Source organism: Podarcis muralis, chromosome 10, assembly GCF_964188315.1.
Source record: "Podarcis muralis chromosome 10, rPodMur119.hap1.1, whole genome shotgun sequence".
In the NCBI taxonomy this organism is placed as follows: domain Eukaryota; kingdom Metazoa; phylum Chordata; class Lepidosauria; order Squamata; family Lacertidae; genus Podarcis; species Podarcis muralis.
In genome coordinates, this window is record NC_135664.1 from 28828073 (window position 1) to 28900161 (window position 72089).

The following is a 72089-nucleotide window of genomic DNA, read 5'->3' on the forward strand; positions in this document are numbered from 1 at the left end:
GCCTGCAAAGGGTAAACTACCAGCAGAGGGAGCTCCAACAATGGCTATTGACTGGTCTCACCCCTGGGGTTCCCGGGGGTCCTGGCATGGCCCTAGCCCTTCCCTGGGCTTCGGATGAGATCCAGACCCCTGGATTCCTTTAACGGAATACCCTATCAAATGGAGGGGCAGGTGATGGCTGCACCTCCCCTCCCCACATTCCCCTAAACCAGGGGTCAGCAACCTTTTTCAGCAGGGGGCCAGTCCACCGTCCCTCAAACCATGTGGTGGGCCGGACTATATTTTGAAAAAATAATAATGAACCAATTCCTATGCCCCACAAATAACCCAGAGATGCATTTTAAATAAAAGCACACATTCTACTCATGTAAAAACACTAGGCAGGCCCCACAAATAACCCAGAGATGCCTTTTAAATAAAAGGACACATTCTACTCATGTAAAAACACACTGATTCCCGGACCATCTGCGGGCTGGATCGAGAAAGTTATTGGGCCGCATCCAGCTCCCGGGCCTTAGGTTGCCTACCCCTGCCCTAAACCAACGCCTAACCGCCTAACCTTACAACGTTGTGATGATTTCTAAGAGATAGGCAAAAACCAAGTGGCCACTGCCAATCTGCCACATTGGGGAAAATTCCTATCCGGCCCCCGTTCCAAAACAGGCGACCAAAGCAAGGTCAGACACCGATCTAACAACGGGCAGGTGGGCGGGTGTTTGGCAGCGTGAAGCAAGAGACATGCACACGTTGCGCTGCCGTATATATACTTACCTTGCTATCACGTCAGCACCAATGATTGGCCCCTGGCGGGATCGCAGCAGTACCGGCTGGTTGCGGGGCAAAGCCCCACCTCCAGGCCGTTTGGGGGAAGTCCTGGGGCTGCGTGCATCATGGACCCTCAGGTAGGAGGATCCAACTTGCCACACCAACAAAGAAACTAAGAGGTACACTTCATATCTAGTATTTATTGATTATTTACCAAGGAAAGCCCCATTTTAGCTAAACAATGGTCATGTTCAGCTTCTTCTCTTACATGGCATGTTGGTTTCTCAGTACAGAGATAGTTAAAGGGGATTTAACTTTGTTGGCTACTCTAATGTTGACTACACTAATGAGCTGGGAAACACTTCAGCTTTACTGGAGATATCTGAGGCAAAAATGTTTTCTTCAGTATTAAAAATGGACTTCAAATGGGAACAAATTACCAAATAAAATATTCTCTAAAAATCAGGATTTACATTAAGTGTGGATCTACCGTATGTTCCATGAATGGACAGTGAATAATATTACTGCAGCTTGCACTGTAAAAGACATACAAACTGGCTGCAATCCAAATCTGTCTTATGCTGGTCAGCTGGGTTTTGATGGAGCAGAAATGTTCCTTCACTTCTGTCAGCTCAGGCAGTCTTCTGCTGACCACTGATGATGACACAAACATCACTCCACCAGTACAGACTCTCCCATTCTGCCTGCTGAATGTGTGTTTGTGTGGAAGATCCAGTGATGGAATCCCCTACTGGAAAGCACCAAGATGGGGTTTGCTTAGGTTGGGGTAGCGCTGAGCCTGGTGCAGGGATTGTGGCCAATTTTTATTTCCACCCTCTATATCCCACTGCTTTACCACTTGTGTTTTGAGAAGATCTACTGAAATAAATGGGACCTAAATCCTGTTGGTTTCACTGGGTCTGTTCTAAACATGAGTGGATCTGGATCCAATACTTATTGAGTCACTACAGAACTAGGATTCATCGACTGAAATGCTTTGCCTCTCAGCAACAATAACCAGATGGGTGGGTGTGCCATATTTAAACCCTATTTAGGCTAGCCTACCATTAAGGGACGCGGGTGGCACTGTGGGTAAAACCTCAGCGCCTAGGACTTGCCGATCGTCAGGTCGGCGGTTCGAATCCCCGCGGCAGGGTGCGCTCCCGTTGCTCGGTCCCAGCGCCTGCCAACCTAGCAGTTCGAAAGCACGTCAAGTGCAAGTAGATAAATAGGGACCGCTTACCAGCGGGAAGGTAAACGGCGTTCCGTGTGCTGCGCTGGTTCGCCAGATGCAGCTTGTCACGCTGGCCACGTGACCCGGAAGTGTCTTCGGACAGCGCTGGCCCCCGGCCTCTTAAGCGAGATGGGCGCGCAACCCTAGAGTCTGTCAAGACTGGCCCGTACGGGCAGGGGTACTTTTACCTTTACCTACCATTAAGCACCAACAGCAGACAGCATAAATGTGCAAGCCCCAGGAATATTCTTCAACTTTATTTCAAAAATATGCGCTGTGATAATGAGATTGTTAAAGAAATCTCTTTCCCAGATTTCCGGCAGCAAAAGTTTTGAAGACTATTGAGAGAAAATGTGATTTGTTAAGAAATGTGCTGGCAACTCATTTCAGTGATGTGCAAAACTACAGAAGGAATTCCTTTCTGAAATTCATTTCCCTGGCCAAGAGGGGAATAGATCTCCATGGGGAAATCACTTCTAGATTATGGATGGTTATGTTTTGCACAGCCACACCTTCTACACTAGTTATTTTCTGCTAGCATTGCAAGGCCCCAGTTCTTTTAATAGATCCCACCCCCCATGCAGATGTACTTCATCTGCTTCATTGGAATATCAAGACTGTACAACACTTAGATGTTTAGAGAATATTTTCTGGATAAATACACAGTGGTAAGCAATGGAATTGTATTCTATAGCAGTGGGACCCAGGAATGACAGCTCAAAATCTGTTTGATCCAGAAAGTCAGTCTCTCTCTCTCTCTTTCTCTCTCTCTCTCTCTCTCTCTCTCTCTCTCTCTCTCTCACACACACACACACACTCACTCAAAACAACGTAATTAACAGTAAACTAAAATAGTATATTGTCCTGGACCGGTTGGATGCTGAGGAGTGGTGGGAGACACCAGCTAGGGAGCCCCCCCAAGGGAAGAAAGTTCAGAGCCTGGGGATTGGTGGTGGGATGATGATGAATGGTCAGAGGGAGAAGAGAGAGCAGACTGGGAGAATGAGGTGGTGTCAGAAGCAGAAGAAGTAACAGGGTTTAGTGAGCAGGAAGAGGCTGTGGCAGAGAGCAGCCCAGAATCAGAGGCAGAAGAGGAGGCTGATGAAGAGAGGAGTCAAGGGACAGAGATCAGACAGGCTGCTGAAGAAGCCAAAGGGTCTCTGACTCCTGCTGCAGTCAGCTCCCCTTCTCCCTGGTCTCCCAGGACCAGAAGAAGTATGAAGAGGAAGGAGCCAGGTACAGTGATGGAGTCTCAGAGTGCTTGTGAAGGACTGGGGGGAGGAAGAGACTTAGGCAACTGTGGGAAGGCAGGGACTTTCAGTCCTCCCAACTGCCTCATAGGGGCAAGATCTGCTGGGACGAGTTGCTGTGCTCACTAGACCTGGCCTCTTCAGTCAACCTTGCTTCCTTGAAGAAAAAAAAAAAAAGATTTAACTGTACTGACACTGTGTGATTTATTGCTGACCTGCTCCTGGTACCGGCTCCTGACATATCTTAAATATTTCAAAATAAAACGTTACAAAGGAGGTCAACTACAGAATACGAAAACAGTACTAAATGAAGTCAAACAGAAAATGCACATTTAAAACATAGTAGTCATTATTTCCAAACGTGTGTCTACACATTTTAAGTAGCCTGTGTACATTTTAATGAAAACCTGTGTTCTCTTTCACCCTCTGTGTGGTGTGATGCATAGCTGGCCACCCACATGGCAACTGCTAGCTGCTTTTCCACTTTTATTTCCTTGCTGTGATAATTTGCTGCTGCTGTTGTTGTTTTGCTTTATTTTTCTGATCATGCTGGAGATGTTGTTGTTTTTTGCTTTATATGCTGGGGAAGAGGGTGCTGCTGCTGCTGTTGTTTTTGCCTTTTATTTCTGATTCTGCAGGAGAGGATGTTCTGTGTCCCTCTGTTCTGTGTCCCTTCCTGGTGACAAGCAGGGAGCTTGCCTGGAGGGATTTGTGCACACATATGAGCTGGCAGGATTAATCTAGATGACACATTTGCCTTGCAAAAAGGAAAACTCTGTCTGCGGCAGATTGTTGTATATAACGAGAGGGAAACAATGTTTGGTGCCAAAGGGGTAAAGAAACACCAGTGGTCTGAAGTGAATGTAAAATCTACTGGGGATCTTTTTAATCTGCTCATCTTTGGTTCAAGCACGATGCGTCAATTATATGTGTCCTGGTGTTTTTTAAAAAAAGTTTTGAAAGGCATTTTACTTCTATTTTGCATGTGTTAAGAAGCTGAAACAAAATGGGAGAGAAACCTACCGTATTTTTCGCTCTATAAGACGCACCAGACCACAAGACGCACCTAGTTTTTGGAGGAGAAAAACAAGAAGAAAAAAATTCTGAATCTCAGAAGCCAGAACAACAAGAGGGATCACTGCGCAGCGAAAGCAGCGATCCCTCTTGCTGTTCTGGCTTCTGGGATAGCTGCGCAGCCTGCATTCGCTCCATAAGACGCACACACACATTTTCCCTTACTTTTTAGGAGGGAAAAAGTGAGTCTTATAGAGCAAAAAATACGGTAATCCCTTAGGAAGTCCACAAGCATTTAAAGTAGCTCCAGTAATTGGTCAGAAGTCCTATTTTGGCGGGCCTGTTTTGGAAATCGCAGGTCATTTAAATACATGCTCAGTATCATGTAAGTAAACTTTTTGGTTTGTTAAATAAAACATATTGTTGTTTTAATTTATATACTAAGCACAGTCCCAAATGTTAAAAATCCCTAAGAATAAAACAATCCCTGCTGGGAATTTCAGGCCGGCAGAGTGCTGTTGTGGTCATGTCCAGCTTGCAGCCTCCCCACTGGCCAGTCACCACGAGAAGAGGATGCTATACTAGATGGACCAGTGGCCTGGCCCAGCAAAGTAAACCTAAGTTCTTACACTATTTAGGTATCTTTCTGTATCACCCTTTGTGCAACCACACGTTTCTCCCTGTTTGAATTTTACCCACTTGCGTTGGATCCCCTGTGAATATACTGTGGTTGCAAAGAGTTCGGTGGTATCCAATAATTATCTCCTTGATGCCTTGTTTCGGGAGGTTGGGATAAGAGATCAGAGGCAGATGAAGAGCTCTCCAGAGATGGAGGTCCCAGTCCAGGACCTCTGACAGAACATAAGAATGAAACAGTCTGGGAATTGTTGTGCTATGATAGTGCTTAAATGCTTAGTGGTTTCTCTGTGTTTAAGTATGTGCAATTTATTTATTTGTTTCTTTGATTTATATACAGTGGTAACTCGGGTTACATACGCTGCAGGTTACATACGCTTCAGGTTACAGACTCCGCTAACCCAGAAATATTACCTCAGGTTAAGAACTTTGCTTCAGGATGAGAACAGAAATTGCGCAGTGGCGGTGCAGTGGCAGCAGGAGGCCCCATTAGCTAAAGTGGTGCTTCAGGTTAAGAACAGTTTCAGGTTAAGAACAGACCTCCAGAACGAATTAAGTTCTTAACCTGAGGTACCACTGTACTGCTCTTCATCATAAGAGTTCAGGGCAGTTCACAGAATAAAATACAGGATAAAAACAAATAAATAAGGAAAACGAAACAGCCTAACAACAACCCACCCCTTTGCATAGACACATTTAAAAGGCTGTAAAATATTAATCAGCCAAAGGCCTGGTTGAAGAGGAATGTTTTTGCCTGGCACTTACAATATATAGATAATGAAGCCACCAGTCGAACATCCCTGGGGTGAACATCCCACAAATGTGGAGCCACTACAGAGAAGGGCAGTTCATGTGTTGCCACCCTCTGGACCTCATGTGGAGGAGGCACACAAAGAAGGAAGTCAGGTGATGAATGCAGAGTCCGGGATGGTTTATATGGGAGACACAGTCCTTCAGGTATTGTGGTCCTGAGCCATTCAAGGCTTTGTAGGACAAAACCAGTACTTTGAAATGGGGCCAGAAACTAAATGGCAGCCAGTGCAGTTGGGCCGGGATGTCTAACATTTGCTGTGTAGCTTAATAAAAGAACTGCACCCAAAAGTGAAGCTGTCTCCAAATCCAAAAGCTTATTGTCTCCAAATCCAAAAGAATAACTACCTGTGGCAGATTACACCAATCTTCTTTTGCAACTTTATAGATGTGAAATCCACACATTGAGAATTGTTGTTCCTGATTTTAGTGTAGTCCTGCATAATAATGTCTCATCGTAGATTAGCTATGAGGTTTCACCTAATGGAATTTGCTGTGTACCAAATGCAACTAGTGCTGAGGCAATAAAACTGCAAGTTTCAAGTACACAGAGGTGATGCCTAATTTCCATTTTCAGGTATGAACACCACTATACGAGCTTTAATCCTGCTGAAATGAATTTTGCATGAAGATTGCCTCATAACTTCCTAGAAAGTCAAGGGACACTTAGATATTTCTGCAGCGTGATGGCAGGAATTACCAAATAATGCGACCATGTCCATTAGCAGAGATGGCTCCCTAAGATGGGTTTCTAAAAAGGATTTACAGAAAATGGGTCTATCGATATATAAGCTAAGAATAACCTTTTTGTATTTAAAGGCAGTAGACCTGTGTTTACCACATACTGGGGACAAACAATAGGAAATAGTCACAATTTTTATGTATTGCTTTGGAAATGCCACATCTATCAGAGATAAATTGCTCGACAAAATGGACTTTCGGTCTGCTCTAGGATGACAATTCTCGGGTAAGTTTATTGTAACACGGCTGAGTCGATAAACCAACAGAAGGCACCAACATTACACCAGCCAGCGCAGTCCAACAATCTTTTTCTCAGTAGTAGCAAAAAACTTTGCCAAATTTTGCAAATATTCTTGCAAAGTATTCCCACTGGCTGCGTTCTGCAACTACCACTGACAGCTAGAACATGAAAATGCTACCAGCTTGAATAGTGTCTGACAGCAGAGCTGGGAGCAGCACAACTGCTTGAAAACAATTTTGCCTCGATTACTCAGGGTTCAGGTCCTTTCTAAATACCTCTGCGTCATAGTCATGTCCGTTTCCCATACCCTAACAGGACTCCGTTTTTGCAGCATATGCAACTTCTTATCCACCATCCCAACAAGCAATATTAAAATGACAGATGATGGGCTGTACCTTTTCCCTTTTGTGTGTATGGAACGAATATAATGTGCCAGAGTGCATATTTTGTAAATTTGATTCAGGTTCCAGCATGTAGAAATTGAAGGAAGCTGAGTAAGTAGATGGATTAAAACATATATATAGGGACCTTCCACCTGATGATGCCAATTTCTTTCTTTCTTTCTTTCTTTCTTTCTTTCTTTCTTTCTTTCTTTCTTTCTTTCTTTCTTTCTTTCTTTCTTCCTTCCTTCCTTCCTTCCTTCCTTCCTTCCTTCCTTCCTTCCTTCCTTCCTTCCTTCCTTCCTTCTTTTGCTCTGAAATAGGCATGACCAGGACATATTTAGATAGCATAAGTTCAAACTTAATTAGGATTCAATAATTAATCCACTTGAGACCCTATTAGTTATGCATCTAATGAGAGACTGTCAGGTTACATTAGTTTTCACACATGTCCTAGCTAAATTTTGAGATTTGAGATGCAGAACCTAGCATGCAGGGGAGTCTTATATATCTATAATTTCCATTAGGGAATGGACAGATTAACTGATCACAAATTTGGCTTTTACTCTGTGACATATTCATAAAGTTATTCTCCATACTAATTTGTTCACGTTAAGAAATGGAAGAAAATGAAAACAAATAATACACCCATGTGACTTTTGTTTTCTTTTTATGGTTATTATTTTGCATTTTTGCATTTTTTGCATTTTTGATTGATTAGCGTATGTTTTTGAAAATAAAAAATAAACAGGAAAGAAATAAATGGAAGAAAATGGATTGAATGGAGTTTTGCAGCAATGAAATTGGTTTTGCGGCAAAGAAAACTAGGGAAGCTGTAAAACACAGATGCATGCTATAGTACAGTCTTGGCATTTAGTAGAAGTGCAAAGAAGAGAGCTAGGGGTTATTATAGGTGAATGGACAGGCTTTTTATTTTATTTATCATTTGGTTTATAAGTGCCTAAGGAAGAGAGGGAGTTGCCTTATACTTATTCAGCAAATTGATCCATTTATTTCAGTATTATCTAATTAGCAGAACATCTTCAAGGGTTCAGACCTGGAAGTTTCTCTCAGCACTACCCAGAGACACCAAGGATTGAACCTGGGACTTCTTCCATGAAAACCAAGTGCTCTGTGACTGAGCTATGGTCCTTCTGTAAGGCTCTTATAAGACCACAGGCATGTAAGTCTGGCCAAGCAACAGCATGTACAAGAGAACGCATCGCCTGACATGGCAGAACAGATAATAATGGATGCATTATTGTCAGAAACCTGCTTGGGTCTCACTGTTGGCTGATCCATCCACTAAAATCAGAGAGGAAGAAAAAGGCACTTACCAGCTGCTGTGTATTATTGGTGGGTGGTTTTTGCTGATTCTTGACTGTGACTTCTAATTAAGTAAGTTTTCACTCTGAAGGAGCATGTTGTAAATCAAGTAATGAAGCCAAACAGCAACATCCCAAAGCCAACAGGGGAAAAAAACATGATAAAGAATCAATTGATGTCAAACATATTATTAAGCATAATGAACTTCCAGACTACAATCTACAAGTATCTACAAAAGTGTCCACAGTGTTCTATATATACCTACCAAAAGATGTCTTGAATAATTTAGGGGAAGTTCTGCTTTCTTTCCTTATTATTAAACTCTGAGCATGCCATGGACTGTGATCTCTTCATATAATCAAAGTAGAACTTCCTTCTACTGCATATAACATCATTTTTTTATTTTCACTGCTAAGCTGCTAACAGTCGTGACGAAGTTTTCCTAACACGTTTCATGGTATTTACTTTATAGGCTACTGAAAACACCACAGGTAGAACATTGCCTTTCTGTATGCTAAAAATACTACAGGTAGAATCTTCAACAGAAAACTCCCCACCTCAGGAGTAATACCTGCCAAGTGGTTTTATGACCCTTTGCATGGGATAAACCTTCACAGTTGGGGTACTAATCTAACTGTCATTCAAGGTCACACACCCTGTGAGGAATGATGTCTAGAAGGAATACCCTTCAAGGTTTTGTTTGTTTGTTGCTAAGGATGGAAAAACCAGTCTGCTAAGGTAGCGGGGGGGGGGGGGTCAATTGCTTCATATTGTGAGTAAAAACAAAACCTGCATTTCTTTGCTCTGTTTCATAATACCTGGATTTCTCTTTTTAATGGTTTCTTTTAAATATGAAAGTTGCACCCAGCTGTTTTGTCATGGAGCTCAGAACTGCATTTAGTGTCACAACGTTCTTCTGAGTTGTAGACCCACTCGCAGGGACCTGCAACCCCTAGGGACCAAAGGCCTAGACAAAAATTGGCCACGACTTTTATTGATTACAGTTATAGGTAGGCTTTGGCTCAGGCATTGGGTGTATATCCATTCTCAGCCTCCAGGTGGAGCGCTGACACTTAAGCAGAGTTATACCTGGGATTATGGGACCACCTGAAGATGCGGGTCTATCTAGGTGGCCCTCTGAGGTCACTGCTGGAAGCTCTAAAGCCTTTCCGCCCCACACTTGGCTTTGGGACAGAGACTTTCATCAAGACCCCTCTGGGTAAGCCGCCAACCTGTGAACTGAGAGATATTGACTTGCACAAAGTTTCATGAGCTTCATGAATTGCAAGAAGTGTGGAGGTTGAAACATTCCAGTTATCAACCCCCCCCTCAGCTGTTGGGGTTCAGATCCCCATGCAAACCTTTGAGGCTGAAGTATCTGAGCTCCAGTGTGTGAGTGGAGTAATCCAAAATTCCAAGGGGATGTGTGAGTTCCTTGTTGTGCTTCTGCTTTTCTGCACTTCTGTCGTAATGTCTGATGGAGAATTAACCCAGAAGAGATGGGAACGCTGAGCATGCATCTGTAGTACGGGAAAATTAAAATGCGCAAAGCAATTTGTGCAACTGCATGTTAGTATTTCTAGCAAAAATGAAAGCCTTTCCTGGCTACAGATAGATGGCAGCTGCAGTCCCTAAAACCTGGTAAACCATGTGAAACATATGCTTCAAAAATGTAAGCCTCGCTGTTTGTAAACCCTCCAGGACAGGGATGAGGAACAATTTTCCAGTGCTATGGCTGCATTTCCTTCTGGGTGACTTTCTGAGGGCCGCATGCCAATGATGAGCAGGGCCAGATGGTTACCTTTGTACAGCAGACGACAACTGAGCCACAATAAAATTGGGGTTTACATACTTCCCATTTATCTGTCCAGGTGAGCAAGAGGCATTGTTACAGTTCAATGACACATCCCAACTAAGCAAGGGCAGTTAAAGGGCACAGAGCAGGGACAGTGAGGGGGTGTGGCCTGGGGAGAAGGAGGGGCTTGGGCCCAGGCCCTGAAGTTCCCCACCCTGTTCTAGACTCCAACCTCAATTCAGGATGAGCTCAAGAGATTGTACCTCCCTCCCTCAAAGAACAGAACTGCATTATACATTTGAAGCAGATCCATATCACTTTGCACAGTCATGGCTCTCCCCCAAGAATCGTGGAGACTGTAGTTTGTGCTGAGAGTTGTTAGGAGATGTCTATTTCCCTCACAGCTACAATTCCCAGAGTGGTTTAACAGTCAACCCCTCTTCCTGGGGAACTTTGGGAATTGTAGCTCTAAGGGAGGGAATGTGGTCAACAAACTCCAGATCTGAGGATATTGTGGGCGGGGAACCATGACTATTTAAAATGATTTGGTGCTGTTTTAAACGTATTGGAGAGAAGGGGTCTTCATCTCTTCAGTACTTTTGATAATATAAAGGTAAAGGTAAAGGTACCCCTGCCCGTACGGGTCAGTCTTGCCAGACTCTGGGGTTGTGCGCCCATCTCACTCAAGAGGCCGGGGGCCAGCGCTGTCTGGAGACACTTCCGGGTCACGTGGCCAGCGTGACGAAGCTGCTCTGGCGAGCCAGAGCAGCACACGGAAATGCCGTTTACCTTCCCGCTAGAAAGCGGTCCCTATTTATCTACTTGTACCTGGGGGTGCTTTCGAACTGCTAGGTTGGCAGGCGCTGGGACCGAGCAACGGGAGCGCACCCCGCCGCGGGGATTCGAACCGCCGACCTTTCGATCGGCAAGTCCTAGGCGCTGAGGCTTTTACCCACAGCGCCACCCACGTCCCTTTTGATAATATACAAGAACCCAAATATTAGGAAGCAAGGCATCTATTTTCTAAGCGTGTTTTTTAAAAAAAATATCTGAAAGCACCATCACTGTTGCACAACATGGCTTTTATTTTAAGATGTCGGAAAAACCCCATGTGCTTAAGGATATTTAGAGAACACATTTCAAGGTATGAATAACTGGTGGAAAGTTTAGCTTCTGAGATGATGATGTGTGCTGCTTACACTTTTCTCACATAAGAAGATTTAAGCCTCCAACAAAAAGCCTGACAGATTGTTTTGTACTGCGAATACAATATGAATGAGCTAAAATCACAGCAGCCTGAGTACTATGAAGTGCACATCTAACAGGGAATAAATGTTTTAAAAGAGGTGCTATGTTTTCACAGGCAGTAAAAGCGGCACGGCGGAGAATATTTATATCTGCATTTTGCAAGGGGTTGTGTTGGGGATACATCAGTGCAAAAACTTACAGTTTGTTTGACTGATTCTAGGAAAGTCGCAATTGTTAAGTCTGAAGCCACTGGAGAGACCAAGAATTGCTATGGATGTTGCACTCAGTATCCACAGGGAGCATTGGGGAGGGTGTCCTTCTATACCAGTAGCTCACCCCCAGAGCAGGCTCAAGGCATTTTCCTGCCTGAGGTGAGCTGGCAAATGCCACCCCCAGCCCACTCAAGAGACATAGTGTCTATACCTGACCAAGGTATTGTGGCCCCTGAGGCAGAAAAACCTCAAGTGCTTCTCCCTGAGAGGAAAAATAAAATAAAGGAATAATGAAATAACTAAGTAAACATTGACTGCCCTTTCATAATATCCACAAATCAACTGCATGAGGCACCTGTCTCATTCTACCTAATGGTAGGAGCGGCTCTGCTTTGCTGCTCATCCTTCCCCTCACTGCTAAACCCATGTAGTGGTTAAATGAAGGAAAGGTATTTTCCACATACAAATTATAACTGAATCATAAACTGGACAATAAAGGATTCTTACGCAGAATTCGCATCAATGGGAGAGATTATACATTTAGGAGTAAAATGTTAATCTGATATATACCATGATTTCAGAAATCTGACATGTGGGAGGAAACTTGAAATACACTTTAACCCTTCTGCCCCCCCCCCCCTTAAAAACTTTTCTCTCTCTCATGCCACTACTGCCTGTGTCTGTTCCATCATTCAGTTTATTTTTCAGACAATCTGTTGACTTGAATTGTAAGATTCAAAATAAAAAGTTAGCCTGGACATCCTATGGTTAACAAATTGACTGGTTTATGTGATGACAATTAAGCTGTATGAATCAAATTTCCATTACTGCCTACAAATAAATCTATTTATTCCGGGGATGACTGAACCCTGTCACCGTTGTTGGAACAGCAAATCTTTCCATCTTTCCCCCTACAAAGTAAAAGCAAAGACAGCATTAGGGCTTTGCGTACATGTAAGCTCCTCTGTGGATGGCACAAGCTGATCTGCTGTTTTTATCTTTCTTTCTCATTCTGCTGTAGCTGTATATGTTTTCTTTTTAAATCACCATTGCTGAATTAATCATAAAACTAGCATTGTAGGTCTTGTGTACTCTACAGCTGTTGGCTTTATCACCTTTTGAAAGATAAGCGGTCTAAACCATCTGTTCCTCACCTACCATTTACCTGTAACATGGAAGAACATCCTGTTCACTTCCCAGGAACTATTACCGTATTTTTCCGTCTATAAGATGCCCCCATGTATAAGATGACCCCTATCAAGAAATTAATATTTTAAACCTCAAACAGTGAGACAAGCTGTGTAATGCTCCTCTCAGTCTGCCCTGGGTGCCATCACTGAGCTCCTTGCAGCAGAGGGGCGGGGCACACCCCAGGGCCCCCAGAGTCTGCCTGCCCCCTCCAACTCAACACAGTTATACCTGCTGTGTTGTCCTACCAGAGGTCTGTACTGAAAGAGGAATCTGAAGATATCTTCTAAGCAAGCACCCTAACAAACCTAGTTATCATTCCCAAAAATATGACTATGACTAAGTTAAAAACACAGATGGGACAAATGTGTCTCTCAGTAAAGGCAGGACTCATCTACTTCCCACAGAATCATATCACACATTGCTGTCGAAGGGTACTGAGAAAGAATGAATATTTGCTTTCCTAAAACTGGATTTCAGAATGCATTGAAACACCTGGGTTGGGGGTGCCAATGGGAATAAATATTGGGGGGGGGGATGTAAGCCCCACTCTACAGAATTGCTCACAAGACATGGCACACACACACCATTTGAATGGTAATGCCCATCAACTTTGGGGGCCCTAGCCCCCTCAAATATTTTAGAGGTGGCTGAAGGGGCTTCAGACCCTAGGAGTTGGCTCCTATGGCTGGGGTATAGGACAAAGCCACACATAAATGCTGACAGCATTAATGAAGAGCCAGCTAAGTTGAGGCACATTTAAGCACCACTGATTTCAACTAGTGATTGTGGTTCTCTTGTTTGAAGTGCAGTTTGACTTTACTGAGGCACTCTAATGACTCCTGTGCAAGCAATCATGAGAGGGGAGTTTGGGGGACACTGCCAAGCCTCCTCCTCTCCAGTGGGATCCCTTCATCCCATTTACAGCCCTCCAGGAGTTTGAGGGTAGAAGGCCTCTTCTTGTGGAGGCCATTTGTGAAAATTAGAACCTTGGTTGTGCAGGGTTCTAAATTACGCAGAGAGGCTCTGTGAATAGAGAATGTTCCCTGATTCAGACTCTTGCCTTCAAACTTGTGGAAGACTATAAATAGGATCAAGGTGATATGATGGAGGGGCTCAGGGGCTGCACACCCACTCCCTGTCACGTGACTGCTTATACGCATTATCTGAACACCCAAATAAAGCTGGAGTGCTCCAACACAGTTGGAAAGAATCAAGCATTGTTGCCCTTAGAAGTCCTTCTGCAGCCCCAAATTATGAGTTAATTTTAGAACTCTTTAAAATATGATTACGTTGTTTGCTTTCCAACACTGCTTGCCATTGTTGATTCAGTTCTGCAGATAAAGTAATTTTATAAACTCAAAATATCATCCAGGATCAGCACTAAGCATTACAATTAATTCCTTTTAATTTCAGTGGGATTTGAATAACCTCACTGCATGCAGGATAGCAGTCTCTGAGAGTACCCTGAAGAACAGGAGGTAGTAGATGGGAAGGAACAGATCTGTACAAGCTTTGTGAATTATTATTTTTTTAAATCTCCCTGCAACAACTCCACTGAGTTTGTTGAGAATAGTTGCCCGTAATCCAATACCAGATGAATATCCAAATGAACAGTATTCAATGTTCTACAATAATTCAGTTATCAGCAGTGAAGGAGAGGAACATCCAAAACAAAACATATCTGTTACACAGCTGGAATTTCTACATCATGCAGTGGAGGGGAAAATGATACAATTTATCTGAAAACCTATGCACCACTGAAATTTATTTACAACCAGAATTTGACCAAGTATCTATGTTTGTTCTTCTGGATTTGGGAAATGACAGGATGAAAGATGGGGGTGTTCTGAAAACATGCTTGCTCAAGCTGATGCTGAAGATGCTTGTTATTTTCATGACTGATTTGAAATAGGTCAGAGCAAAAGGCCTCTCTGGAATTGTAATTAAGTTGGTGAACAGAGAGAGAGAGAGAGACAGGCAGAGGCTAAAAGTCTTCCAATAGTGGCAGTTTCTTACTAAACAGATCATTTTCTTAGACCAGGAGGAAAACTGTATTTGAAAAAGCAGTTTAAAAAAGAATAACGTGAAACACTCCACAAATGAAGGTGGCTTATCTTTGCTGAGCATATGGGTGGTAGATAGGATTCACCAAATTCTGCATACTGAATTTTAAATAAGAACAGTACGGTACATGAAACATTATTTTGTACCCAAACTATCCTATTATGCCAGAAAATAAACAGAAGACATCAGCATATGCTAGTCATAGCTGGATCAAATATCCCCCTTCTTTGTAGGAAAGAAAGAAAATATTTGATTACAAAAGATGCGCATGATATTAAGCCTATCTAAATCTCACTGATTTCAATGGGAGAGGTACAATAAGCACAATTTGAAAACAGAAAAGCTTTTTAAGCAAGTCTGGTTAAAGTGATAGCCAAAAAGGTTCAGGACAAGGGTCATGGTGGTGGTGAAAGGTATTGAAAAACTTTGGTTCAATTAGGTGTTTTTTTTTTAATGTACTAATATTGCTATAAAAATTTATTACCAAAGACAGTTTGTCTTGCGGAAGAGAATACCAGTGTCTCTGTTTATATATTTACATTCCAAGTACTCTGCGGTTCCAGGAGAACAAATAATGCGCTTTGGGATGTCATGAAAGAATCCATGTGTGGTGAGAAACAAACAGAACCTACAACAAAACATTGCAGCTGGCCAGCCATGCTTGTTTTCATTCCACCTCCCCATCCCCAGTATCAGAGAGTGCAGTAGGGCTGTGCTGCTGACCTGACCTCCTTCCAGCTGAGACATTGCTGCATACTGGGACAGAGGGAGGGAGACAAGGTCAGTGTGGTGCAAATCAAATGCATTGGGAGACCCAAACTGGTACTCCAGCAGGCACATTAGCACCACATCAGTGTGGATAAAAATCAATGTTTAAAAAAAAATAAAATTGGCTTTTTTGATTTAAATTGGCTTTTTTTATTTAAATTGGATTTATTTATTATTATTTTTTAAAAAATGCTTTCGGAGGAAAAATCTTTCTAAACGTAGTTTTCTATTTAAGTTACATTATTCTATTATAGTCCAAATGCTATTCATCAGGAAATTAGGATTTGTTTTAAGTTTTTCATGTGTGCTAAAACTCAGTCTAAGGTTTTGTTTTTTAATTGTTTAACCACATCAGTTAACAAAAATGGATACATATGCTATAATGTTGTTGTTTTAGTTAAATAGTTTTGATATAACTGTAAAAACTACTCTGAAGATTTATTATTCCAAAAATGAAACCTTCATCTGGTTGTAAATATTTAGATGATACCAGCAAGAATGAGTCTTTCTGTAAAAAAAAAGATTTAAATCAAGTCTTACTGACTAGTGATTTAAATCATGATTTAATTTGATTCGATTTTAATCAAATCCACCCTGCACCTTACTGCTGCCTTCCCTTCCCTTCCCCATCCCAGTATGTGGTAGTGACTCATCAGGGAAGTGGCACAGACCTTCTGAATTATTTGCTACTGTCCTCCTGTTTTCTGCTCATTGATATGACTTTAGTTCCTTGCAGCTACTTGTGTGTGTTCTCCCAGGGAGTTAATACAGTTTCAGGGGGTAGTGAGGGTACCGTATTTAGATCAGGGGAATAGAGTGGAGAGAAGGGTTCATTCCTCTTCTCCCAGAACCCCCGATTTTCAAACCCTAAAACATCAGGACAACCCCTATCTTGCATCCAGTTGGGACCAAAGTAATGGGATACCAATAGCCATAACTTTGACATGACTTGACTTAACATGCTGTAATCTGAATGCGTCAACAAAATAAATAAACTGTCAGGTTATGAAGCAAGAGATATCATGGGATGAAGCAGACATAAATCTCCAAAGATGTCCTTGCTGTAGCCAGTGAGAAAACACCCACAACACAAAGGAGAAATAAATTCTCCCCTCATCCGTCAAGGCTTAGCAACTAGAAGGTTCTGGAAACAGTATTATATCTCATGCTTTCAGCCTGACGGTGTTATGCTGGAGCAGGATGTTGGGTTTTGAGGTATTCTGGTCTTGCTAACACTGATGGATCGAGAAACAGTAAAGGCCCACAGAAGAAGACTTCTAGTTATGAGTGCAAAGAACAAACTGCAGTCAGTCAGGGAACTCCAGGGAACTGTGGAGTTTATCAAGACATTGATGATTACATATATATTCATCCCAAGCAAAGGTGAGGCAAAATGCTTTAATTTTGTGCAAACTACTGGAAAGCATCACTGTGAAAAGCTATTCCAGCAGTGGAACTGCAATGTAGTACACATTCATTAAAATGGAGAGCACAGACCTGTGTGTCCATTCTGTTGAATGTGGGTAGGCTCCTCACAGCGCTGTTAGGATTGGGCTTGGATTGGCAGGCTCTGAGATAAGAAGTGGAGAAGGAGGAAGAAATGGGGATGAGGGCTGAATGATGGGGACCTGGTTTCAAGGCCGGGGGAATCGCTCCTTTCTGACCTGACTTCAGCTGCTTCAGAAGTGAGAGAAGTCTGCTCTCTTCCATGATGTTCCTGCAGAGAGCCTCTGTGGAGATTGGAGAGCCAGAACAGGAGGCGGCAGTGACTGAAAACAGGAGCTTGAGGGTGCATCTAGTTGTCAAGAAGCAGGCGCTGCCTTTGTAGATAGAAGCAGATTCACCCACCCTAATGGGAGCACATTTGCAACCTTGACATTCCCACAAAACAAGCAAGTTCCGATAGTGAGCATGCCACTCCAATTCTTTAAGAGCATGGTGGGGAGGGCATCGAGACTCATCACTCCCAAATGATGACTGCTGAGCCTCTGCTGCTGAGTCTGTGCCATCACCTGTCTGAAGAAAGATCTTCCTTACTTACAAGTGTCTCTGTTTGTGTTTGGGTGGTGGGAGCCAGGACGATACTTCCTACTCAAGTCCCCTGCTCCCAAAAGACCTGTGTGTACATCTGAGTGTACAAGAGGACAAGTGTGTATGAGGGCAGCCCTTCTTAATCTTCACGGAAAGCAAAACTACGTTGGCTTTCTTTAAAATCAGAGGTAGGCAATGTGGTGCCCTCCAGACTGCAAATCTCACCATCTCTGACCATTGGTCTTGCTGGCAGGGCCTGAAGGAAGTTGTAGCATACCAACATCAGAAGGCCATTGTGCTGGCTACCCCTGTACCTGTTTTAAAAAGTCTCTCATTGTGATCCAAAAAAGGCTTATTTTGAGGCTTTCGCTTTTCAAAGGATAATATCAAAATTACAGCAATTAGCCCTCGTGACATTTTCATAAACGTGTTCTAAATTTAGCCATTCATTATGGAAATTGTAGGAGCTTTTATCTTTCACTGCTGATACTCAGAGAAGGAAACTGGAATAAACCGGGATATCTGAAATATGGAATTGCTTTATTAAAAGATGAGCCTGAACATGCATGAAGGGAAGGGTGCTTTTCACAACCTTTGGGATAGAGACGACCACAGCTGACACAGGCCCAGTAAATTTACTTGAAGCAAGAGGAGTGACTAACTTCCCCGCCCTGTGTTTTAATACACTTCTGCATTATGTTGCCACCTGCTGTTCTGGAGGCTGAAAATGCACATTTATTCATATTCCAAAGAAACTCCCATTGTGCGTGCTTGATAGAAGAGATTGACATTCACTTAGAGAGACTGTTAACACTCAGCAAAGGTCACGACATCCATTAGATTTAATGGGAAAATATTTATTTCCAGTCAATTTAAATCATTCTACAAAGAAATACAAAAAAAGGTTTGTACAGAAAAAAAAGAGCGTATGCAACACAAAGTGAGAATATAAACACAAGGAACTTGTGAAGACAATATCAACGCACCTGCTGTTTCTTCATATAGCTGTTTGATCTTTTAAAAAAGAGGGTAAGAAGCTGAAAATACATTAGAATGGGAAATAAATATTCTGCTTTCTTTATTGAAGCTCTCCGCTAATCCAAGGGTAAATTCAGGAATAATTTATCACAATTATACACAAAAAATATTCTGGTGTTTTGGATATTGGACTTAACTCCTAGCAATCTCTGGCTCAAATTAATGCTAGCACTTCAAGGCTAGGATTTGAGCCTAGATCATGTGACATAGGGTGGCATTCCACTAAGTGTTATTCAGAGTAGATCCATTGAAATTAATGAACATGACTAACTTAGGTCCCTTAATTTCAATAAGACTTAGTTGAAAACCACTCATTATAAAGAAAATGGTACATAAGGAAAATGTTGTGTATGCATGTTATAACTACTCAGTAAATACAACCGGGGGGCTGAAATTGCAAAGTCAGAATTTATGGCTTTCATTTTAGTTTGAGACTCAATAATTTTTATTTAAGCACTATAATAGCCCCATGCCAAATGCTATCATCCCTGGACGTATGTACAGCTGCACATTTCCAGCATGGATATACCAATGTTCCCCTCTTGCTGTGTGCAATAAACAGATCTTATCTTTATTTTTTATTTGCACAAATAGATGTCTTCATCTCAGAGGAATTACAGAGCAGTCTTCTGAATACCTGACCTCCACGTTTTAGAATAATGTAACACTTTGACAACATGTATCATGATTTTGCATTCGTAGGACAAAAATAAATAAAAATACATCCATGGAAACTTTTAGTCCTCAGAGAGTATGTCAAACAGATGCTTCAGGACCATAATAAAATACCTACAGGCAGCTACTACATCAAAGAGAAAACTCTGATCTACTGACATAGAACAGCTTTAGTCATGATGATACATCAAGTAGATTTACTAAGTCCAAGAAGGTAAGTTAAGGTGATCTCCATGTTCAGCTCAGAGATTTATCAGCTGTGTTGCCTAAATCCTCTCTATCAATTTAGATGCCAGCATTAATTTCTATGGAGGCTGTGCTTTGGTCCTATTTAGCTAACTTAGTTTACTGCTGGTGGGTTACATAAATGTGCTCTTTCAAGGGATGAGTTGAATTTGCTTTACAGTTAGGAGATAGGTGAGATACACTGAGAGTTTGTATTTTGTTAATGGTGCTTTAGCATTTTAAAAAAATCTCTTAATCATTCCAAACTACAAGAAAGAAGATTCCACCTAAACATTAGGAAGAACTTCCTGACAGTAAGAGCTGTTCGACAGTGGAATTTGCTGCCAAGGAGTGTGGTGGAGTCTCCTTCTTTGGAGGTCTTTGAGCAGAGGCTTGACAATCATATGTCAGGTGTGCTCTGATAGTGTTTCCTGCTTGGCAGCGGGTTGGACTCGATGGCCCTTGTGGTCTATTCCAACTCTATGATTCTATGATTCTCATTCAAAACATTCCAGGGTGATGTTCAGCAGTTCAATCAAATTATTCACACACTGCATAAATAATAAAATATATCAGTAATACCAGCAAATAAACATGGGGGTTTTATCTGACACATTCATCGTTGAAATTGACCCACTGAAATAGTCCATTGACTAACTCAAGCCCATTGACTTCAATGAGTCTTCTCTGAGTATTACTTAATTGTATACAATCCCTAACAATGATAAGAGGCAGACTTAAAACATAGAAGAGCCAAGTAAGACAGTTCCCACTAAGATATCATTTTAAAATACTGGGATACCTCAAAGCTGCAACCATTCATTTTCTAGGCTGTCTGAGATTTATTAAATTTGTATACCATCTGAAGACCACAGGGCAGTCCACAGCATAAAATTACAAAATGAGAATAAATAATATATAATAAAACAAAAGCCAACCAATAGCCCCCACTCCTACAAACACCTTTAAAAGGCCATAGAATGTTTATCAGTCAAAGGCCTGGTTACAGAGAAACATTTTCGCCTGGTGCCTAAAGATACGTAATGAAGGCACCAGGCGAATGTCCCTGGGGAGAGCATTCCACAAACAGGGAGCCACTGCAGAAAAGGCCTGCTCTTGTGTTGCCACCCTCCAGACCTTCAGTGGAGGAAGCACACAAAGAAGGACTACAAAGAAGATGATTGCGGGGTCCAGGTCGGACACAAGGGCTGGCTGATGGAGGAGGGCATGACACATGGACAAATTGCAGTACCAGTCCACCCCTAATGTCAAATTTACAGCTTTTAAATTGTTAGGAAATACCGGTACCTGTATAGCAGTACACTTCAAAGCAATGGCTAAAAGAAAGAGTGAAACCAAATACTTAACAATACTAATTAGCTCTTTTAAAAAATAGCAAGCTGACATGGACTGTGTATAAGCATACACTGAAGCAGAAATGAGCATGGGGTGGGGTTTTTGTTTTTATTTGTGCTGAGCCTGGCTTCTCTGAACCTTCGCAATTTATTTGTCAAGTGTCCTTCCTGACAACTCAATACTGACTGCGTCATCAATCTTGTACGCTTCAGAAGAGCTCTCCAGCTTCGCTTTCAAAAGCGCTACATGTACATTCAATCAGTGAAATATTATTTAGTTCCCTCATTCTTTAAAACAGGAAAATCAATGTTGCAAACCTGGTGATAAGGGATTGTCACCTCACAACTGCTCACCCAATCACAGCTGTGTACAATTCGGTTCTGTTACAAACTGGTGGAACAAAATCTCTCTGAAATTTTGGGAAGAATGTGTGTTTCCAGAACAGCTGTACCATTGTGCCTGCGCTCAGAATATGTATAGTTGTAGACATTTATTTATTTAGCAGAATTTGCATACTGCTTAACTCTAAAGACCTCTGTGAAACTTGCATAAAATATAAAATGTACACTAAAATTATCAGTACAAGGCATAAGCTAAAAACAAGTTCAACATTCATATTTATCTGATCCAGCAAGCCTTTGATTGTTCTTACAATTATTCCTCACTGTAGATTGAGCATCAGTCTCTTCTATGATATACAAATCTATGCTACTGAAGTAACAATTCACTTTGCACGTTTTGATAACCAGAACTACTGCCCCAAATATTGGGAACTGAATGTGCTCAGCATAGCATATTTTATTAAAAAGGGGCTGATTTTGAGGTTCATTTCCAGTTCTCATAACTGGACAACAACTTCAAGAGCCAGTGGTTATTTTATTCATGTTACTTTGCATTTTGTAATCATTTGGTGACTTAAAGCGATGGATTTTATCCTGCAGAAGTCACAGAGCAATGAATAGGACTTCTAAAGGGGTATAATCGGCTGTGCCCAACCTCTAGGAAGTAATGGCTTTTCTAACTAAAATATCCCAACCTATCAGTTAAAGACCAAATGCTAAAAGCTCAAACACTGTTGTTTCCACCAGTTTTCCATGACGAAAATACAAAATGTTCCTTCTTTACAATAACTCATTTCCTCCTTGCACAGTCCAATTTGTCCATGCACAGATGGCACACAGCAGCAAATCCTGCAACGTTTCTTTCTCCGTCAATAAAAAATAGATTCCTTAAGCAACGCTTTCTTATAAGGCTAGGTCATGCTCTTCCGAAGGTCAGCAGCAAATTCTTCATTATCCAGTGAGCTGGCTGGAAGATTTTCCTTGACGCTCTTCTTTCACACTTATGCAAAATGTCACAACCTGAGGGTTTATTTCTTTGTTTAGAGTATTTTTATACTTTACCAGAACTACTTCTAAGGTGCTTTAGACAATTAAGTTATTAAAAGGCTGCAATTTTATACACATTTACCCCGGAGTTAGCTCCACTGAAAGCAATGGGATTTGTGTTGGCATAGATATGCATAGGAATGCGATGAATAACTGTTAACTCACATGGTGAAACGAAAACAACACACAACACACCAGAATGAATCTGTGCAACTGCCAAGGTTTTAAAAGGGTGGGAAAGTAAAGAGGAGGTTGCCTGGTGCCACAAACATGACTCAAGGTTAGCATTAGGTAAGCCTGTCTGGAGAGTTTTTCCAGCAACACAGTGCCACAACTGAAAAGGCTCTCTCATTGATAGGCCCCGTTCTATGTCAAATAAGCATGGGGTAACTTTGCCTGGAGGTGCTGTGTCCATAGATTGCAGGAAAATACTGGGCAAGGTTTCGCCCAGTATCTTTTCTGTGTGATAGGCTCATGGGAAAAAGCTGTCCCATGAGCCCTTGCTGAAAAGGGGAGGGGAAAGCCTATATAAGGCTGCTTCCCCTGGAGCTTTGAGAGCTTCTTGCCCTCTCACTGTTGGGTTAGAGCCTTCACTGAGCAATTTTGGGTCACGGGTTGACAGGGCTGGAAATTAATTTTTCTCTCTCAACCCGATTGGCACTTGGCTGGGTATTTTTCCGCCTTTCCCTCAGTGAAACTGTGGCTTTCCTTCGTTAGGCATAAGAATGTTGTTTGTATGAGGGTGGAAATGGCATTAGTCAGGATCAACATAGTTTAGCAATATACCAATTTGAAATGGTAAGCCATGCCTTGAGCACTTGAGAATCGAGAGCATGTTTGCAAGAGCTGAGGGGAGTTTTACTTCAGCAACTTTTGGAGGACTCCAGCTTGCAAAAGAAGAAGAAGAAGAGTTTGGATTTGATATCCCGCCTTTCACTCCCCTTCAGGAGTCTCAAAGCAGCTAACATTCTCCTTCCCCTTCCTCCCCCACAACAAACACTCTTAGGTGAGTGGGGCTGAGAGACTTCAAAGAAGTGTGACTAGCCCAAGGTCACCCAGCAGCTGCATGTGGAGGAGCGGAGACGCGAACCCAGTTCCCCAGATTACGAGACTACCTTTCTTAACCACTACACCACACTGATTACCCTATTTTGGTATCCACTGCATTGAACTACAAACTTTTTAGATCTAGCCTGATCCACAAATATTATTTAGATCTCTATGGCCAAGACAGTAAAAGTTTCCTTCGGCACCAGTATAATCCCTTGATTATTCACCAAATAAGAGACTGCAGCTAGTCAAAAAGGTTATTTCAAGATACTTTGATGCTGAATCAAAGAATTAGGTGAAGGTCATGGGGAATATTGAGGAAAAGGGATGTTTAGAATTATATGTATTTACTTTAGATTTATAAGCTCCCATGTTGCACAAGTAGTCCTTAGTTATATTCACCAGAATGAACCCTGTGGGAGGTGAACCACTCTCAGCCCCATGTACAAGAGAGGGAGAACTGAAGCAAGGAAATCAGGAATTGTGTAAGTTGAGTACAGAGAGTTGATAGCTATATTGCTTGGGTATAGACTGGATACCCTTGCTTAGGGCTGGGCGATATATCAATATATCATCCAAAACTGGTTTGAAGTCCATATTGTGAGACTGGTTTCATAATTTTAGACCTGGCAATATATTGTGAATCATGATGTGTGTGAGAGCACTATGCAAAAATCACAATGTGGGGGGAAACTGCGAAGCCAGCCAATGCTTCCACATACCTCCATCCTTATTTCAGACACTGTGATATATTGGCATATCGCAATGTGTAGGTGGTGATATATCACAAAGTTGAAAACCGGATATCACCCAGCCCTATGTTTGATCTTATGAACTGGTATGTGAGTCCTTCCAAGGCTCAAACTAAACAACCGCTGCCACCAGTGAAACATAGCTATTGGAACGGATCAGATCCAGGATGCCAGGACAGTACTTTATGCACAGAGCATCACAGGGTTAGTGAAACTTTGCCAGCCAGACATCAGACATCAAACACAACTTAGGGGGTGTGATATAAAGCTTCTCGTTGGCTCAGTTGAGGATGGAGAAGTGGGGGAGGACTGGGGAAAACTCATCCAAGGGTCATCCCAAAGGCATTTCAAGCACCATACAGAACCATACATGAGAAATATTTGACAGCAACCTTCATAAGATGATTGCAACTGGCAAGCAAAACATGAAGGCTGGCTTCTCCCAGTTCCCAAGGACACAATGCTACTGAAACCTTGGCTGAACATGTGCTGTTGCAGCAAAGTATACCTACTTGATCAGAGTGCAAATAGTACATACAACACTAAAATATTGGGGTCTTTTGTTTTCTAGAAACAACACGGCTTTTTTTTTTTTTGGTAGTCTATTTTATAACAAAAACCATACTAAAGCAGATGGAAATCACTATAAAGGCCTAATCCTACAAAATTCTAGTTCTTCTGCTAGGAATGGAAAATTCTCGAAACTGCTAAGCCTAGAAATAAGTACTTAATTGACGCTTTCTATATCAAACCACGAAATGCAAATTTCATTACATTGTCATTTATATGCCTGTAAATTGGTACATTGTCATTTATATGCCTGTAAATTGGTACATTAATATGTTCTGAAAAACCTGCCGAATTACTCTGACTCTTCCAAGTAAGGCTGCAATCCGGGAAATTGGATGCAACCAGGTTCCCCCGTCAGCTGTAGAAGGCAATGTCCGGACACGCCAGCCATTTCATCGCTGATAATGAGAAGGCCTGGCTGCTCCTGCTCCTGGATTCAATTTGGGATTGGTGGTTTCCATTATGGCTCTCATTAAGTCAGCAAAAGTGTTCAAAGTGCAGTAGCTCATATACAAAACATCTAATTGCACAAGCCCTGGTTCCTTTACTTCCAAACGAATCCTCTGCTTTCCTCTCTTAAGATATTTTGTCCTCAAGCCACACACCACATATGCAAGTTTCAAAATAAGTAGGTAGGCTGAAGTGGCCACAGAAGCAACATAGCTCCTGTCTCTTTAAGAATGGTGAGGAACCCAGATATTCCAAAGGTGCAGCTTCTCCCATCTCTGTGCACTGGTGGGGAAACTTTAGCTGTTGAACATCGCTCTGGCTCCAATTTCTTAATAGGACCAAAGCGCTGTCCCTTTTGAGAGAAAAACATTAAAGGCTCAAGTGGTTTATAGATCGTAACTTTGGACAAGTGTTTTCTGTCAAAGTTTTCATATGGTGAAAGTTTATTTATACCACATAATCATACATTCGGTTACTGGCTATTGAATCTCTAGTATTCAGAAGGAGATGACAGCTCCTCTCCCCCCAAAATCACAAAGCTCAGGTCATAATTTACACAAAAGCCCATTCTGAAATATTTCTGTTGTATCACTTCCTTTGTTTCTGTTATGTGCTCAGTGCCTAAAGGCAGAAACCAGAAGTTTAGTAAATGGCTATTTCTCTCTTTCCCTATCAATCTAAGCTCTAGGAGCCATATTGATTGTGGTTCTGATCCCTGATAATTACAGTTACACAAATTCTATACAGGTACGCAGCCAAGGATCTAATCTGCTGGGAAGCTCTCCAATACAAGCTTCACTGAAGTGAATGGGAGCGGTGCACAAACGCCACTCACTGAACGGCACTCACATGCCTATAAGCACAGAAACTGAAACAGCAGTGGCATCTGCCATGATGTGGCCTCTTCAAAGCAGAGAGCTGCAAAAGCCATCTAGCAAAGTGTTCCTCCCCAGCACTGGTCCAGGTTTACAGAATGAAGGGCATGTAACCACCACCTATCAGAACGACCTCACCATTTCTTTTGGTTTGAAAGAGTTTCCCCTATTCTTTTAAGATTGGCTAGAGGCAGGACAGCTAGCTGTTGAAAGAGTTAGCCATACAATGCGAACGCAGGCAGGAAGCTAAGAGGACGGCATGAAAGGCGTGTCCGAAAACACCGAGTTCATGGAATCGGATTCCGATTTCGTTCGGGGAGTTTTTAGGATACTTTCCGCAATGATGTTCTCACCAGGAAACATCCTTACTTTCCCATTCTGTCCTGGCTTTGGCTCCTTCACGGGCTCAAGGAACACCACCCTCTTGCCGCTGCTGGCTTTCTTCTCATCAGCTGGAAGGTCCAGGGGAGGATTCGAGGTCAATATGGAGGCATGTGGGTTACTTTGGCTTGGCTGCCTTTTTCTTCTCTTGGACCTGCACCGACAAGGGCACGGCGTCAGGTAGAGGTAAAGGAGGACCAAGATAATGCTGGCCACACAAGCGGCGAGGGTGGTGAAAGCCGTGTTGAAGGTTTCGTGAGAGTGAGACCGGTCCACGGTGAAATTGCTCACATTGATCCTCACCTCGATGGTCTCATTCAACAGCCTTTTCCTGTTTATTGCAATGCAGGAATAAAGTCCAGCATCCTCATATTGGACCTCGTCGATTTCCAGACTCCCATTGAGAAATACTCTGAAGTGTTCAATATCTTTGCTGGGCTCCAAAAACTGATTGTCTGGGCTGATCCAAACAAAGTGGGTCCCTGCATCGCTGATTTTAGTGTCGCAAGGTACGATCAGCCTCTCCCCAAGTTGAGCTTCCTGAATAAAGCCAAACGCGTGGAAAGAGCCATTGATGGTGCTTCCCGAGCAATTCAAGTAGTTGTCGTGCAATAAGGGCAGTTTATTCATATTGGAGCCTGACCGCAACACACATGTGTACTCAGCCTTGAAATCCTCCACCGAGCTGAAGTGTCTAAGATACCAGAAGTTTAGCATGGAGTAAAGTGTGCAGTCACAGTAAAAGGGGTTCCCATGAAGATAGATCCCACTAAGATGTCTGGCCGGCACTAAGCTCATGTAGTGAATGGGTATCGACTGGATTTGGTTGTAAGAAATGTCTAATAGCACAAGTTCGGAGAGTTTACGTTTCCCAATGTACAAGTCGATCGGGAACTGGGAGAGAGAATTGTAACTCAAATAGAGCTTCTGCAATTTGTGTATCCCTCCAAAAGCAGCAGAATCGACATGGGCAATGTGATTGTTATACAACAACAAAATCTCCAGAACTCTCAGTTCCTGGAAGACAGGACTGCCAAGCGACCTCAAGCTGTTGGACGACAAGTCGAGGTACTTGATATTTGGAGTCGCCGAAAAGCTTCCTGCAGAGATACTCGTGATGCCGTTGTGGCTGACGATGAGGGTGGCCAGTTTATCAAGCAACACTGGCATCCAGTCGTGATCCAAAATCCCAATTCGGTTGTGACTGAGATCCAATCTTTTCGTGTGCTTGAAGAGCGTTGCGGGCACTCTCGAGAGGTTCTTGCCAGTGCAGCTCACGATGTCGCTGGCACAAATGCAAGCGGCAGGACACATTGCAGAGGCACTGCGGCATACACCTACGGCAATGACCAAGAGGCATATCAGTTTCTTGTAGTTCACGTGAAGAGCTGAAATTGTGCGCCAAACCGAAGACATGACTGTGTTTTAGCCGTCTCCCAGTGCTCCTTGCCACACTTTATACATGTAGTTAGCTTTGCGCCAGTCGCTGTTAAGAGAAAGAGAAAGAATATTAATCTCTACAAATCACCCAATGTCTCACAGTGGCATGGTTGTCACCAGAAAGCATTTCAGTGTTGTTCAGGGTGGGAGGGAAACAGGAGTCTGTGTAGCTATCATTTCCTTACATGAGTGAGCTATCCCATAGCTTTCCTGAACCAATTTTAGGGTATGACACTAATTTTTATAAATCAAAATAGTTTCTAAACTTGATATCTGCCAGTTTACATTACTCTCCAGTTTGAGTGCCCATCTCTTTGCAAGGCCTAGCATTACACACCATGTCATTTCGTATTTCTCTTTCAAACTCTATGGGTTTCCTCAAATGCAGAGCTGGGCGCACATTGTCTCAAAGCTAAAAGCCTGGTGCCAAACATCTGACTGGGTCAATGTGTATATTTTTTTCCAGTCACTGGTGCATGGATGAATCAAAATGACATCTTGAAAAGAAGTAAAACAGGTTACTAGGATAAATATTTTGTAAACAAACAATAGTGTGTACTACCACAGTATCTGATGCAACACATTGCTCTTTCCTGAGATCCTGTTATACCTTTTTTTTTTCTCCAGAGGATGACCCCAAATAGACACAGATATGCACTTGATTGAACAGGAATAGTCAAGATGCCAAACATACGAAGGCTTATTCATATGCTCCTGAGAAGAATGTAATCTGTGAGTAGGGATGGAGAGAAATTCATTTCAGTTCTCATAGGAAGCTGAATTTATCAGATTTGCACTTTCTGTTCCTATATGAGAACAGAAACAGAGCCATACTTTAAAATTCACACTAATCTGAACTTTGCGATGCTGCTTCTCATTTTTTAAAAATGCACGTATTAGGTGAATGTGTGCATAAAAAATGAATATTTGGCTAAAAATAACCAAGAACATGCCTTAGGAGAAATTGTTTGCAAAATGTGTACATCAATGTGTGCACACAAAAATATATTCATTAGGAGAAAATTTCACTAAAATGCTGAATAATTTTCATGATTAAGATTAAAACAAAAATTCGTAAATGTGGAACCAAATTTAAGACTGGGAAAAAATGAGAAATGTAAAGAAACGGAATTGACAGATCCTTTCATCCCTACCTGTGGGCATATTCCAATTGGTTTCCCATATAGGTGACCTGGCTGAAATTCTGGTATCCTAGCTGGCAATGCCAGCATCCCAGGAGATCAAGTGTTAGGTTTGCACTAATGCCATACTGGGCAAGCAAGTTCAAACGATCCTACAGCTACATAAAGCCCAGTTCTTGTGGGAGTGTTTTTTGTAGGTTGAAATATACAATCATATTGCTGCCCTTCCTATGCAGTTAGTTTGCACATACTTGGCAGATGTTTTGCTGCTATTGTCTGCTTTATATTCTTCTACAACCACAGGCAGTCTTTGTTTCATGGTATTAGGGTCACTTTGAGGGGAGAAGGGTGAAGGATAAGATCGGAATTAAAAACTACCTTTACAAGCAACAATAGCAAAAAGTGAATGATAATGTGAGTTTACAGTGTAAGAAAAAAATGTGTGTTCTTAGAAGGCTTGGGCTCCCTTAAATATGCCTGCACTGCTAAGTGACTTATTATTATGAAGCACCAACACAGAACAGCCTGGTTATTTTTTCTTCTTCTCCATTGCCTAGCAACTTGCATCATAAGCAAAAGATACCTCCTGATTAGGTAACACTGTTACTCTGCACCTTGTGGAAATTCTGAACCAGACAGTATACATTTGCAAATAGCATTCTTTTACTATAACAAACTAACTTCAAGTGCCAAAATCTTGCAGATTCATTTGTGCTGGATCCTTAGGGTTCCAATGATCAATTCCAGCATTATCGTTTTTTTGACTGAAGTTTCAGTCCACTTTTACAACTTAGCCTATATTTGTAATGCCTAATAAAGGTTTGGTGATCATAAAACATCCATATATAAAATTCTAAAATGTATACAAATAAACAGCCATGTAAAAATATGTAATAACAAGTATTTTAATTGGGGTTTCTTCCCGCTAAATAGTGCCATTCACCACTCTAAGTTTCATTCTGTATCGTGTATCTAGTATGTTTCAGCTGTATTTATAATTCTCATGGGCTTATCCTCAAGATTATCCTGCGATATGGGTCACTACAGTTTCCACATTACAGATGGGTAGCAAAGTTCTTGTTTACCCATCACCACGAGTGGTACTCACTTGATAAAAAGACTGACTGTGCCATTCCCCCTATATTCACTGGCAAAAATGTGTTCACACAGGACTTCCACACCTCTAGAGGTCCTTCCTCACACAACCTCCCCCTTGTCTAACATGAAAGGAAGATATTCGGGTGAAGTCTCTGTGCAGTTGAAAACCACTGCAAAAACAAACAGGCACGCTATTGCATTCACGCAATCAATATCACATCAGTTCAGCCCAAAGACTGCAGTTTCTCAAGAGCTCCTCAGAACCCAAAACAAGATTAAGAACATAATCCTTTCCCTCAAGTGGGACATGAGTGCAATATCCATCTCCTGCCCCAGACTGGTATTTAGGGGCATACAGCCGATGACCGCAGAGAGTTTATGAAAATAAGTCTAAAAAATGGCAGCAGCTGAAGCTCTGGTTTGGAAACTATTCTGTTCATAGTTTGCATGGCTTCCTCGTACCCCACTCACAAAAAGCTATGTTTGTAGTAAAAATCCAAGCTTCTCTCTTCATTTCAAGTATATTTGTTCAAATGATATTCTTTTAATGCTCATAACCTTGACACTAGAAGCCACAAGTACTGAAATGCTAGTGTTCTTGTGAATTGCTATTGCAGAATTTGAAATGTTGACTTTGTTAGCAAAATAAATAATCACAAATGTACTTATAATTAAAATGTTCATATCCAATAGAGCTTGGGGACGTTTCAAGAAAGGATCAAAATGCCAGTCTTAAAGGTAAAGGTAAAAGTACCCCTGCCCATACGGGCCAGTCTTGACAGACTCTAGGGTTGTGCGCCCATCTCACTCAAGAGGCCGGGGGCCAGCGCTGTCCACAGACACTTCCGGGTCACGTGGCCAGCGTGACATCGCTGCTCTGGCGAGCCAGCGCAGCACACGGAAACGCCGTTTACCTTCCTGCCAGTAAGCGGTCCCTATTTATCTACTTGCACCCGGGGGTGCTTTCGAACTGCTAGGTTGGCAGGCGCTGGGACCGAGCAACGGGAGCGCACCCCGCTGCGGGGATTCGAACCACCGACCTTTCGATCGGCAAGCCCTAGGCGCTGAGGCTTTTACCCACAGCGCCACCCGCGTTTGTACATTTTGCATTTGTACATTTTGCCCCAAACCCCAAAATTCTGTATTTTCCCCATTTTAAATCTTCTTCAAATGAGAATAATTAAATGTTAACAACAAGTATCTATGTTTCTCCATCTGTTTTGAATTTTCTACATGGGTAATAAAGAAAAATGTGTTTGGTCTAAATATAAGGGTGATTTCTTCTGTGCCCTAATATGAAATAAGTGGGAGAGAAAATAAAAGTTGGCAATTTTAGTTGTTAGACTCACAGAAAACGCACTAGATTTTATTGTTTTATCTTTTTGTAAACAGCTTTGAGGCTTTCTATAATCTAGCAGTGTATCAATGTTATGAAATAGGATAGAAAGGTCTTCTGCTAGGATACTCCCCTCCCCAATAAAAAATGTTTTTTTAGTTGTATTATAAATGAATCAGGAATATTATGGCTTGTTTTCACTGCATTGTTGGAGGGAACTAGATGACACAAATGTGCATCGGGAGTTTTTCCTTTTTAAAAAAAAATTATATGGATGCAAACCCATCTGCAGCAAACAGTTCTCTTATTATGGGACTTTTAGGATAAATACTGTAGGTGTTACAACCAAACAACATTTAATAATAATAATAATAATAATAATAATAATAATAATAATAATGCCTGTCACTCAAACAATGGCTTCTTTATTACAAGAAATTGAAGGATTATTCACACCCACATCCACAGAGAGAGGGGTGGCAGCGATTAAAGCCTAACATTGTAAAATTCAAAGAATATTTGGACTTGGTGTTCTAGTTAAATTAAATACAAGTAAAATAATATTTGGGCTTTTTTAATGCTGTGCAGTCATACCTCTTGTTAAGTTTGCTTCAGGTTAAATCTTTTCAGGTTGCGTCCCACGGCGACCCAGAAGTACCAGAAAGGGTTACTTCCAGGTTTCACCGCTTGCGCAGATGCTCAAAATGACGTCATGCGCATGCACAGAAGCGGCGAATCGCGACCCGCGCATGCTCAGATGCAGGTTGCGTTCTGCTCATGTTGCAAATGGGGCTGCGGAATGGACCCCGTTCGCAACCAGAGGTACCACTGTGTAACCAGGAATGGATGTGATCTTCCCCACAATGCTGATGCAAATGAAACATTCACCTGGAGAGATGTGTCATGAGCCTCTAGACAGATCTGGAAAAGGTTGGTACTGGATCATCCTGCTTTGTGGAAGAGTTGGGCAGCTCTATGGAGTTTCTTATCCCCTTTAAATATTCTACTTGTAACGCTGTTGACTTTTGTTAAAAAAGGCACCCAAAATGATTATTCTGACTGTAAATTCTATGACAGAGGCCTGCTTTGTCCTACACTTGAGAGCCAGTGTGGTGTAGTGCTTAAGAGCGGTAGTCTCGTAATCTGGGGAACCGGGTTCGCGTCTCCGCTCCTCCACATGCAGCTGCTGGGTGACCTTGGGCCAGTCACACTTCTTTGAAGTCTCTCAGCCCCACTCACCTCACAGAGTGTTTGTTGTGGGGGAGGAAGGGGAAGGAGAATGTTGGCCGCTTTGAGACTCCTTAAAAGGAGTGAAAGGCGGGATATCAAATCCAAACTCTTCTTCTTCTTCTACTCCTATGTTAGGATATTAGTGTATTAACATGCCACTCTGAAATACTAATGGAGAGTACATAATACCTTTTGAGGTTGCCAGTAATCCAACTATGAAGCAGGACTTTCAGAACTTGGCATAACACTTCTGTAATTCCGCACCAAGTTAAGTTAAATTCGGCATCACAGAAACTCAACTTATGAACATACGGTAAACATCTCAAACACCTGTTTAAGATCGTAGGCAAAAGATGGGTCTTCTAACATTCCAACACAGACTAGACAAGGAGTAGCCAATGAGGTGCCCTCTTGATGTTGATGAACTACATCTCCCAGCAGCCCCAGTCAACATGGCCAACAGGAGTTGTAGCCCAATGTGGGGCACCATATTGGCTGCCTCTGCACTTAACTTAGGGAAAAAATGAATCCAAATTAGGGCAATGCAGATGCAGGCTCCATTAGTTCTCAGTAAAAACCACCAACATATCAAAGACTTAACAAATTCATTCTGGCATGAAGTATCGCAGACATGGGTGTGGGGTTTGAGGAATGGAAACAGTGATGAGAATGGAATGCAAAGAATACAGAATGTGTTAATTACATTCAAGCTTAAAGGTGGAAAGATGGGCACTGAGGGTGGACATTAAGAGGAATGGGGACAGGAAGGACTGGAACACTCAATCCTTTCTTTTCTCCAGCTCATCAAATCTGATAGTCATTTGGGGATTGGGGGGGGGGGGGGATAGAGAGCATTAATGGAGAAGAGGAGTAAGGTTCTGTGCTGAGCCATTATCCCCAGAACAAGCGGAGACCCACCTTCATTTTCCTCCAGTTTATGCAGTTCAAGAGGAACTGAGCTCTTGGAAATTCAGGACTTTGGTTCAAATGGAGCTTTCATGAAATTTTGATTACCAATCAAGCCGGAACAATTCAGTGTGATAGGCTAACTTTGAGCTGCTTCTATGTTTCTGGCTACAACCAAAATAGAAAATTTCCTAGACAACCATTCTGCATGAATCTTAGGTAGGAAGAATTTTTAGATGGGTAGTTAAATTAACCATGCCCTAATCATTTGGATTGTTTATTAGGCACAAATTGACTCCTGTCAACAGGCATGGTACTGGTTGCATTAAGAAACATGAAGTGACAGACATTATGTTTTGAGTGCTACTTTGCTCTGTGTTAGTTTTGCCCAAGTATTCACATTTTTAAGTGCTTAATAAGCAACCTGCATGCCACATCACACTTTCCAAATGATCTGCTGATCCTTTCTTTTCTTTTCCCAACAGTGGCAGTATACAAGCAACCAACACCAGCCAATGAGTTACCTAGTAATAACAAGGATGTGCATGCCACCAAGACATGCTAACAAACACGGTGGTACATTATTATAAACAAAATCAGCAGCCCAAATGAGGTACTGAGAGTCACAAAGAACACGAAGACTTACAGCAGAAAATTAGGGGCAAGCTCACCCTGCCCACCTATTTAATTGGATGGAGGAAATAGGCTATCCTCTTATCATGAGTTGCCAGATCTAGAAACTGAAGGTGTCAGGTCTGTTTTCTACTGGTCTATGGGGTGACTCACCTAGGACTGCAGGTTATAAGTTCCTATACACTGTGATTTGCTCCCAGGCTCCAGTGTGAATCACCCAGCCAAGCAGCCCATTTGCTTCATTTGATCTAGTATGGCATAGAAGCCTCTAAGACAGACTCAGAGGTATTATATGCTGCTTGCTTGCAGGATTTTTCCTTATGCCACAATTCCAGAGACTTGTGTCTCTTAATTTGCAGTCTGTGCCTCTTGCGGTAGCCAACGGTTGCCTCCTCCCAGTTTTCTCTGATGTCCCAATGCAGAAAATGCTGGTGGGGTATTTGTGTGAAAGGTATAATAAGGACAGGTTGGGGAAAGAATTCTTGCAAATGTCCCTCTTTCCATCAGAGACGAGGAGAATTTAAGCAGATGTTCACCCCTTTATAACCCTTCTCTCCAGTTTCTAGAACCACATATCAAAAGACAATAGTGTCCTATGAGTGCTACATTTAATGCTCAGGGTTATGAAGATTTGTTGACATTTAAAAATATTTGATCAGTTGCTTCAAAACTTTGGGATGACCACTGTCACTGATCTTGAAAACTCCTGTTCTCTAAGACCCTTCTCAAAAGTATGCTGCCAGTAGCAGTGAATCCAGGGGGCAACATGGGTTTGTGACTTTTTTATATTTGCTATATCATGTACTTGGCAAGAATGATTCTTTGCTTCTAAATTTTAAACCAAGGAGAAAATACTCTCCACTTTTGAAAAGAACAGACCTACCGTGTAACCTGATTATAGCATGGTACTGATTACTTATTCAGAAATTACTCTAATGTCCCATCAAATTGCTTCAGGATGGCAATATATCTCCAATCTAATTTTAATGTCACATTAGCACTAAAAAATAGGGTCAGCCAAGAGGCAACCATCAAGTCCAACAGCACCCAGTAAGTTTGCTAACCAACAGTTTTCTCATATATGATGTTGCCAGAACCTTTTAAGAAACCCCAAAAAACCTCTGAATTGGTTCTGAACATCATTAACATGAAATGGAAAATGAAAGATTACAAAATCTAATGTAAATATTCATCAGTTATGGGTTCCCCACCAATTCAGAATATAAAAGAGGAAATTCAAACACCATTCTTAGTACAGTGGTACCTTGGTTTAAGAACAGCTTAGTTTATGAACAACTTGGATTAAGAACACTGCAAACCCGGAAGTCGGTGTTTTGATTTGTGAACTTTGCCTTGGAAGCAGAACATGTTCCGTTTCCTGTTGAGTGTGTTCCATTTGTAAATTGAGTCTCCCGCTGCTATGGGAAAGCACGCCTTGGTTTAAAAACACTTTGGTTTAAGAACAGACTTCCGGAACGGATTAAGTTCGTAGATCAAGGTACCACTGTATCACTGATGAAAAAGGACGGGGATTCTAACCCAATGTTAAAGGTAAAGGTAAAGGTACCCCTGCCCGTACGGGCCAGTCTTGACAGACTCTAGGGTTATGCGCCCATCTCACTCAAGAGGCCGGGGGCCAGCACTGTCCGGAGACACTTCCGGGTCACATGGCCAGCGTGACATTGCTGCTCTGGCGAGCCAGAGCCGCACACGGAAACACTGTTTACCTTCCCGCTAGTAAGCGGTACCTATTTATCTACTTGCACCCGGGGGTGCTTTCGAACTGCTAGGTTGGCAGGCGCTGGGACCGAACGACGGGAGCGTACCCCGCCGCGGGGAATCGAACCGCCGGCCTTTTGATCGGCAAGCCCTAGGCGCTGAGGCTTTTACCCACAGCGCCACCCGCGTCCCTATAACCCAATGTTAGAAACCCATTAAAAGCAGAACAGCCTCCATTATTGGCTAGAATAATGAAGTTACTGCTTCATGAGCTTTTGCCTATTGACCCTTAAGATAAATACTGTTTATGACTATTTACCTATTTGTTTTTATTTGTTAGCAACTTTAAGGATTCTATATACTTAAAAAGTTGGATATTAGCTCTCTAAACACTGTGCTCCATTTCTGATGTTCAAATGGTGAGCACAATTGCAAACACATTCAAAACATTGCTGTGCACACACACGCAACAGAGAGATCAGCAGGGCTGTGTGAATGCCAAGTTTTGTAGCAGTACAAAAAAACTTTAGAAGAGAAATCCTAGAGGGAGGACCCTCACAACAATCCAATGAGTACTGAGTGTGCCCAGGAGTCATGAAATACTGATTAACTGTAGGGGGACAATAATATTTATTTTAAAAAATCAGAAAGGAGGTGGTGGTGGAAAAGAGTGGTTGAATTCCTGAAAAGAACACTCCATATCGCAACATCTTGATACAGCTCCCACTTTGTAAACAAAGAAAACTGAGATACCTACATGTGGGCTGTACCATATGACCAAATGCTTCTCCAGGCAAAAAAACAAGATCAAAAACCCCTACCTAGAAAATTAGACGCTGGTGAACAGGACTGTAATCTAGCATGCTCCCTGTCATACAAGCTTTTCTGTTTAGCGGGAGCAACATTCAATTATGTGAGCCCTCATCTAGAATCCAAAATGATGCAGCCCAGAGGAAAAGTGGACAGTACATTTTAAAATGAATCTTCCTGTGAGCCCACAGGGCCTGCTCCTTGCTTATTGGCCCATTTCTACCTGGTCTGAGAGGATGGGGGCTAGACTGACTCCAGCTGCAAAAGCTGCTGCTGCAAGTGCCAGAAATAATTCATTGAGAGCTCTGGAATACCTGCTCATCTGTCTTATTTTTACCTGGCCTGACTCCAGCTACAAAAGGCTGCTTATGCTGTTCTGGATGTCAAAAGCCGCTTTTGAGGATGCTTTACTGTGAGTCCTGCTCCCTGCTTGGCTGGCCTACAAAGGCTGCCCCTCAAAGTGTCATCGGATTGCAAGTCCCACAAGAACTGTTCACCTGGCCTATTGTGATCTGGCCTGAAAAGGCGAGACCTTGACTGACTCCAGCTACAAAGGCTGCTTCTGCTATAGAGAGCAGCAGGGTGGGCTATCACTTGTTGCTGATGTCAGGATTTAGTTTTGGAAATACATTGTTTTTGCTTTTAATCTGAAGTATTTTCTGTTACTGTATTTTTGTTGATGGACCTTGGGAATTATCAAAGGACTGTTTAATGTTTATTTATTAACAGATGATATGTTATCATTGGTTTATCAATTACCTTTTTTTTTTTTTGCTCTATAAGATTCACATTTTCCCTCCTAAAAAGTAAGGGGAAATGTGTGTGCATCTTATGGAGCGAATACAGGCTGCGCAGCTATCCCAGAAGCCAGAACAGCAAGAGGGATTGCTGCTTTCACTGCGCAGCGATCCCTCTTGCTGTTCTGGCTTCTGAGATTCAGAATATTTTTTTTTCTTGTTTTCCTCCTCCAAAAACTAGGTGCGTCTTGTGGTCTGGTGCGTCTTATAGAGCGAAAAATACGGTATATGGCTATTTTAACTTCATAACCTAGAAGTTTAAGTTACTTTGTTTTCATTGTCCTTGTTACTGCTTTTTTGTTTTGTTCTACTTGACTGTGTCTCAGGGAAAAATAAGAATGAGCTCAAATTGATAACATACATTTAAAGTACATGGTGTCCCCCCCCCCAAAAAAAAATCCTGGGAGCTGTAGTTTAAGGGTGTTTGTAATTGTAGCTCTGTGGGGGAGAATTACAGTTCCTGAGAGTCTTTGGGGGAAGCTAGGTGCTTTAAACACATGGTGTGGATGTGACATAATTTAATTCATGCATTGCTTTTGCATTACAAACAGCAACTTAGCATTTCTAGAGAACTAGTTTGATTTCTTTGCAATTGTAAACATATATTTGTTAAAATTTAGGGTCAAGTTCAAGGTGCAATCCTTTTGCATTCCTGACATTTAGGGTTAAAACTGTTCAACAGAGAGAGACAAAGAATTTTTGAGCTGTAGGTGGGATGGTGTTTGGGGGGGGGGTAATTACATATGGTGTTCACCCATTGGCCAATAAATGGAAATATAAGATATTGCTTGGGATATTTGAGGAATTCATTTGATAAGCATTTTAAAGTGAAACTAAGCTGACTGACACTTCATAAAGTAATATGTGGATCCTTCAGATTTCACTTCTAATCTTGCACTATAGTTCTTCGCGGGGGGAAAAATAGTACTACCAAAATGTGTATGAAAATTATCTCATATACGATGGCTGGAAAAATAATGCTTCTCTGAGTGAGATCTTACAAGAAGCCATACCTGTCACTGTAGACAGTACTAGGCTAAACAGCCACCGCCTAGTCCCATACATGGAAGCCTATGGTTTCCAGCAGTTTTCCTTAGGTGAAAGCAAAAATACACATAAAAAGCACAGTGAAAATTTAAAGCATAATTTGGGAATGAGGAAAAGATGAAATGTCACAGAGGAAGATACGAAATGTAATTATTGCAATAGGTTGACTAAAATATATTTTTGGACTGAATTATTTTCCAGATATTCACCTCTGCAGTCGCAATGACATTATTATTGGGAAGGGGGCAAAAAAACTCACCAGGATGTTTAGAATGCACTAATCCTTGTCAGAAGAATCATCATGCTATTTCTCGAACGCTGCATTAGTGAACGACTGAATCCTGGAACAGGGCTTTGTAGGGAAGTGATTAAGGATACTACTATGAATTTATGTCAAAGCCAGATAGAGGAGCAGATTCAAGTCTGTTCAACTAAAATGTCATGAAAGGCCAGGCAGATCTCTTTTACAAATTCCTTGACTGCAGTATGTTAACTCCACAAGGGCATGCTGCTGGTTTCATCCAACGGGGATGTTCAGGCACCAGAAAACCCTAGCTTAATATTCAGATGTAGGGATCATTACTGGTGATTACACGAAAAAGGACAAAAGGTCAGCATCTCATAATGCTATCTTGTCATCCCTTTCAACCACATGGCTAGCTCCAGCAAGCCAACAAACATTTTATAAACTTAGAATCCAAGAGGTATGAAATGCCAGGATCACTTCTGATCCTAAACCACTAAGGTTGAGGTTGATTGCACCAAATTTAATACAAATTATGTCATCAAACAAATAAAAATGGCCTGCACATATTTTAAACATCATATTTTACAACATATTTTAAACTGAGCCATATTTTAAACTGCAACATATTTTAAGCTGAGCCATATTTTAAACTGCAACATATTTTAAACTGAGCCAAATTTTAAACTGCAACATATTTTAAACTGAGTCCAAAGTATCTCAAATGCCTGCCATTCATCCCCATTAATAATAATAATAGTAAGATACACAGGAAGCTAAAACTCACTGTTTCTAATCTCTTCTGTTATAACAATTGGGCAAGTTTGCATAAAAGAAGAGAAACCAAAGCTATCTTCCACATTGCCTTAAATATTCGTAATCTACAAAGCACTGATACATTGCTTAATTCACTGGTTCAAATAGTTACAGATAGCATTCATAGTCAGGTACTGAGGGGGGGTAAAAGGCAGAGAGATGTGATGCTAACATAGGGAAATGATTTAGCATAGTTTACATGCCAACAGTGACTAGTTTTCAGTACACCAAGCACTCATGTTTGCAATAGGTGAAACACACAGCTTGTCCGCTCTCATTTACTGTGATACTTCCAAAGACTGCCTGAGTCATAGCTGTATTGAGTAAAGCAATAACATTTTGTGCCACCACCTTGAAGACCAACAAGATAAACACCCCAAGATATTTGAAAGGAAAGGAGCAGAAAAATAATGAAGAATGAAACTGTGGGTGAGTTGTTCCCGTGACTGAGAAACTGGTCTGTTGCCTACCCTAGATTCCCCCAAAGGAGAAGGTTTGAAGTTTGAGGATTCTTCTGCATTCAGGAATTGCATGTCAGGAATTGCATCCGGTTTGACAGCTGCAGGCATTCATGGATTGGGAAAGCCTTGCCACAGTAGTTCATGTGCTGCTTTAACTTGATTACTTCCAAGACTGCATTGCTGCAATGCGCTCCATGTGGGTCTTCCCTCATGCTTGATCCAGAAGCTACAGTTAGTGAAGAATGCTGCAGAACAATTGCTGACAGGAGTGAGGTCTTGTCAACATACAACACCTGTGCTCGGAGATTTGCATGGGTTGCTGATTTGCTACTGGGTCAACCTGGGACCAGTTTGTCTTGCTAAACTTTCAAGCAGCCCCTGGATTCTTAGGAATCAAGCTTTGGGTTGATTCTTACAAATCAAGCTCTGAAAAATAAGTTCTGGATTTCAAATGTGAAAAACACCTCTCTAGGGCACAGACTACTTCACTGGTTTATTATATAAGGTATTCTTTTAAGAAGCACAAAAAATACCTCCACTCTTTAACCAAGAGTACTGCTATAGTTTTACTCTAGTTCCTATGTTGCATTATCCTCTGAGTTATAAGAACAAGCCCAAAAACACAGACTGATCCTTCACAGCCAATCATAAACAACTCTGCTAATGAGTGTTGAGGAGAGAATCTCAGGAGAAAACCCCCTGTATGGTTTTATCTACATACAGAGACTGTGAAATGCAGGTTTTCTGTTTCAAAACACAAGGAGCTGAATGCTGCAGCTTCTGTGCTCTGTATAAGGTTTCTGTCTCTATTGGACACATAGAAAAATAGAGATTATCCTCCATTCATCCTTTTCAAGCTGTGTGGCCATTCCTATTCCAAAATCCTCTTCACAGATGGAAACAATACTTTAGGGAAGGGGCTTTCCAGTTTTGGGCACTATTTAAAGCCTGTTAGTACTGTAATGACATTTTCAGAGAAAAACTCATATTCTGGAGAAAGCCCAGAGTTCTTACATGGGTTCCATTTCCCCAGGTCTACTTTTCCTCCTTCAGACAATAATCTCAATATTGCTGGGTTGATTAGAAGATTTCTTTTGGGGGATTTATTCTGCAATCCTACTTTCTTGAGTCACAGCAGCTGCAACTAAATCCACAATGCTGACAAACCTCCAAATTGTGACGGCATTGAAATCCCATAATGTTAAAAGTCAGCCCGTGCACTGCACCCCAGCCTTCTCCAGTCTGGAGCTCTGCAGATGTTATGGGACTCCAGCACCCATCTGCCCCAACCTGCTTGGTCAATGCGGAGTTTATTTATTAAGGTGTTTTTTTTTATATCACCCATTCCCCACAACAGTCACAAACAACAAAATATGATATAGAATACAATTATTAAAGCCAAATTCAAATAAAATGCTTAGGGTTGTCTCTGATGTTAGACATACTCAGAGTAGACTCATTGAAATCAATTGACATTACTCACTTGGGTCCATTAATTCAAATGGATCTACTCTGAGTCAAAATAAGTTGGATACAACTCATTCATAACTATTATAATAGCAGCTTCATTTGCTTCACAGCAAATATGTTGTGGATGCAAGAAGCACTTCAGTGGGGAGACCACCACAATGGAGCCCCACCAAAATGACTCTTTCATGGGTTGCTACACTGCTCACATCATTCAGAGCAGGGAACACAAAGAGAACCTTACCTACTGATCATAACAAAGCAGGCACATAGATAGTTCAAAATATCTGGAGGATGCCAGACTGAGGAACACCAGCCTTCATCATTGCAATTATTCAGCTTAAAGAGGGAGAAGACAAGTAGGCAAGTTCCCAAATGGTTTTATGGCCACCCTATTCCTTCAATGCCCGAGTCTAGAAGCCCTGAGTCTAGATTCATGTATTGAAAAGGTTGTATGGTATGAATGTGGCTAGAGTAGTGTCCCTCCATCACCACTTCTGTGTGGTACTGCTGTACCAGTTACATTGCTCTATGTCATGTACTTTGGAAAATAACAGCCATGGACTTGCGGTTGGTTGCCCGATTAATGGCAGACTGGAGCTCTTTCGGCTGAAAGAGCCCTCGTGCTTTGAAGATTGGGGTGATTGCGAAAGTGTCGCGGAACCCCACTAAAAACCTCAGACTGAGCATTCTGAGGACCTGGTGTTCTGGCAGATACCCTTAGCGACTCCCATGCTCCCCGGTAAGCTCTAGTAAGAGCCCCAAGAGTGAGCGGGGTTGGAGACGTGGGTACTGTGAAATCGACTCGCTTTCTTCATTGTGCAAAGCTCCAAAGCCCAGCACAAAGCTCCAAAGTCTTGTAAAGGCAATGGTGCCTACCTGAGAGGTGTCAGAAATGAGTTCTGGTGAGTTCCGGCTGGAAAAAAGCCCTGGGTATGACTGGGGGGGGGGGGGAGGAGGCAACCCACACAGAGGTACAGTTGACTCGCAGGCCTCATTTGGGATCTATTCAACATGGGATGTGCAAAACATCTCTGAGGCCACACATCTTGAGACAAGGGAAATACGGATAGCAACGATTCATGAGAAACAGCTGTAACAGTTGCTGGCTGTTGGTTGGTTGGTTGTGTCCTGAAGAAACACCCTGCATGCTTCGAGCCAGCTGCCCAAGTCTGCCATCACTGGTAGTCCCCCTGGTGTCTACATATAGAGAGACACTTGTGGCTGAAGACAACATACAGTGGTGCCTCGCAAGACGAAATTAATTCGTTCCGTGAGTTTTTTCGTCTTGCGATTTTTCCGTCTTGCGAAGCACGGTTTCGGAAAAGTTTTGGAAAAGCTTCAAAAATCACCAAAGTCTTCAAAAACCTCAAAAAAGGCTACCACACTGCATGCTATGAGTTGCTCCTCGAAGTCAAGTCGCAACTGTATTAACGGTGTTAAGAAAAAGGGAACAAACTTGCAAGACGTTTCCGTCTTGCGAAGCAAGCCCATAGGGAAAATCGTCTTGCGAAGCAACTCAAAAAACCAAAAACCCTTTCGTCTTGCGAGTTTTCCATCTTGCGAGGCATTCGTCTTGCGAGGTACCACTGTAGTCGTTTAGAAAAGCAGCCGTTCAATAGCAGGAATCACACTGGAATTCTTTCTGTCACTTATGTTCTGCTTCAAATACCCAGGGCTCCCTCCACCCCCAAAAGAAAGAATACATCAGAAATGTAGGACAGGGCAGCTATGATAAAGCTATTCTATTTAACTTTCACTTGAAATTGTTGCTAAGCTATTTCTGCAGCTGAACTTTAAAAGAGAAGCATATGGTTAGCTCGTGGATGGGGAAGCTATGGCCCTCCGGATGTCAGTGAACTCTCACAGCCACCATAGCCACTGATCAGGGATGACTGATCAGCACTACAGCTTCTCCACCGCCAAGATAAATGAAGTTCAAAAGAGAGGTTTCCAACAGCTTAAGGCAAGCATAGCTGGTGCCACACCCTTCAGATGCACTACAACTCCCATGCTCCCTGTCCATTGGCTATGCTGGCTAGAGCTGATGGGACCATCTAGAGCAGCCTTTCTCAACCTGTGGGTCCCCAGATGTTGTGGAACTACAACTCCCATCACCCCTAGCTAGCAAGGCCAGAGCTCAGGGATGATGGGAGTTGTAGTCCAACAACATCTGGGGACCCACAGGTTGAGAACCGCTGATCTAGAGTCAAACATCTAGAAGGCACCGTGTTGACTACCCATAGCTGCCTTAGGCAGTCAGCAAGAAAAGTTTCATATAATTTTAAGATAATACTAAGGCAAAAACAGTGATGCATTTCTTACGAAAATATTCTCTGTGCCTTTGCAAGTTCTTGTAGAAAAATAAAACAGAAAGATTTCCATCTGATTCTTTAACAGCCAGGCATTCCAAATCAGGCTCCTGGTTTTGAACCGAGTCCAACTTTGTAGTAATGTTAATGGATATGAGTAATAATTACATATCTTCTTCTTTATAAGTCACTTTGAGAGAGCTGCTTTTGCTGAAAAGTGACCGATATGTTTATTAAATAAACACAAAAATAAAGGCAGATATGAATAAAAAGGGCATTTTAGACAGCTCAAGTATTTTGTGATAAAAAGCAGAAAGGCAAATGAATTAAACTACCAGAAGGTATTGATGGGTTGGAGACTTCCCTACCAATGGACATGATTTTACAAATCCGTGGGAAGTAAGAGAAAAGTTAAAGAAACTATGGATCCAATGCTTTTAACAAAAGGAAACCATCCTGCTCTTTTAATTATGTCTAATGTTGTTTTTTAAAAAGGAAAGAGAAGAATAATTACGCACCCTATACAGGCCTCACCAGAAATGCTATTTCCTCTTTGGGACATCTTCCAAAAAACAATGTAACCAATTTAGAATTTAACCAGATGCCATACGAGACCAAGATGACCAGAAATTTCAAAAAAAATGGAGTAAATTTTGGAAATATATTGGAACGGATATATAGGAGGAACTGGCAGCATTAGAAAAACTTTATCAGCTAATAACTATAAACTTTAATAAACTAATTATGCTACCTGGGATTTATTTGATACTTACCAAAAGGGTGAAGGGAAGTCAAAGGCTAAGTAGAGCCCAAGGTCTATATTATTTGTTGGTATGATTGTACATTTTTCTTTTTGTATAGCATGAAAATAGGATGAATAAGTCATGTTAAAATGTTTATTTTTGTATGTGTTTGTACTTTTTTCTTTTCTTTTTTTCTACAAATTTTGAATAAAAATTTACTTGCAAAAAAAAAAAAAAAGAAGAAGAAGAATTTAACCAGATGCCAGCAACAATGATAAGCAAATCTTTGGGATACATTATCAAGCTTGAGAATTACCCAGCCAAAGTTTGATATTAATTCATAGATTTCCACAGGAGTATTAAGCACTTGCTGAAATCTCTCTCCCTTAAACTGCTTAACTGGTTGGATTACGAGGTTTCTTGTTCTCTGTTCTCCCATCCTATGCCTACAGAATCTCTTAATCATGCTTTGCTAAGGAATACATTATTTGAAATTACACGCAATGTATTTGTTTATTGTGCATTATTTTGAACTTAGTATTTTGCTTGATTTGAAGTATTTAGCAAAAAGAATGGTTTGCTGTTCCTGAAGAGATTTTATATGCATATGTCTCCGTGCTGATCAGGACGAATATTAAGGTTCTAATGGAGCTTTGTATATTCAGTTATGATAATAATATAGGATATCAAGCATGGTTCAGCATGTTACGTTGGGGGGGGGGAATAACCTCCCTAGTTTTCAAATTGTGACAATCCACTGCATTTGATATAGTGACTGATTTGATCATCCCTGCCTGATGAAAAAATAAACCCAAGTGGCTGATAACCAGTCACATAGAAAAATTATGCTAAACCACAAGAATCTGAACTATGTTTTGATTCCCGCATAGGAATCTTAATATCTATTTAATGCAGTGTTTGTCAAGCAATTACAAGTTGATTAATCACATGGATTTTAATCAATTAATCAACCAACTGCATTTAAATACAGAGCCTTTATGAGGAAAGTTCCTTCTACTTGCTCCCCTGCATATAACAACTGGATAAAAGAAAAGCTACCACCCCTTGTTTGAAGGGAATATTGTCTTTCATATGCTATTTCCCATTATACTTGAACCAGGGTACAAAATGTTCCCTTCAGGATTCCAGTTGATCTAGGTCTAAGCAAAGATAGTGACATTGATTTCAACTGACTCAATTGCTTGTTGTTCTTATTGCTAGAAGAAAAGCCATAACGGTTTCATTCCAAGGCACAATATGTCTGATAGCTTTGGATAAAAATGGAAAGATAGTTATCTGATTATTCTCCCTTAACCTTGGCACAAGGAAGAAGAGGGTCCATCTGTACAACCTGCCCAGTCATTTGCTCTTCCATATCAGCTGAGGGACAAATTTTAATCTTTAAACTATAATTTTAATTTTTAAACTATAGGCTGCAGTTTGAGCATGCTTATGTGAAAGGATGGTCCATGGGCAATCATTGGGACCTACTTCTAAGGAAAGGTGTCTACTTGGGACTGTGGAGTTAACTGAAATCTACCAAGCAAATTCCAAAAAACCTTGCAACCATATTTTACTTTGAAGCAATTACTTTGTATCATCTCACAAATAAAAAGAAATGAAAGGTTGTATCCAAGGCATACTCAGAAGCAGACCTCAGGAGAAGACCTACTGAATTCAATGGATTTAACATTAGCCACTCCCTTGCTTTCTGTGTGTATGCTCAAATCAAAGAAAACAAAATTCAGATACCCTTTGATTGTACACAAGAGACTTTGCAGAAGTTTGCATCTATGTTATTGGCATCTCTCCTAATTGCTTTTATGTGAATGATAAGGGAGAGGGACAGATGTAAACACTCATAATTGCAACCCCACCAGTTTTATACAAACATGTATATCCCCCAGTTTTTCTGCTTATAATGGACTCCTGTTTACATAAATAAAAAGGGACTTTATATACAACAAAGGTTCATTTTTGGCACTTGTAATCATTACTTTCTTGCACATTTTGCCTGGGGCCTACAGTATCATTCCGTTACAACCTTCATACTGCTCATTGTTACCTAAACTTAATCGCACCTGTCCCAGCCACCATCTGACTCACCTCCTTCTTTACAGAGTCTGATTATTAAGCCACCTCCATGCAATTTCGACATCCCACCTTCTCCCAACATATTGCTGTAGGGAATGCATCTCTTCCCAATTACCGCTACCTAGCCAGGTTTGCAGCTCCCTACTGAGATTTGCCTCCACCTGCAATTCGTTTCCCTTTTCTGTTTTCTGTCTTGGCGCCTGAAAATGTGCTGCTCTTAAAGGCCCACGGAAATGCAGCCCAGCTTCCCACATCACTCTCCTTGGGGCAAGTAGGGACCTGCCGTTTGCCGCCGTATCAACTCCCCTTGAACTGGAATGCACCTCCGCTTCCTCTCCTCAGCATTTTGCCCTTTCCTTTTCAACCCCGCATCCTACTCTTTCTATCCCCCACCCTAACTTCATTTTTAGAAATCTGGTGCCAGAGGCTTTTCTTGTCGCCACAATTGAACATCAAAGTTTCAACAGCAAAGCTGTTGTGGCGCCTCGACGTTCTAACACATGGCCATTATTTTTTGGGACGTTGTCACGTCTGGGGGACGCTGAATAAATCTCAAAATAATCGACACCCCACCAAATATATCTCCAGAGTTTGCCGACGCGTCGCTTCTCTGTCGCTCCCCAGTCATTTCATTCCACTCCCCTCGGAATCTGATTCCATTCATAATTTCGCACGTTAGGAAGCCTACCCCAGCGCGACGGATCTCCCCGCGTAAGATTTACACCTCGATGCCCAACTCTTCGACGTCAATCCCTCTGGAACAAAGGGCGGATTGCTTCCGAGTAATCGAGTGAAGGATCGCGTGCATAATCCTTAGGGCACGTGTGTATTTAAAGGGTGAACGAGACTCCGAAAACTCCCTGCCCTCCCGGGTCAAAGCACCCTGCGCAGTGTTACGTCTGGACGAGGAAAGCGCAGCACGAAGGACCCTCCAAAGGAAAACCCTCACCTCGGCCAAGCTTACCTCTGATCCTGAAGGTGCGGGAGCCAGTGCTTCATGGCAAAGAGCTGCGGAGATCCGGCGTGGGACCAGGGGCCTGGGCTTTCGCGCTGCGCCTCCGCCCGCCGTGCATGCTCCTTTGCCGGTAGTGCGCTGGAAGTTTTCGAGATCGGCGGAAGGGAGCGAGCAGGCGGGAGGGCGAGCGGCGGCGGCGCCAGGCAAGCAAGCGAGCGCTCTAAGCGCGCACAAGGCATCCCCTGCGCACCCGCTCCGTCGCCTCCGCCCACCTCTCCGAAGCGGATTGGCTCCCCGGAGTCGGGAGCCTCGCGATTGGCCGAGTCAGCCGGGCTCGAACCAGTTCGGACGGCCCTGGCGACGGAGCGCGCTGGTGAAGCTGCCGGAGAGCTCGCAGCGGCAGGAGCGTTTCGATTCTCGCTCCCGGGTTGGCTTGCCAAGGGCCGAATCCTTAGCGGCAGCGCAATGCCAGGGGCGAACTCCAGGCGCAGAATGGTCCGCTGGAGATGGATGGGGCGGCGCCGTCGGTGGTGGAGAGTGTGGAGCCTTCCGCACGTGGAGAGGTCTCCCAAGGGAGGTTTGGGTTGGAAAAGACCCGGGAGGAAACTGAGCAGCGGGTGGGGAAATATTGCATGATGATGATGATGATAATTTATTACTTATACCCAGCCTATCTTGCCACGCCTGCCCAGCCACCCTGGGCGGCTCCCAAAAGAATATTTAAAACACGATAAAACATCAAAAATTAGAAACTTCCCTAAACAGGGCTGCCTTCAGATGTCTTCTAAAAGTCAGATAGTTGTTTATTTCCTTGACATCTGATGCATGAGAAGCAGCCAGCTAGCCAGACCGTCAAATAATAAGAACAGAACAATTTCTCTTCCTTTGCCCTCGCCAGCAGATGAAAGAGGGATGTATTTAAAGGGTGACCAACGACCTTCTCTGAGCTTTGCTTCTCTTGGGGGAGCAGGAGTTGACTCCTATAACACCTTCCCTTTGCCCCCCCTAAAATATTTCAGAGTGCCATCCCCCCAAAAGTTGATGGGCATTGCCATTCAAACGGTGTGTGTTCACCATGTCTTGCGATCCATTATGCCTATGAATGGTCTGCGACTGCAATAAACATTCATTCATACAATTCTATGAACACCAAGAGGACGATTATCAGTGATGGATTTAGGGCAGTGCAGAGGGTTCCCCATCATAAGGCACCAAACCGAGAAGGTGCTTTTGTAATAATGTGAAGTTTCAGGGAGCCTATTGAAAAGATCCATTAAAAGGCAGCTACGCCAAAAGGAATGATTGTGAAAATATTACCAAAGTCTGCTCCTGATCTTATCCTTGCCCATGTTCTTGGCTGGAAGGGGTTTGGGTGGTGTGTTGGTGCCTTTCTTCCAGCCTTCATTTGCAGAGAGGAGCACCACTGTTGGTGAGGGTTCTGCTATGGAGGAAGCTCCCACTGTGTACGTATGGATGGAAAGCTAAAAGCAACAACAGGCAGAGAGTCCCAGAATGGGTTGTTGACAGAGTTGACCACCAGAAGTTTTGAATCCAGCAAGAGGCTCAGTCCTGTCAGCTACATCAGTCTGGAGCTGTGTGTGTGTGATTTGCTCTCCATCCTAGCAAGCAAGTCCCCCTGGTCTCAGTTGTGGTGGCAGATCGTCTTCTCTGCTTCTCCCTTGCTCTTTAGGACTGAGTAAAATTTTCAAAGGACTAGGCTATAACTGCCTGAAAAAGCAGATATCCATTATATGATCATTTCAAGACCTTTGATGAAGCAAGAGGTTATTTATTACTCTCTTACTCTTTAAGGTACTCCAGAGTTCTCCCTGTTAATGCAAATTAACACCCTTTTTGGAATGAAAGCTGCAGTCCAATAGAGTGTTATCTTAAGCCCCATTGAACTCCGCAGGGTTTGCTTTTGTGTAGGCCTGCATAGGATTGTGCTGTTGCGTTCCTAAGCAGCATGGATATAATAGACATTAATCAGATGACATACCTATTATTAGAATTCATGAGGCTCAACATGTACATTGAATTTGCACATTGTATATGTAGGACCTGTGATTTTACTTTGTCTTCTACAGGTACATGGAAAGTTCTGCAGAAATGAGGGATTAAAATTTAAAATGATTAACATTTTAAATAATAAGCTTCACACATTTAATGCATGGATCTTACTGTAAGAGACTGTGATGTTCTCAAGCAAGGGGCACGGAGCTCAGAGGGCGCTGCTTCCGTAGGTATAAGAGGGGAGAGGTTTTCTAAAACAAGATCCAGCAGATTTATCACCCAGCCTTTGTCCCAATGGAGCTCAGCATACTGCGGACTTGTTTCGATTTTTGTGATGGGTTTTCATCAAACAATAGACGATTGCAAGCATGAGCCGATCGTGATGTTCCCAAAGGCTGTGACTGTTCTGAAAGAACAAGGTACAAGCCCTTAAAGTCAAGGCCAGATGGCAAGCCTTCTGATGGTGTTCATGCAAGAGTCTTCCTAGAGGGCAGAAGCAAACCCAGGGAGGATTTCCTTCTAGCTACCGTAAGCAGAGAACTTCAGCACTGCTGCTGCATTTTACTAACCATCTGTCTTGTGGGCTGTTTGTCTTCCTGGGCTGATTTTGTTGCTGCTAATCCCACCGCTCTTCCACTCAGGCTTCGCCTCTGCACTGATAGGGGCTTCCCTGTGTTCCTGGGAATTAAATGAAGCAGCAATGCTTCTTGATTTTCTCAGGCGCTTTCCCTAGTGAGCTCATCAGAAACAGAAATACAGGTGCTTCCTGCTGCATGAAAAATCCGCGTTTCATAAAGCTCGCCATCGTGCCGCATGGCCCTGATGGTGCATGATAGCCCCTTGATTGTGACTTTAAGCAGAGCATTATATGTGGAACGGTTATATGTGGAAATGTCCTGATGCACTTCGCTGTTGTGTTAAGGCAGAGCTTATCGCTTGGGAGACTTGTGCCTTCTCCAGTCACCTTGCATGAGGTAGGACCCTGCTGGTGCGCTGCCCACCTGGCTGCCTCTTGCTGGGACCAGAATGGGGCAGGGAAAGTGCAGAGACATCATGGCTCGCTGCTGTCAACCTGGTGTTCCCCCAACATTGCCACCACCCTGCCCTGTCCTTGCTGTCCGTCAGGAAGGTGCAACAGTGGTGGCACCCCACCTGCGTTCTGACTGGTTGTTGTTAGATTTTACTACAAGGTCTAAATGCTGATCTACTTGAAATATGGATTTGCTCAGTTTTGCAGGAATTCCTATTGGGTGAAATCGCAAATAGATGAGCTCATATTTCCTAGATGAACTCACTACTATGAAAGGAGGCTTTCAGCTACCCCACAAGTTGGATCCTTACCCTGGAGTGCATTGAGCATGGGCAATTTCTGGTTTTGCAAGACCTGGTCTTCTTGTCTTATTAGATCAGGAGGCCTGATTTTTCTACTTACTGCAGCTGCAGAGCCCAAATAGAATTACAGGAGCCTATTTGCTGCCATCTTCTGGGGTGCCCCATAATACTCTCAATGTTTTCTATGTTGGCAGAGCAAGCAAGGAATGCTAACTAACAGACGGCGTCATTGGATTAATCATGAGTAAGGCAAAAGGACACAGACTCTCATTAGAACATATCAGTTTTGGGAGGAAGTGGGAAGTTTTGAACTTGGGGATATCATTGTGGTTTTTCATCTGTGCTGCTATTTTGTCATTGCTACCGCTGTTTGTTAATTTGGAAAAGAATAAAAAACTCTGTATTCAGGTGGGGGGCAGGTTAACTACACAGATACCCAATTTGGTTATCCAGGTTTTCCTGGGTGGGGGCTCAAGCCAGAACCAAATAGGAAAAAATGGAAAATCACCTCTAGACACTGAACATGGCTCTAAATTCTATGCCCATGGCTACAAATGTATTAAGGTAATTTATAAAGAGATCATCACGACAGCAGCTGCTAAGCCTTGCAGCAATCTTTTCCTCTGCCCAAGCAATGGGTGGGTGGGAACTCTGATGTATTTGTTGATTTTGGTGCCTTTATAGGAAGTTATGAGTATATTGTTTTATTGGTCTAACAGCCTAGATTCCTTCTTCACTGTTGGCGGGATCCTCTATGCCATTTTTGGTTCCCCTGGAACAGAAATCAACTCATCATAGTTGGAAGAAAGGATCCATTAACTTTTGGGGGTAGGTTTGCAAATAGAAAGTTCCTGGAAAGAGTCCCCCTATCATGGACTTGGTCCTTGTCAATTAATTGGAAGCATTCTGCCATAGACAGCAGCTCATTATCTCTAGCAATTAGTGGCAACACCTGCTGAAAAGCAGCCCCATCTTCAAGAAGGAAGAAATTACTCTTCTTTATTTTCTTCTACTGAAAATGGCTGAAGCCAAGGAATTAGGCCTCTAAACACAACTTGCAATGGGGAAGGACACATCGCAATGAAGGCTGCAATCCCAGTTGCACTTGCCTGGGAATAAATCCCAGTGAACTCAATGGGACTGATTTGGGACTAAACATAGGATTGAATTGTCAGATGTTTACTGTGAGGCTCAGGGTGATGAAGGCTCACCTCTCACACTTGGAGAACCATCATGTAGCCTATTCCTGCCCACCATTTGGTGACCACCCTTTTCCTCTACATCTTATCAGTTATCCATTTCAATAGAGGGCAGATCTGTTCATTTAATTGTTGTGCTTTGTCTGTTACACATATATGGACAGACGGACCGTTCTCATTGGTAAGGCTTCTTTGATCTGTTGGTGAAGCTGATTAATTGACCAAAACACAGGATTAATTTGGTGCCCCAATTTGAAAACTGCAAATGCCGTTCCTTAAAGGAGGCATTCCGTTCTGTGTGAAGAGAAAATGGAGACACCTCTTTCACCTCTTTCTCATTTAGAAACAAAGAAGCAATACTTATTTCTTTAAAGCTTATGTAAATTTATGCAGATTTAATTAATTGCTTAAGGGAATACAACCCGTATGATTAAAACACACACACACACACACACACAAGTATAATGTGGTAGGTGCACTTATTTAGGGATAGCCTAACTTCTGTTGTCTATCCTCTGGTAACCTTTAGGCCAGGTTACTGCAACACATTATACATGGGGCTGCCTTTGAAGGCAGTTCAGAAACTGCAGCTGGTATAGAAGTCAGCAGCCAGATTCATGACTGGGGCAAGACAGTCTGAACATGTAACACCTACCCAGTCTTGACTGTACTGGCCAAGGTGCTGGTTTTGACTTATAAAGCCTTATGCAGCTCAGAAGCCCATGATCTCAAGGACTGCATCTCCTCACATGAACCAATCTGGACACTGTGTGCCATTTCTGAGGTTGCCTTTCAGTGGTGGCTCCTCATTGGTGGGATGCTGTCCCTAGGGAAGCATGCCTGGTGTCCATTCTCTGTTTTTAGGTACCAGGCAAAACCATACTTATTTATCCATGCTTATGGTTTTTAGCTATGTCACTGGCTTTTGTCATGTTCATCGTTTGTCCTCGTTTAGCCCAAACACTGAGATCCAGCTCCAAGTGCTTTCTGGCGGTTCTCTCACTGTGAGAAGCAAAGTTACAGGGAACCAGGCAGAGGGCCTTTTCAGTAGTGGCACCCACCCTGTGGAACGCCCTCCCTTCAGACGTCAAAGAGATGTGTACAGTGGTACCTCGGGTTACAAATGCTTCAGGTTACAGATGCTTCAGGTTACAGACTCCATTAACCCAGAAAAAGTACCTCAGGTTAAAAACTTTGCTTCAGGATGAGAACAGAAATCGTGCACTGGCGGCGTGGCGGCAGTGGGAGCCCGATTAGCTAAAGTGGTACAGTACCTCAGGTTAAGAACCGTTTCAGGTTAAGAATGGACCTCCAGAATGAATTAAGTTCTTAACCCGAGGTACCACTGTACAACCTTTAGAAGACATCTGAAGGCAGCCTTGTATAGGGATTTTTTAAATGTTTAATGTATTTATTTATTTCAGTCAATGACCAGTAACGTTAAATGTTTTGTTATGTTTTTATATATGTTGGAAGCTCCCCAGAGTGGCTGGGGCAACCCAGTCAGATTGGCGTGGTACAAATAATCATCATTATTATTATTATTAAGTGGGGTGAGTAGGCCTTGCTCCTTTAAAACGTATTATTGAATGAGTATTTTAGTTTTTGTTTATTGTTGTGATGATGATGATGATGATGATGATGATGATGACATGACATATCTCACATACAAACACTAGGAGAAAAGATTTAACACTGGTTCAAGTTATGGCATTCCCCTGCTCCCGTAACAAAGTTAATATTTCTATTAAAGATTTTGCTTTGACCAAATTCACATGCCGTGTAAAAGGCATTAGCTGCCTCTACTAAGTACATTAGAGCAAGAGTTAGCCCCCACCCATGGCTTAGATTCCTTAAAGACTCTGGGATTTCATAAGTCATGCTGAGGGGGTAGGGGGAGCTGTTACTCAAATACTGCAGATAACCTAAGCCAGAAGAACACATTGAAATAAATGCTTTGAGACAATACTATTCCTATGGTAACGTCACTGAAGGAATCTGACTTACCACAAGGATAAATTTGCCTCAGTGTGTAGAAATAATCCTCAATTCAGAGCAAGCTTTTCAGCTTCCTAAATCCCTGGCACTGATAGGGAACCAGAGCTCTGGTTATATAAACAGGGGAAAGCAAGGTTCTAATCTTGGAAATAGCATTGGAATTGATGGTATAATGTCACCGTGCAGATTTCATCCCCCAAATCTTGCCTTGGTAAAGGCAAACGCCTCTGACCATGAATGCAAGGATAAATAGATGCAAAAACAGATTTTGTCTTAATGTATTAAAAAGCTTACTTCAGTTAATTAAATGATGATAATCAACAGAATCCTAGCTCCACAAACTAGGCATTTCCATTGGAACAAAAGACTCCATCAAATGATAAAAGATAGGTTTAAAAATAATTGCTAGGAACCCTGATTGCATAGTAGAGTGATTATACTTTAGCTTAAAATAGGATTGCATCAGAAGGTGAAGGCTTGGTTCCAATACAGTGGTACCTCGGGTTACAGACGCTTCAGGTTGCAGCCGCTTCAGGTTACAGACTCCGATAACCCAGAAATAGTACCTCGGGTTAAGAACTTTGCTTCAGGATGAGAACAGAAATTGTGCAGTGGTGGCGTGGCGGCGGCAGCAGGAGGCCCCATTAGCTAAAGTGGTACCTCAGGATAAGAACAGTTTCAGGTTAAGAACAGGCCTCCAGAATGAATAAAGTTCTTAACCTGAGGTACCACTGTACTTACTTTCTTCCCTCTCCCCCAAAACTCACAGTAACATTTCCAGTGGATTTTTCACTGTATGTCAACAAGTAAAAGGCTGATTTGTGGAAGTTCTTTGGAAAGCACTGGAGCAGCTCAAAGTAAATATGTTTAGGGTAACGGTGTCAAACAGCAGACTAGCAAGTGCTTGAGCACAAATGTAGGAGAAGTGAATTTATGGCCAACATGGCATGCCATCTAGAGAATAACTCTTAGCTAGCATGCTTTGTAAGAAAGCTACTGCGGATCAAGATTTCTTTTCTAGGCAAGCAACTAAACCAATTTTTCACACTGTACTTGGCTGTTCCTTACAATGTTTCCAGGAACATTGCCATTCTGAAATTACTACCTTGCAAACAAAGAATTGGATTTCATTGAGGGAAGTGGCACAGACTCAGCAGTGGACACAAGTTTCAGGTGTTATGGTTCAGGAGTTCAAGAGCAGAGCAAGAAGTTCAGAACGCAATCGAAGAAACAAAGATGTCCTAACAAGTTTTCACACCTGCCAGCCGAGCTTTTAAAGATAAGGCAAGGTGTACTCACACGTGAGATGCTCTCATCTTGCAGAGATGTCGGGATTTGCAAACAGGCACTCCTACGGGGTGGGTAGGTCTGCTCCTATATACAAAGATGACACCTGCTTCTTAGTGACAAGACTGCACCCTCCTTTTGGGGTTCACTTTCAGCCATTCCTGCCTCCGGTTCCACTTCCCCATATGGCTGCCCCCAGCCTCCAAGCTTCTACTAAGAACTCAGCTACACAGCAGCAAATAAAATGTTTTAAATGTGTTCAGTGCAATACACAAACGTGACACTAGATGACAACAGTGAGCTATGCAAAATTCAATGTATTTTTCAAAACGTTTCACTGTGTGTTTTATATGTGTGTAGATTCCACCTAAGACTCTCTGCTTCCCAGGGAAGTCAGGTTCCCACATTGGTTCCCCTTTCCTCCCCTTCCTCCTCCTGTTAACGCAACCCAAACACAACTCCAGGCCTCATGGCACTTGTATTTCTCAGAACAGTAACCCCTACTCTTCCCAACCACCACTTGGCCAACAGCTTTCAAATCTGTGGAGACTTTTGGAAGCAGATTATGATATGGCAGGGGGAATCTGCTACACAAGCAATAAAAGTAAAACCCCATATATTTAAAATGACTCTTGGGGTTCCGGCCTATAATCAGTCTTTGACACTGACAATGTTTGAAAACAATTCAAGCACTGCTGAGTTCTTGCAACTTTTGTCAAGTTGTGGGTGACAGCCTCTCCATCTTGTTTCAATTGAGTTGCACAGTGGGAAGCTTCAAGTGAGGGTGAATGCTCTCAGTTCTTAAGTTATTGCCATGGTTCATTCAATTTTCTAGAAAACTGAAGTTACAGTGGATCAACATTATTAGGCATTTGGTGTTAAATAAAAGCACTGCATGGTAGGCTGTGTCTCGCAGTTACTTTTGCAAAATGTCATTTTGGCTTTCTTTGATTAAAGGAATGATGAATGCTTTGAATTAAAATAGTAAAATATTCTGTATGAAAAATGGGCAAACCCATACCAGGAATCACTTTCACAGGAAACTATTACTGAAGGAAACCTAGCTTTTCCACAAGATAGCAGAGCGCTGATGTTAGATGCTTCTCCACTCCCAACCTGTCATTTAGATTGCTTCGTCCTTCATGAGATGATTTTGGTTTTTCCCTTCTGCATTCTGTGCAGTACTAACTACTTTGTCAGTGCTAAGTAAATTGGCTGTAATGATTTTCCTCGGTACGCCAGATCAGAGCCTCGAGGCTGTTTTGGGAAAGTTTAATAGCTTTTTGTATCCAATAAAACTTTATTATTATAGGTCTGCTCCACAGCTCCAGCACTTTGCATGAGAACTTGGGGCCCTCTGAACAAAACAGAATAATGCGAAATTTTAAAACTGACTTTAAATAGCATCTTTAACAACAACAAAAAAAGGGGGGGGGAGGCGAAGAAAAACAGAAAGGAAAAAAAAGGGGTGAGAAGAAAGGAAAAACCTCATCCGCTCACATTTTAACTAAAAAACTCACAAGACATCCATCATAATTTAAACCTATACATTGATATATTACATTTGGCAAATGTCCAAATAAGTACCTACATGAAGTAGATGCTTTTAAGTTTAAATGCAGCAAGAACAGTTAGGGCCTCAGAGCACTGTGTCATAGACTGTGGTTATTCTTCCAGTCTATTGTATTATTATTATTATTATTATTATTATTATTATTATTATTATTATTACCCTGCCCATCTTGCTGGGTTTCCCCAGCCACTCTTGAGATTTAAGTCTCTTGGCAACCATAAAAACTCACAAAATCTACTTTTGTTGTCCTAATGATAGCCCCCATATTACAGGAATGTAATTAAAAAGTGCGCTGACATCTGTTAATATCAATTATTTTTAGCTTGATATATCTCTGAAATTACAGAGGATGCCATTTAAATCCTACTTGTGGTAGACCGGAAAGCAAAGTGCTTGGGGAGAGTCACAGAAGCCAGGGAATTTTTGACTCCACCCAGATACAACTAAGTTCAGTGCCACCTAGTGACTAAACTATATGATGACACTATCCACATAGGTAGCGTTACATTTTCGTGGCTCAACCTGTCCCTTCATTTGTGCATGTTATAAAAGTGAGCTGGAAAACAGATCCAGGAATGCTGTTCTTTTTAATATCCCCACAGTTGCGCATGAGTAATAGATTACAGCATGTCTTAACGTCATGTTTTAATATTAGGTTTGGTAAAGAAAGGGGGAAGTTTAGTATGCATCCTTGCATTCAGCCTGCTGAATTTGTACTGATCACCTGGACTGAACTTTTCAACCTAGGCAAATGGAAAGCATTTAAAGAGGAGATCTCAGTACCTGTCTCTTTGCTCTGAACATGTTGCCACCCAGGAATGAATAGTTCTAGAAGACCTGTTATATAACCCAGCTTTAATTGGCTAGAGAATCGGTGCAGGAGGTATTTCAGTTGTAAACATTTCTCTGTGGCATTAATTATATCTCATTCATTCATTTCTCTCCTACCACCAGATGGACCAGGGTGCTTAATACATTTTAATTTTTCTGTTGTCAAACTCTTGCTGCCTGCCATGAGCCCAAAATAGTGCAGGGTGTTATTTCTTTTTTTAAGGCATGAATAAACTTTGTTTCAAAAGTTACAGAAAACAGAGATTAAACATATCCAGATAAAATACCTGGAACACAGCTGCAATTCTATAAATACTTACCTGGCTGGGATCAAGCCCTGTTGTACTCAATGTGGCTTACTTGTAATGTTTAAGATTGCATTAGCAAGATCATATAATGATTTTGGGTTGGGGTTGGGTCTGGGGTGTATGATTGACATATCTCGAAAAGGGTGGACTTCAAAGACAAATAAATGCATAAATTGCTGCTCAAATACTACCTGTGTGCTGGACTGCTGCCAAGTCTGCCTCCAGAGACTGAGCTATGTTCTTCACTTCTTGGAGAATGTTGAAAACGTCCATCTAATTTCTGCTTCAGATGGGTGTTTATAAACACACAAGTTAAAGCAAACCGCACAAAGGAAGGTTTATTTGCACAACACATAACAAATTAGCTTGTGCTGTCGAGCCCACACACCAGATGGTATGGATATGGTTATAACTGAGATGTAATTTAAATACTGTGCAAGTCTGGTAAACCTAAACAACAACATTTAAAGAAGGCAGCCGTTCTTTTTAGTACTGATGTGAGATGGTACTACAAGGGGTTTTTCAAGGAAATCTGTAATATACATAGAGAGCCAAGGAATAATTCAAGCACCTTTGTGATGTTGTTTTAAATGCACACCTCTTTAAATGGAAAAAAAATGGCCTGAGAATTTTCCTTGGAGAAATGGATGTGAACAGATCAGCCACTGAAATATCTATCCACCTGAGACAGGAAATGTTTATTGCATTGGCAGCCAACATGGTGTCGAGATGCTGCTGGACTCCAAACCCTGTCAGGTCCAGCCACCATGAGATTTGGGATATGTTGAGAGTTGTGCACCCAGCTGGTTCCAGGTCTGCTACCTCTGCCCTACTGGCTTGGCTGAGACACCGGCTACTACTTGGCTCCTCCTCTTCCTCAAATGTCACCTGTCAGCAGGCTGTCCACCTGGCTGTCACAAAGGGAGAGATGTACGGCAGAGCTAAGTCCTTCACATCTGCTGAGAGACCGCCTAGAAATTGCTGCCCTTCCCCTCTCTGATTTGATTCTGTTTAAGCTCACCATTATCAAATTGTTTTGTTTAATTAGCAGGGCCATAAAATGGTTGCAATGAATGTGTGCAGAGCTGTGGTAAGTTCGCTTGCCTGATACATTCCTGACCACATTGCCCCACACATTTTTAAAAGATGTAGTGCTAAGGCCGTCTAAACTTGTGCTGCTTTGCCATTCAGCTGGGGAAAAAAGTGTGGAATGAGAAAAGATGGAAGGATCCCAGAGAAAATGCAGGATGATAATGACTAAATGGCAGTGTTGCGTGGATGCCCTGGAAAAAGTCAGTGACTGAAGCATAGCAAGGCAGCACTGAATGCCCAGGCTAGACATATCCTTAGAGTTATGCCTATGATAAGAGTAGCAGCAAAAATGGTTATGCAAATGTGTCCTCCACACCACTTAAACATAGAAAATCTAATGATTCATGACTGAATTCTGTGTACTTGTTGGCTACCTGGATCATCTCTAAGCAACTTTTGAGACTGCGAATGTGCACAATACGTTTCCATAGGTAGACAGGCGTAAGAATTACATGGCTGCAAAGTGATATTCAAGACTGGTTTTGTTATGACTCTGCAAGCATCTTGTTTACAGTCTGCTGTCTGGCATTATACAGACTCCTTTGAATTGTCTCTCTTGCATGTTGCCAAAATGTCTTGTTTGGATTTTTTCGCAGTGGAATCAAATGAGAAGCAGCTAAATGTGTACAATGGCACAAGATGATAGCTATTTTAAAAGTTGCTTTTGGCAAACATCAAAATTAACATGGAAATGTAATTATCCTTTACCAATTGAGCAGGAAGGGAGAAGCTTTTTCAGCCTGACAGCTGCATTGCCTCATGGGTAACCTACTGGGGCAGGGCAGCCCAACATGCGGCCCTCAAGGTCTTTGTTGGTGGCCCTTGGTGACATTGGACATCCCCTGACCCTGCAGCTCTTGCACTGCCTTACTCACAGGGTATCCAAAAGTTGAAGCAAACAAGTCTCCACCCACTGGCAGTAAAATAAAGATGAAAAAGTTTCCAAATGGCTCAAAAAGCAAAGTGCTTGGTTTTCTTATGGGTTGGCAAAGATGCAGGTTTTAATGATCTTCCCTTTGTAGAGATTCAGTTCACCTGGAGGGAGCCATAATTGTATTGCTCCTCCTTCACTTGCTCCAGGAACATAGAAAAGAAAGAAAGTGCAGGCAGAGGAGCAGAGACTGCTGTGAGCAGCCAAGACACACTCACTCTGGCAACTTGAGCTCTGGGCTCAGGTTAACCCTTTCATGCATGCATGTGTAAGTCAGTAACTGTATATTACAACAGAGTCTTGTCCCCTAGAACCAGGGGCCACCTTTGCACCTTGAAATTCTGATCTCCCCAGAAGCTGCCCTACTCCAACTCAGGACAAGCAGGCTGAGCTGACCTGGATCTGTCCATTAATCGACAGTCAAGCAGTTGGGAGGGTTTGTGACATGAGATGTGCCTCTCCTTCTTCTCCACTGACCATATGTTTTAAACCCTGATTAAACAAGTGGTTAAGAGTGGGAGAGGTGCACGCCAGCTGCTCTTTCTCCACAGGTTCACAGATATGTTACACTGGCCTTGGCTTTGGTATACTGGTGCCATTCAATCAGGCTATGATTATGCTTCTATAATGACCTTCTTAATTTGGCACTCTCCAGATGTTTCTGGACTATAACTGTCATCATCTGTGCATTGGTCATGCAGACTGGGACAGGTGGAAATTGTAGCCCAAAGTATCTGAGCACACCAGGGTGAGGAAGGCTGTTCTTAAGTGATTTGTAAGAACTATTTTCAGTAGGCAACTCAGAGTTTGCCTAAATTGTAATGGGTAAGGAACAAAGAATACATCAGAATATTATTTTCCTGCTGAATTGATAGTTTTAATAAACTATATGTGATTATTTGTTGCTGTTGTTCATAAGGACAATGACAGCAGCAGCAGCAGCAACAACAACAACAGAAACGGATCGTTATGCAGTAAGAAAAGTATTCAGATATGAAAAATAACTGCACCCTTTTATCTGCCTAACTCATGTATAAATATTTTGATTCAAATTTAGTGGAGAGCGTTGAATTATCATACCAGATTGCTTTCTTTCAGAAAAAAAGTGTAATCCAGGGATTTTCTGTTTACATTATTTGTGCAATTAAAAAAGCCTACAGTTGATGTCAGTGTATTAAATTCCAGCAAATTGGAGCAGTTGGTTACCTATTGACACTAAATCCCAGAAGATTCAGCAGCATATCTAAACTAATCCATGATTAAAAGAGTGATTAATTTGCTGTGATATGAAACAACCCCATTGCAATTGGAGCATAGTTCCTGCATTAGCAGCAGCATCTAAATACAGTGGTACCTTGGGTTACAGTCGCTTCAGGTTACAGAAACTTCAGGTTACAAACTCTGCTAACCCAGAAATAGTACCTCGGGTTAAGAACTTTACTTCAGGATGAGAACAGAAATCGTGTGGTGGCAGTGGGAGCCCTATTAGCTAAAGTGGTACCTCAGGTTAAGAACAGTTTCAGGTTAAGAACGGACCTCCAGAACGAATTAAGTTCTGTGTGGCAAGTTGACACAGCTCTACAACACATCAATACAATGCCCGGTCATCAACTTCTGACTAGGGCTTATATCTCCAATTTATAAATCTTTGAAACACAGGAACCCCTACAACATTCCTGTAAAGTACATCAATATTATTATTCTCACATTGCAGATGTAGGATTGAGACAGAAAGCTTTGACCAGGTTTCCTCAAACTCGGCCCTCCAGATGTTTTGAGACTACAATTCCCATCATCCCTAAACATCTGGAGGGCCGAGTTTGAGGAAGCCTAGCTTTGACTAAGGGCAAGTTCTGACTAAGGGCTTTCTGGAATGTTCTCACAACATCTCCCACCATCTGTTAAGCATGACATATAAGAAAATTTTAATTAAGTTCTAGTGCTTTGGCTTAATTGATTGACCGATTGTGCTTCCTGATACCATTTTTACCTCTACAAATTTATTTTGCTTTCATTAAACTAAAGCCTTGATGTAATTGATAACCCAGCAGTACAATTAATGTGGCTTTGTTTCTCTCACTGGGGAAACATCTGCCAAGCTGAAAGGTGCTATAGAAGTAGCTGACACAGTGTGTTACGCTGACTTCCTTCATCATATTTGTGCCTTTTCATAAATAGCAAATTTCATGCTCTTCAGTGGGTTCGTTGTCTATAGAGTGCTAAAAATATCTTCAATCTTTCAGCATCTCTAATTAAAAAGTTGCTCTCAAGAACCTTCATGGGGCATTATATCAAGCGTTATTTGATTCAAATAATTCAACACAGAAAAAAGATGACATTGTATTATATAGAAGCCAACTTAAGAGGGAAATGGGCACCAGTTCATATTCTGGGAAACTGGGATAGCTGCTGGTCTGAGAGGGCCCTGAATTTTTTAAAAACATGCTGGATATTGTTAAATACTTATTTGCATCTATTTTGGGATTTCTAAGGGATGGTACTTGGTTTATTTTGTTTTTCTTGTGATTTGTTTGTTTTCTCTTTGGAGAAACAGGAGGATAATCTACTCTTTACTAAAGAATGGCAAACCTGTGACTCTCAAGATATTCTCTGAGTCAGTCGCAGCCAGCACGGTCAAGTGTCAAGTATAATGGAAGTTGTGGAGGACCAGCTGTTCCGCATCTACTCTAGAGCATTCTCTTGATCCTATCTACTTTATGTCTGAAACCACAGGGTCAAATCACCTTGCATAAGCAAGGCTAGTTCATCTAAACTCACACGGCTTCCAACACACAAATCAAAAGCTTCACTTCCATATAAGTGTTAGGATATTTCCGTTCCACCTTAAACAGGGAGCAGGCTGTTGTTTGAGTCACAGCCTGCGTACTCACAGGAAGTTTCTGTTTTGTATATAGCTTTCATTTTCTCTCTGTGCCTTCACTCGCAGGCAGGCAGTCACACCTTATATACGGAGATCATGCATTGGTGCTAATTTTTATTATCATTTCATTATTATATTTTTATTGTTGATGTTCTAAAATGCTTTTCATGTTGTACACCACACTGGGACCTTTTGATAAAGGGTGGTATATACATTGAAATAACAACAACAACAACAACAGTAATAGTAATAATAATAATTAATAATAACAAGAACAACAACAATAATAATATAATTTCCATGTAACTTAGACTGCCATCCTAAACCGATTTATATCAGAATAAGCCCCAGGGAACTATGCAGTCGATGTTAGTTTGCACTGTTAGCACTGTTAGTTTAAAACTATGATGCTATCAAACTAACGTACACAATGCAAATACTACATCATTATCAATTATAGTTATATCCTGCCTCTCCTCCAAAGAGCTCAAAGCTGTGTATATAACTCCCCTTTTTAGAGTCACAACAACCCTGTGAGGTAGGTTTGTAGTGACTGGTCCAAGGGAACCCTAGTGAGCAGGGGTGCCAACTATAGGGGCTCTGGGGGCCTGAGCACCCACAAAAATTTTGTTACCTTGGAACCTGACTTCTGGTGCCACTGAGGTTGCGAGGTGCATGATGTCATGATGTCATGTGCACGTACTGGGCACACCCATAACCTGGGGCCTGTCAGCGCCCCTGCTAGTGAGCTTCATAGCTGAGCAGAGATTTGAACCTGGGTCTCCCTGGTCCTAGTCCGATAATCTAACCACTGCACCACCCTGAATCTGATCATTATAGCCATAGATATCATTACAGCTATGATTGTCATTAGAATAGTTATACAGAAGGATAATGTGAAAATGTTTTTAAAATAAATATACCAAAAAATATATATCTCTGCCTACTTTTCAGTAAATGCTTGAATGTTTCCATGCTCATACACAAGTCGCTGGAGCACCTTAGATGTCTGATATCTGTTTTGTTAAATGAGCCACTTAAAAATTAATCTTCCACCTCTTTACAAACATGGCATTAACTGTAGCTAAGGACATAGCTGAAAAAGACAATTTAGAATGAAAAGAGGTATAACTTTTGCTGATCCTTTTCCTGCGTAGTGAAAATATTTAAAGTTTCTGCAGTTCTTTTTTTCTCATAATATTTCTCATGGATGAAAAGAGAGTTTTAATTAGAAAGAAGCCTTTCTGAGACCTGAAGCTTCATTAGACTTGTTTGAATTCCTTGGATAGTGTAATTTCAAATGTAATAACATGCTATGCCAAAAACAGTGATATGGTTATAGGAAAAAAATTACAGTGTGCTCTCAAGCAGGCAGGCTGAAAGTAATATTGGGGAAGTGGGCAGGCTTTCAAAAGATCTTTGAATCCACAACTTGGTGACATGCAAGTTATAGTCTATTATTGTACTTAAGATAATATGCTGGAGCAGAAGAATCTTCCCAAAGTCTCTCTGTGGGTGATATTTCATATCACACATTATCTCATTGTAGCCTAACACTACAACTACTACCTTCATGGATATCTATCATCTATCTATCTATCTATCTATCTATCTATCTATCTATCTAATCTCTATCTATCATCTATCATCTATCATCTATCATCTATAATCTATCATCTATCATCTATCATCTATATCTATCATCTATCTATCTATCCATCTATCTATCATCTATCATCTATCTATCATCTATCTATCTATCTATCTATCTATCTATCTATCTATCTATCTATCATCTATCATCTATCTATCTATCTATCTATCATCTATCATCTATCTATCTAACGTCTATCTATCATCTATCATCTATCTATCATCTATCTATCTATCTATCTATCTATCTATCTATCTATCATCTATCTATCTATCATCTATCTATCTATCTATCTATCTATCTATCATCTATCTATCTATCTATCTATCATCTATCTATCTATATCTATCTATCTATCATCTATCTATCTATCTATCATCTATCTATCTATCTATCATCTATCTTCTATCTATCATCTATCACTGCAAATCGAAGTCTTTAATCACCATGGGCTTTCACCAAGGCAATAAATAATACAGTATGTCTATCCCTTGATAGCTATCTCCAGTTGTATTATGTCTGCTATTAGTGTGTATAAAATGGGCAAGGAATCAGAGTACCAAGTCACACAATTTCTAGTCTTTGGACCATACTGCTGAAAGCCCAGGATGGACAACCTACAACCCTAGGGCTACATGGCAGCCTTTTCCTAATTTTATATGTTCCTCAGCAGTGGTGTGCGGCCAATGGATTAAAGAGACTAGGCTAGTTTCCTAAATGCTTCCAGTAAATTAGAGTATTAAAGCCTAGTGCCTCCCTCCCAAAACCCAGAAAATGTCTGCCCAGCTTACGGAGGGAGGTGCAATGCTCTCATGTCCAAGAGCCTTCCTGCCACCTTCCCAAAGCCCATCCGGCTTGGAGAAGGAGGGAGGAGGACTCCAGCATCATGGCAGAGGCCTAGTATCTCCTTCCCAAAGCCTGGGAAGCTTCTGCTTAGCTTAGGGAGGGAAGAGCGATGCTCATGCACATGGTGTCGGGATGTCAGGACACCACACACATGATGTGCCCCCCCCCAATTGCCTTTGTAAGCTGGCACCTAACTGTTCCCTTACCAAAAAAATCACCTCATGTCACTGTTCATCAGCCTGATTCAAAAACTCATCTTCAGGCAATAATAAGTTCAGCTCAGCCGCTCCCTAGTTGAGAAAGGAGTTACTTCCCTCAATAATTTCTCTACTTTCCTTCCATATGGTAATTCCATCTAATTCTATGGGAGGCTCTTTAGACTACAGTTTGTAGCACCTATGCTTTACAAGATGAATTAATTAAAATGACGTACACAATGAATATCTGACACCCAGATCGACTTTCCAAGCGATCACGAAAACAATTTTTAATCAGTCAGTATCTACTAGAGGAACAAATTAATCTTCGCTTATTGGATGCCAAATCATTTTCTTGCATGCAGAATGATTGCATAAAACCTTTGCAGAATTGTGAAATGTAATTTATCTAACAATAAAATGGAATTGAACTCTTGGAAAGTTATTTTAATAGGTCTTTTTTCTCTTCTTTCTATAAAGCCTACTGTGGTTAATATATTGCACAGCAAGTCCAATTTGTCTTCCTCTTTGGGGAGCATACAAAATTACCAATAAATGAACTACAACATCAATCTTAGTTTGGGGAGAAAAACATTAGAATATCTGTGGGTCTCTGATACGTTTGTTATGCTGGTATAGACACTCACATGAGCGCACCCAAGAACAAGTTGTTGTGAATGGGTTTGCACTAGTTTGTGCACTGGAAAAAAAAATTACCGGTACTCAATTCTCATACAGTGATGACAAAAAATAATTACCGGTACTGTGTCAACAGCCCACAAACCAGGTTATTAAATGCAGCTCATTAATGGCCTCATTCCCAGACATTCAGGTGGCAATCCTATGCACATTTTTCTAGATTACTTCAGGGTAGAAATGTATAGGACTGCATTTTCTCTCCCCCCCCCCAAATATTTAATAAACTTCCCATTTTAACAATCCAATAAAAACCACATTAAAGCATTCCAAATTACAATACAATCAAATAAGCCAAATATTCCCTGCCAAATTATATATCTTTTGGGTCACTTCCCATGCTCTGAAGTTTTTTTTGGGGGGTGCTGATCTAATCTCATACTGCATTTTTTAATTAATCAATAGTCCAAATAAGACGTTCCCAATGTTGATCCTTCATTAATTTTTTAACAGCCTCTGAATTAGTTTAGTCAGCGGGCTAGTCCATTGTAGTTCTGTCTGAATTCTTTATTTCCCCCTTGTAATCCAAAGTCCACTGCATTTCACTTTCTATTTCAGCACACAACGGCAAATCTTAGTGTATCACATCCAAGACAAAGGGAGGTGTGGACTGTACAGTGGTACCTCGGGTTAAGAACTTAATTCGTTCCAGAGGTCCGTTCTTAACCTAAAACTGTTCTTAACCTGAAGCACCACTTTAGCTAATGGGGCCTGCCGCTGCTGCACAATTTCTGTTCTGATCCTAAAGCAAAGTTCATAACCCGAGGTACTATTTCTGGGTTAGCGGAGTCTGTAACCTGAAGTGTATTATAACGTGAAGCGTATGTAACCTGAGGTACAACTGTACTTTCAAGCCATTCAGAATAACTTCCTGAGTTGAAGAGAAGCACTTGGACATAAAAATATCTATACAAAACCCAGTTGTAGAGGAGCAGAGGAAATATCTCTATATACTGTAGCCCAGAGCTTTCCAAACTGTGTGTCTTGACACATTGGCTACAGTGTGAAGGTGTGTCACATGAGTGCTCCCTGTGCTCCTCCCGGGGCTGGAGAGGGGTTAGTTTAACCTCTGGTTTGCTAGTAAAACTGAATTACCATGTCACGAAATGATGCATATCTAAAAAGTATGTCACCAACATGAAAAGTATGGAAAGCTCCGCTATCGCCTTATGAGGATCCTATCCCACCTGAAGAAAGTGGCAGTTTGGGAGAATGAATCATACCCTGCAAACCAGCTGAGAATTACTTCATGGCTTTTGCATACTTTCCTGTGTAATGATACATTTTATCAGATGGGAGATGAAGATATCTGACTGCTTAAAAGGGTCTTATAAGGGTCTGTCAGTGAACATGAGCAGGCATCTTGAAAGCATTAATTAAAAGGAAAAAATATAGCATATTGCCTGGAGGGAGTGAAATAAAATAATGATTCAAAAATTGCTTAGATATTACACTAAACTTTAGACGATAGGGAAAATATTGTTGATGTAAAATAAGAAAACTGTAACCAAGGACCAAAGTGACAACATCTGAAACACTCATTGATTGGGAGGAGCACTTTTTAACATATTAATGTAGATGTTAAGAAAGTATTAGCTTAGGTGTTTGTTCACAAGACTGTACACAGCAGGGATAGGAATCATGGCATAATTAGAAAGGAAGTACCAACTTAACCTTTAAATTTTAAACTCCAACCTTGAGTTATGTTCTAGACTCCTGTCTTCAAGGCGCCACACTGGAGACAGAAATCCTTACCAGCGAGATCCACTCTGGTCAACCTGTTTTAGCACTGGTATGTTATTAACAAACAGATTACAGTGTGAATTTCAAAGGATAGCTGTATTTCACTTCTCAGATTGTTTCGCAAAGTGTAAATGTGCTGGATTCGCCTTTAAATGCAAACCAAATCAAATTTTTCCTTTATCCCTGGCTTGGAGTGTTGGGTCTGAGCTGAAGTTGGCAGTACTCTCATGGAAGTGATGTTTGTGGTTGCTGTGATCTGCAAAGTGGCCAAAGCCTTCTACTGGGCCTCTTGTGATTTTGGAGCCTGTGTGTGTTGTCTTCCCCTGGACATACCAGTACTCACCAATGGCATCTCACAGTGTGTAGATCCTGGCAGTCAAGCTGATAGTGACTCCTATGTCGACCATGCATACATATCCGGAAAGGTAGAAATTGCCAGAAAGGAGTGGCAGAACCTCAAGTGGAGAAGAGGGAGAATTAACTGGGCGAACCAGCACACGTCTTCCCTCCCAGACTTCAGCACAACAAAGGAGATGCAATTGTGCATATGATGTAGGGGCAGGGAGGTGGAAAGAAGCCCCACTGTGTAAAAAGTCACTTAGTTCTAAAGCAGTCAGAAAAGCAGTCAGGGGACTGCCATCGAAAGGGGGGAGGGGGGCAGAAGAATACAGGGAGCCTCCTACGTCACTGGGAAGTAGCACTTTGTCAGGCAGTGGAGAGAGTCACGCCTCCAGTAAAGCAGAGGGGGAAAGGAGGGGCGAGGTGAGGCAAAGGCTCACAGACGTTACTGTGAGCCCAAGCACCTTGCTTAGCCAGGCTGGTCGGGAAACGGACATGCCGCTTCCATTGCCCAGTTTTCGCAAGGGGGTCAAACATAAGGAGGGGAGGCAGAGATTTGGGGTGGCCAGGTATTTATGTTGGGGGGGAAACCGGAAGGGGCCACTCCCGGAATCTGCAAGTGACTGAGACAGACATGAATTTTGGATCTCTGAACTGTACATAAAAAGGTAAAGGGATCTCTGACCATTAGGTCCAGTCGTGACTTACTCTGGGGTTGCGGCGCTCATCTCGCTTTATTGGCCGAGGGAGCTAGTGTACAGCTTCCAGGTCATGTGGCCAGCATGACTAAGCCGCTTCTGGCGAACCAGAGCAGCGCACGGAAACGGCGTTTACCCTCCCGCTGGAGTGGTCCCTATTTATCTACTTGCACTTTGACATGCTTTCGAACTGCTAGGTTGGCAGGAGCAGGGACCGAGCAACGGGAGCTCACCCCGTCACAGGGATTTGAACCACCAAACTTCTGATAAGCAACTCCTAGGCTCTGTGGTTTAACCCACAGCGCCACCTGCATCCCTAGTTTGCACTTAATAAAACCTGTAAAAGACAGATCGGAGTCCTGGCTGTTTACTCGCGAGCAACCACCTGCAAACCTGACACATCACTTCAAGGATATTCTATTATGCCTATTCTCATTCATTGTGTACATTCAGAATGTAAGCGTACATTGAATGTTGTATAGTCAACAAAGTGATTGACTCCTCAAAGGAAATGCCAGGATATGGAGGTAAGTTTAACTGGATTTTCCAGCCATTTTAGAAAAAAATATTTTGGAGTATAGCAGATTTTGAATTGCTATATTTGATCTTCCCTGCTCTGAATGGAGAAAACGACAAACACCTACACCCACCCTACAATTGCTTTCAGGTCAAGCTGGGATCAATACCCGCCCCTCACTTTCACAGTTATGTATCCTGCCTTTCGGGATGTGCATCTTTGCAAGACTTTCAAACAATATAAAGAGATATTAATAAAGCCACGGTAACCATATGAAAATGCAGCGATCATGATCCTTTCCACAGGGCTGTTACTGGTAGAAGGCCCTGTGGCTAGGAAAGGAACGGTCAAGTTGGAGCAGGCCCTGAGGTGGTCTTTACTTGCTCCTCATCTTTCCTGGAAGTAAATAAGTCTGGTTAAAATGGTCTGAGGAGACTTCAGGTTGCAAATTTACCAGTGAGGGAATACCATTTCAATTATGCAAACATTTTAAGATTTTTTAAAAATAATTGTTTTCACTCAATTTTTTCATTAGTTTCTAATTATCATCACCCAACATTTTGCCACTTTTCGATGCTTTTTCCTCACCTCTTTTAATTATCCTGCCTGCCTCCTGCTATTGAACCTTCAGCCAATTAATATTCCCTTCCGTACTACTACTGCTTTCCACAGCCTCCTCTAGATTAATATATCTTTGCCATTATAATTTCCTGCTTCTTCCCTTTTAGTCATCCTTTGAATAGTTTTGCTCACTCAGTCCCTACAAGTCACTGCCCCCGATGTTGAATATTCCTGTAATGTGTTTTGTGATAATTGGAGGAAGGCAGGGGTGGGGTGGGGAACGACTGCCTTGTGCTAAATACTTCAAGTAGGAGGACTTTAATTAGAAGGGATTATATCCTCAGTCAATCAGGCCCCATTAAGGTTAATGGTTAAATGTCTTTTTATAAGACATTAATAAGTTTAATAGCATGCTTGCTCTGTTGTCTGCCTACTATTAATGCTTAGCGTTTATACCAGAGTGCTTTTGTGGGTGTGTTTTCCAACCATGTCATACATACTACAGGAGTCTTTACAGTAACTCTCTAAAGCTGGTCAGTAGTATCCTCATGTTGCAAATGAATAGCTGATGTTTAGGGCTAATGGCTCATGCAAGTTCACCTAGATGCCAAGTTCACTTAGCACTTCTTAAAATGTGTGTCTGTGTGGGATGGGCAGGCAAAGCTCGGTAAACGATTTTTAACGTGCACATTTGTGGAGTCTAATGGTGAAAAAATCCTTTCTCAGCTGCATTAAAAAATGTACATTTTGGAGTTATCAACAAAGTCTTATTTGCATAAGGACTTCCACTCATGCAGTGATGCTTAGGCCAGCTTCACACCATACATTTAAAGCACTATGATACCACTTTAAACAGTCATGGCTTCCCCCCTGCCCCAAAGAATCTAGGAGGTGTGGTTTGTTAAGGGTTCTGCAAGTTGTTGTTGTTGTTGTTGTTTAGTCGTTTAGTCGTGTCTGACTCTTCGTGATCTCATGGACCAGAGCACGCCAGGCACTTCTGTCTTCCACTGCCTCCCGCAGTTTGGTCAAACTCATGCTGGTAGCTTCGAGAACACTGTCCAACCATCTCGTCCTCTGTAGTCCCCTTCTCCTTGTGCCCTCCACCTTTCCCAACATCAGAGTCTTTTCCAGAGAGTCTTCTCTTCTCATGAGGTGGCCAAAGTATTGAAGCCTCAGCTTCACGATCGGTCCTTCCAGTGAGCACTCAGGGCTGATTTCCTTCAGAATAGATAGGTTTGATCTTCTTGCAGTCCACGGGACTCTCAAGAGTCTCCTCCAGCACCATAATTCAAAAGCATCAATTCTTCTATGATCAGCCTTCTTTATGGTCCAGCTTTCACTTCCATACATCACTACTGGGAAAACCATAGCTTTTACTATATGGCCCTTTGTTGGCAAGGTGATGTCTCTACTTTTTAAGATGCTGTCTAGGTTTGTCATTGATTTTCTCCCCAAAAGCAGGCGTCTTTTAATTTCGTGGCTGCTGTCACCATCTGCAGTGATCATGGAGCCCAAGAAAGTAAAATCTCTCACTGCCTCCATTTCTTCCCCTTCTATTTGCCAGGAGGTGATGGGCCCAGTGGCCATGATCTTTGTTTTTTTGATGTTGAGTTTCAGGCCATATTTTGCCCTCTCCTCTTTCACCCACAATAAAAGGTTCTTTAATTCCTCCTCACT

At 41.9% G+C, this 72089-nt stretch overlaps 1 protein-coding gene across 2 annotated transcripts; it reads right to left on the reverse strand.

The window, feature by feature from the left end:
• Window positions 1–18530: 18530 nt before the first annotated feature.
• On the reverse strand, window positions 18531–48179 carry AMIGO2 (adhesion molecule with Ig like domain 2). 2 transcript variants are annotated; one of them, XR_013394341.1, is made up of 3 exons: window positions 47726–48179; window positions 25011–27952; window positions 18531–24980 (listed from the first exon to the last, which is right to left on the reverse strand). XR_013394341.1 is itself a non-coding variant. In XM_028747125.2 (2 exons), exon 2 carries the CDS (start codon window positions 27880–27882, stop codon window positions 26332–26334), a length of 1551 nt encoding a protein of 516 aa, XP_028602958.2. In that variant the 5' UTR covers window positions 27883–27952; window positions 47726–48179; the 3' UTR covers window positions 18531–26331. The 2 variants fall into 2 exon arrangements, 1 of the variants encoding a protein (XP_028602958.2); XM_028747125.2 differs by having other exon boundaries at window positions 18531–27952.
• Window positions 48180–72089: the final 23910 nt, after the last annotated feature.

Coding starts and splice junctions, on each gene's coding strand:
- AMIGO2 (XM_028747125.2), bottom strand. CDS start 27,882: ATGTCTTCGGTTTGGCGCACAATTTCAGCTCTTCACGTGAACTACAAG.